We start from the raw sequence: 68,909 nt of genomic DNA on the forward strand, positions 1-68,909 counted from the left end.
TACTTCACTATGAAGCTGTGATGGAGGTATTTGCCTCACTAGTCCCTGTTAAGAAAAATTAAGACTTTGCCACCCCAACTGTTTAATCTCATCTCCCATGACATTTGGAAAAAAGTCATGAGGTAATGCTGAGGGTAGCAGGAAAGAAGGCACCATGAACCCCAATCTCCGGAGCCCCTAGTCTTATGGGAGAAACACAACCCTGCCCTGGGGAGTCGGATGGGGAGACCAGCCACAGAGGCTGGGACAAAGAGCTGAGAGCAGAGAGAGCATGAAGCTGCGCAGAAGTGGGAGGAAGCCAAGGCAGGAGCAGAACAAGCCAGGTGGGGTCACAACGGGCAGGCTTCCCAGAGGCCCCTCGGCCCACACCCCTCCCCCCAGGCTGTGGAATCTCGGGGGTCAGGGCTGAGGGACAGCCCCGCCCCCTGCTCCCCTCGGGCTCAGGAATTCCACCAACCAAGGGGGGGGGCTGCTTCGGCCTTGGTCCAAGTTGACTCCCACTGGACCAGGAACTGCAGCTCTTCCTCAGTCCCCCACCCCCACCCAAGCCACTGGGCTGGCCCCCGTCCCCTCCTCTCTCCCTCCCTGGCTGGCACCGTGTGTGCCAGGCGCTGGCAGAAAACAAACCCGCCGGGGTGGGTTTGCAGGGAGCGGGGTAACCTTGACACAGTTGCGGCAGTCGCTAATGGCAGACACACACTCCGCCTGTTCTGGGGGGACTGTTGCTGTTGCTAGGAAACCAGCAGCCGCGTGAATGGAAATGGGTCAGTAAACCTGGGGAGAGATAGTGTGACACTCGAACCACTGCAGCTGCTCCAGCCCACACCGAAATCCCTCCTCTTCAATATTTATCACTCCCGCCTGGGTCCTCAGCTTCTTCACTACCCTGCCCCTGGGGGGGCCCCCCAAGGCTTGACAGGGGACGGGGGAGAAAAGAGATGGGGGTTGCTTATCCGCTTCTTGGGGGGCCCCCCAGGCGGGATGGAACTGGTTTTGGAGATTGAACAGGAAACAGTCTAATCCCATGGCGGGGAAGGGGTTAAAAGGTCAATTCACGCCTGTTCCTGATTTAGGCACCGTGGTAAAATTACTGCGAGTGTGAACAGGCTTGCCTGCTGGCTTGCCTACCTGCGGAGGAACTGATTAAGGCCAGGAGACCTCCCTTCCAGTGTGTAAGCCATGGAGGGGGAAGAGGCACCCAAAACATGGCCAGGATTTGCTCACAGCCTGAAATCATCTTCCCTTACAACCCAGCAATCCCAATCTAGTCCAAGGCTTCCTAACAGCCAGAATTGAGGCCCCCCAAGTACAATCTGATATGCACTCCAAATGGAGAGAAGCTGCCCACTGCCTTATTTAATACCATCCTGTACAGACAGATGCACCCCAAACAGCCACTCACTGTTCAGAAAACCTTGACAAACATCCTGACACAGATACCCCCACAAAAGATCGTGACAGCTGCAATTCAGAACAGTGACACTCAGCTCAACACCTACAAACAAACAGACAAACCCAGGCACACACACAAGACTGCACTGTACTGAAACTTTTACCACACTTCCCCATACAGCAGAAGCCTCCCCACACAGCCTGGCCTAACCCAGAGGTTGGTTCTATGGTTCATCTTTTTCCTCCCTTCCATTGCCAGCCTCCTTGTCTTGCACACATTCTAATATACTGTCCCTGCAATCGCTCTTCTAGACACACCATCCCACTAAGAAGCTGCCTCATGCACCACACACCCCCATTCCCTGGAGTCTGGCTGGTCACTGACAAACACATTCCCTTCCCCTAGAAGCCAGGAGTTTCACAGACCCACCTGACACAAGCTCTTGTTCTTAGGCACAGGCCTCTCAACTGCCAGCAGGGACCCTAAGATTCAGCAGTACCACTCACTTGGGTGATCTGCCCCCTCCACCTACCACAGTCTTGGCCAGTACCCCTGAAGGGTGTGTTCTGGGGAGGCACTCCAGCCTTGGAGTGTATGTGTGTGTGTGTGGGGGGGCACCTCAACAGGAATCTTGCAGTTGACTTGGTTCTGTGTGCTCCAATCTCCTAGGATACATCAGTCAACACAGGCTCAGAGCTTGTCAGAGCTGGAAGGTGCCTTAGGGAGTCACTAATCCATAATCCAGCCTCCTCCACTTTGTAGGAGGAAACTGAGGGCCAGAGAGGGGAAGCAGCCTGCCCAGAGTCACACAGTCCAACTACTGCTTCTAGCCCCTGACAAGAGCCCTCTATGCGTTGGAAAGAAACTGGGGGAGAGAGGTATAGTCAGTTTAGGAAAGCTTCCCCCAGGCTGGGGGAGGTAAAACTGGATTAGTTGGAAAGGGAACTGTGTAGTCCTAAAGAGACATTTATGAGTTATTGAGCATTCAGTGACATAGGCACCTGGCAGCCTTGGAATCCAAGCCATATAATTTGCTCATTGGACTCGGTGGATAATTCACACACCCCTACTTTCTATCCCAAGAACCCAGAGAGCTGTCTCCCCGAACCAAAGGTATAGGAAGATTGCTCAGATCCCAAGCATTGAACGTAAATTCTAGGGAATCCCTACCTTTTTTTAAATAGACTTACCAGGAAGCCTCTGGGATGTGTGTGAAAGAGGTTGTATGCTAGAAAGTTTTTTTCAATTCCATTTTTCAGAAAAACAAATTGAGGCTCACAGAGGTGAGGTAGTTTACTCAAGTTCACACAGACAACAAATGGAGCCTCAAGTTCCTTCCAGTATACAAGGAAGGCCAATCCAACAGGAAACAGGGAAAACTGGGGGTGGGGAGGAGGGTGGGAGTTGACACAGGCCCAGGCCCCAAATCCTGTGTTGAGGGAGAGCCAACAGGCATCTGAGTTTGAATCTGGGTGTCTGGGTTCCACCCCCACCCACTCGAACAGTGGTGGAGTGAAAGGTCAGAACGGAGATGGGAGGGAGAGGAAGCAGAATTCCATCAGCAGCTCAGCCAGCCTCGGCCATACCCCAGGGAGCTGGGCCAAGAGCTGCCACAACTTCCCCCAGCCCCGAACTCTCTGCCAGCCCCCCACAACTGCCACTGGAATAGCAGAAAGAGCATTATGAGGAGAGCTAAGCCCTCTTCCTGGGCCTTAGTTTTCCCATCTGTACTAAGAGCTAGCCTAGTAGGAAGGTCTTCTAAGGGCCCCACCAGTTTAACATAGCTTGGTGAACAGTCCTAATTCTCAGTCCACAGCTAAAATTCAGAAGTCTCTTCCCTGGTATGAAGCTAGTGGAAAGCAACAACATTAAATATGTATTTAATGAATAAATGAACACTAAATAAAACCAACGTCTTTCAATCCACCCGGCCTGAATGAGGCACTTACCCTTGGAAGCTAAACTTCAGCCAAATTTCCGGAGTGTTGTTGGAGGAAGGGGATTTAGATACTTTAATGACTCTGAATGGGGCTGTGTGCTACACAGGTGCCCTTTATTTCCTACCCTTACTATGTGCTAACTGCTTTAAATGTTGTGTAACTTTAAGCCCCACAACAAGGCTATAGCCTAGCTAATATTATCTAGTGTTTCAGATGAGCAAAGGGATTAAGGAGTGAAGGGACTTGCTCAAGGTCACACAGCCAGTGAATGGCAGAGAAGGGATTCCAACTATAACCTATCCCCACTGCTTTTGTTTAGTTTGGTTAGCGTCTGCTGGGTTGGGACAGGAAATGAGGTTGAACTGGGACCACTGGCAAGGGGAGAGGCTGGGTCCACCCAAGGTGGGGGAGGTGTCTGCTGAGTTACCAAAAGGTTCATCAGTTTGCAGAGCACCAAATGGTACTGAGACTAGCAAAGTTGAGGGCAAGCATCCCTCCCCCCGCCCCCCCCCCACAGGGCAGGGTAGACCTCTTTCCCTCCCTCGACCCACAATGCTAAGAGTGAGCCCTGAGAAGTCACTTACCTACTCCCCTGGGTCTCAGGGCCCCGGTAAAAGGAAGCCCCTCCCTCCCGGGAGCACTTTTCTGGACTTCGAGACCTGCAAGGTGCCAAGCCACCCCCAAAGAAAGCTGCAGCCACCGTCGGAAAAATTGTCCAGGGTATTTCCGGTACGTCTGCCCCCCACCCGCTCATTTGCGGGGGAAAAAGATGAAGGGGTTTGGGGAGAAAACTGTCTCGCCTCCCCCTAGAGGCCCTGAGACACCCTGAGACACCTCAGGCAGGAGACTTTCTCTGGTCCGCTGGCCCAGCGGTTCTCGGACCTTAACTGCCCGAGTTTTCCCGCAGCCGCTTCTCGGGCTACCTGGCAGGCCTGTGCTGCCCCCTGACCCCTGCCACTCCCGCCCCCATCCCAGATGAGGCCGCCCAGCTTCTGACTCCCGGAGGAGGTGACGGGCGAGAGGGAAACCAGGCGGCTGGGGGAGGGGCGTCGCCTGCACCTGGCCCCTCTCCGCCGCCCAGGCCTGGAGGGCGGGACTGGACCCCCGCCAGACCCGAAAAGAGCGGCGGGGGAGGGGAGGTGTGCCTCCTCTTCTCCCGCAGTCCGGGGACAGATAAGGAGATCTCCCCCCCACAGCCCTCGTCGCCGAGACGCCCCCTAGGGGCGGGCTGCAAGGCGCCCCTTCCCGAACCGCGCGCTCAGCCCGCTCCTCCGACCGGCCGCGCTCTCCAGCTGCAGGAAATTCCAGAAGCTCTCCATCATCCCGGCGCAGCGCGCAGCCGGGGCTGCCAAGGCTCCCCGAAGGAGAGCCACATGCCGGCCGGCCGCGCGGCCCGCCCTCGCCCCCCCTTCCACCCTGGCCTGCCAGCCACGTCGGGCCGGGCGGGGACCCGGGCGGCCGCCCCTTCCCGCGCCCCGGGCCCGACGGAATGCGTGGCAGCCCCGGCAGGGGGCTATTTTGAGCAGGAGGGGAGCGGCCCAGCCTCGATGTTTTCGGCTTTTTCCTGGCCCCCAGCCTGCGAGCCCGGGCCCTAGGCTGTACGCGAAGTGGGGGTGGGGGGGTCATGTGGCGGGTCGAAAGGCGGAGGAGTGTACACCGCGACCCGGCTCGGACCCAGGAGGCGCCCCGGCGGCGGTCCGGACCTGCGCTCTCGGATGGGGCCCGGCGGCCGGATTATTAATAGCGCGCCAGGCTCGGTCTGTGACTCCAGGGCGCCCGCTACCTGCACACCCCTCCTCCCGAGAGCAGTGGCGGCCAGGGCACTCCCTCCCCAGCGACGGACTCGGGCCTCACTGGATAGCGCCACGGTGCACCAGTGGCCAATCACCGGCCTGGATTTCCTTACCTGTAAATTGGGAATGAGCTCCCGGGTTTAACATGGTGGGTACCAAATTAAGGTTTGGCTTGCTTGCTGTGTGCCTGTCCTTGGGCAAAATGCTTTTTCGGGGGGGGGGGGGGGCTCAGTTTTTCCATTTATAAAATGAAGGGGTCTGAAAGGACTTTCCCGGGGTAAAATCCCTTACCTTTGAGCAATAAACTTTCATTTACAACCCTTTTGAGTTTATCAATTATCCAATGGTAATAGCCACCACTGAAGACTTAATTGTAAGGTTACCATAAAGTAGGTAATATCCCATTTTTACTGATGAGGACACTGAGGGCTTAGGAAGATTAAGTGGTAGAGGCCAGAGTCATAAACTCTGACTCCAGAGTCTGAGTTAATCACTGAACCATACTGTTCTGAGACAAGAAGGACAAGCAATGCCCTCTTTTTATAGAAAAGGAAACTAAGGCTCAAAGTGTGATTTGCCCAAAGTTGCCTTTGGCCAGTTAATGGCAGGACATCCAACACAGACCTTCCAACTCATAGTTTAATGCCTCACTACAGCTAGTGATAGGGTCCTAGAAATGGGCACACCTGGCCGGTTGGCTCAGCGGTAGAGCGTCGGCCTAGCGTGCGGAGGACCCGGGTTCGATTCCCGGCCAGGGCACACAGGAGAAGCGCCCATTTGCTTCTCCACCCCTCCGCCGCGCTTTCCCTCTCTGTCTCTCTCTTCCCCTCCCGCAGCCAAGGCTCCATTGGAGCAAAGATGGCCTGGGCGCTGGGGATGGCTCTGTGGCCTCTGCCCCAGGCGCTAGAGTGGCTCTGGTCGCAACATGGCGACGCCCAGGATGGGCAGAGCATCGCCCCCTGGTGGGCAGAGCGTCGCCCCTGGTGGGCGTGTCGGGCGCATGCGGGAGTCTGTCTGACTGTCTCTCCCTGTTTCTAGCTTCAGAAAAATGAAAAAAAAAATAAATAAATAAAAAAGAAATGGGCACAGAGGCATTACCGCCATGGGCACCAGATTGTGTCCAGGACCCTAGAGATCACCCTCTGCTTCTACCAGTCAGACCCAGACTTTTGGGCTCCTGGTGTTCACTAGTCCACCAAATTCTAGACTTTGTCTAGCCTTGGCCAGGGAGGTGGGAGCATCTTGGGGTGAGGGAAGATGGCATGCAGGGGTAACAGCCTGGGATAGGGCCTGGAGTTGCTTCCTACCTCCACCCCCACCCTTCAGGCAAGGAAGTACAAAGGTTGGCAGCCCCCCCCCCCACTCCTCCCCGGAAACCTGGCAGTTTATTTCTGTCTCTGGGCCCCCTGTTTCCACAGAGTCAGTCCAGGAAGGCTGGCAGCAGCTGGCTTGGAGGGGTGGAGCTCCTGCTCTCTCAAGGGTCCAGCTGCTACCCTGCCCCAACCCCACCTGCCAGACCAAACTAGACTCCAGAGTCAGAGGTGACATTGGGATGAGGGAGGGAGGAGCAGGAGGCTAGTTGGTTAGGACTCTAAGGGAGGGACCCACCTCCCAACCCAGAACCTAGATGCTCTCCCAGGGTGAGTCAGTCTATACCCAGTTCAAGTCTGCTTAAAGCAAAACCTTTGGTGTACCCAACTCTGTTTATTCCATATCATTCTGGCTCATGAGTCCTCTGGACCTTGGTCCCAAATAAAAGCTTGCCTCTAAACTTGTGCCACCTAGTATGGTAGAAACTAGCTATTGAACACCAGGAATGTGGTTAGTTGGAATTGGATTGTGCTGTAAATATAAAACACACCAGATTTTGAAGTCTAAATATGAAAGTAAAATATCTTAATAATTTTTATAATGATTATATGTTGAAATTATAATAATTTGGATATATTGAGTTAGACAAGATATATTATTAACATTAATTCACTTATTTCTTTTTACATTGTTTAATGTAGCTACTAGAAAATTTAGATTACATATGCGGCTCCCATTACATTTCTTTCTTTTTTATATTTTTAAAGATTTTATAGAGAGGAGATGGTGGCCTGGGAGCAGCAGGAAGCATCAACTCATAGTAGTTGCTTGTCCTATGTGCCTTGACCGGGCAAGCCCAGGGTTTCAAACCCCAGACGTTAGCATTCCAGATTGACGCTGTATCACTGCACCACAACAGGTCAGTCTCCCATTACATTTCTATTGGAAAGTATTGTTCTAGATATGGTGCTCTGGGTTAGGACCAAGACTTTGCCTGCTCTAGATCAATATCTATGTGGCTTCACCTCATCAACTTCCCCATATCCAGACCACAGTCTATATATGGGTCTAAATCTCAACATCCCACCCCAACTTTCATCAATTTAGGCTCAGCCAGAGATTATGGCTTAGTCTGCTTTAAATCAAGGTTTATTTCATTTCCTGTTCAATTTCTAATATCTAGATCCCAGCAAGACTGCAGCTCTAGATCATCTTCCATATTATCCAGCCTGACACCCCAACCTTGTTTGCTTAGAGATCACTGACTAGTCAGATATAAGATCTAGACACGCTCAGGAGGAACAAGCTTCTAGATCAGGGGTTGGCAAACTATGGCCCAAGGGCCAAATCTAGCTTGTGTCTGCTTTTATAATTCAAGTTTCCCTGGAATGGAGCCATGCTCATTCCTTTCTGTGTCTTCTGTGGCTGCTTTCAAGGCACAATGGCAGAGGCGAGTGCTCGTAATAAGAGATCCTATGGCCTACAAAGCCTAAAATTTTCATTGACTTTTTACAGAAAGTTTGCCAACCCATTCTAGAGGACCGACTAGTCCAACCCATCAGGAATCCAGATTCCAGTCTGAGACTATGGTCTAGATCAGCCCCTGCCAACATGGTACTGCTGACCAGAATCTAAACCAAAGAGAACAACATGTGCCCTGTACTGCTTGAGTTCCAGATTCTGCTGATCTCAGGAAATGAGACCTGGTACTCTTCTCTGGGATGGAAAGGGTGTCTCCACTTCTGAATTCCCCTAGAGAGATCAAGGCCCGTTGGCCCTACTCAGTGGCCTTGGGAAGAGGGAGGGAGGGTAGATTCCAGAGACAGCACTGAGGTCTAAGCCAAAGAGTCAGGGGTAAGCCCAGCCCTGCCAAGGGGGCAGAACATAACTGGGCCTAGAAGATAGAGTAGATCCACACTCTACCCCTTCCCAGCAGGCTGCAGAGAAGTCACTTAGCTGGAGGTCATGTGGGACAAATAACCAACTCATCCAGAAGCTAGACCAAAGGACTCCAACAGAATATTGACCTCCAACCACGTGAAAGAAGCCTATCACCTCAGGAACGAGTGCACCACTATCCTCCTGGTTTACCTCTAGCTCTGCTCTTTCACGGCTTTCTCTGAAAATCCTCCCACTTCTGCCTCCTTCCCTGCCATTTCTCCTTTCTCCAGCCTAGGAATTCTAGCCTTAATTTTAGCAGTTAAATGGAGCTGATAAACCCAGGCTTCAATTCCAGCTCTGACTTTGGGCAAGGCACTCCACCTCTCTAGGCTTCCTCAGTTTCCCCATCTGTAAAACAGAATAAAATGAATGGTACCTACCTCAGAAGGTTGTCGTACGGACTTAAGATCATGCCCAGCACCTGGCCCATAATAAGCATGAAATGCTAGCTGCTATTTTTATTACTATTGATAATCTAGCATGGTTCCAAGGATGGACTTGGGCAGGTTTGTAAACCTCACAATATTTTAACCAAAACCTATTTTTGTATTTTTCTGAAGAGAAGGCCGATGGTTCTCATCATTTTCTCAAAATGAACTCTTAGCCCAAATGGTTTAAAAAAAAAAAAAAAAAAGTATGTTTGGGGCCTTTAGTTCAACCCAAAAGAGAAAACAGAGGGAGGCACATAGAGGAGAATGGACTAGCTGGGTTCCCTCAGAAAATGTGAGGCAGACCCAAGGCCAGGAGTACAGCCCAGGAGTACCACCTCCGAGGCCCCACTCCTTCACTCAGCCAAGCTGTCTCTCTGATCTGACTTGATCATTTCTCCCCTGCTCAGCAATGACAGCCTCCCCCCACAGTGTGCTCCCCATCTCCAAATGCCTCCACCAAATCTCCTCACCTACTGCCAGATTCATCTTCCTCAAATCACTCCTGACACTGTGTCCCTTCTCCAAAGCCTTTAATAGGTCCCTACTGCTGACGACATCAGGGCTGAGGTCTTTTGCCTGATATTCAAGAGCCTTCACAGCCAGCTCTGGCTCTTACCAACCTCCTCACCGTTCCCTCTTGTCTGGTCAGTGGAGCTGACTTCTTCCTCCCCTCTCTCCCCCCTCCCCGTAGTCTTCACACCACCCACACACTCAGTCAGTTCTGGACAGATTTGCCCCTTTGCTCAATCACACAGTGTCTCAGGCCCAGCCTGCTTCCCCCGCTCTGCCCTCAGGGTTGCCCCTGGGCCTAGCCACTCTCTGAACTCACCCTACTCAGGCCCCGCCTGGGTATGCTGACTGTAGCTCTGGCTCCAGGAAGCAGGCTCTGTGCCTGCTCTCCAGCTCACCTCCATCCCTCAACACTGACCCATCTTAGCTACTGCCTTCCTTAGCCATATGCTCTTCAGTTAACCTCCCTTGTTCTGTCTTCTAGACTTTCAGGAATGCCCCTCTCATCACAAGGAGACCTCAGATTCCTGGGTCCAGTTCTTCTCTTTGAGCCTCAATGTCCTCATCAATAAAATGGGGACAGCAATACCTACACCTTGTATGATTCTCATGAAGGATAAATGCCTTATAAATTGGAAGGTACTTTTTCTACTAAAACTTGCTATACAAATACTATTAACAATAGCCTCCATTTATAAGTTTATTTAAAAGTGCAACAACCCTGCAACCTTGGCACTCCCTAAGCCCTTTCCCTGTTTCATTTTTCTCCTTGGCATCTATCAGCATCTAACAAAGCAAATATTTCACTTATTTTTGTGTTTACTATCTGTTTTACCTCTAAATGTAAGCTCCTTGAGGGCAGGAATTTTTATCTATTTTGGTCTCTGTTGTGTGCCCTAGCAAAGTGCCTGTGTGTACTTGGTATTTGAGGAATGAATGAATCAATCAATCAATCAATCAAGTGCTTACTATGTGCCAAGCACCTCACCAATCATCTCATCTTAGGAGACAAGTACTTTGATCGTTACCTCTCATTCTCTTATTCTGAAAACAAGACCTTGAGTGGCCTGTCTTGATCACCCAGTAGGAAGTAAGCATGGCTAGGATTTTACTCCAGGACCTGCCCCTCTTGAACTCTATGTTCTATTTCATGTCCAGATGGGGGGTTATTTCTATTTCTATGTTAGCTACTTCTCTTGAATCTGTTACCCTCCGTATCTCCCTGGGGCTGTTACTCTCCCCATGTCCCTGAGGCCACCAGCCCTCCCAACCCACATTCTGACCTCTGTCAGCCATTTCCTCCCACTTCTCAGCCATAAGCCATGATGTTTATCCTCACCTCAGGGCCTTTGCTGATGCTCTGTGCTCTGCCTGGAATGCGCTGACACCACTACCTCTTTCAACTCTACCCCTTTCTCAGACCCATCTCTTCCAGGAAGCCTTGTCTCCAGTTCTTACTTGTTCCTTTTCCTGATCGCATGCCTTGTTGTTTACTACTGGGAAAACCCACTAAGAGAGCATATGCTGGCTTGGTCCATTCCCTCTGTTTCCTGAATTTGGAGGCCTTGGTCACCTCTGTCCATCTCCTGGCCAGGTCTCTCCCTCCTTCCTCTGCTGAATCACAGCTCCCACCCCACGCCACCCCTTAATCAGGTATAAACTTGTGATTAAGAGCCTGGCTTTTGAGTCTCTCAAACTCCAGCTCTCCCCCCTACTAACTGTGTTTCTTTGGGCATGTCACTACACCTCTCTGAACCTGTTTCCTATCTGCACAGTGGGGATAATATGAGAACCTGCCTTGTGAGCTAATGTACCTGGCATATAATAAGAATGCAATAAATATTAGAACGTTATTTCTCTTATAGCATTTTACCGTGTTGTTCATCCCCATTCTGTCTTCCTCCTTCCCAAACAGCCCCTTCCTCTAGAATATAACTGATTAAAATAAGATTGCTAACAAGTTATCAACCACTTATTATCTGTAGCAAGTAGAAATATGTCTAGCACCCACCAGGGGCTCAACATTTCTTACTGAATAAATGAAATAACTAGTTTAATCCTCACAACACCCTATGAGGAGGGGCACTAGTATTATACCCCTTTTAGACAAGGCAATCAAGACCCAGAGAGGGTATGCAACCCGTCGTGATTGGGATTTGAACCCAAGCAGTCTGAGACTAAAGCTGAGACTCTCACTGCCTTCCTTGTCTTCACTATTGCCAACCTGCGCTGCTTCAGTGCCCACCCCCGGAACAGCACAGTAGCATCAGGGGCCGTGTCCTCCACATTTCTCAACTGCAGACCTGCACCTCCCAGCCAGGCACACTGCGCCACTTGCCTGCTCCCTCCTGCCACAAAGCAGGTCTTGATTTGTGAGCTGTGTCTGACCAATCAGACTTGGGACTGGTGAGGGCAGGGCTGGGGGATCTCCCCTTTAACCCAGACTAGAGGCTCCCCAAAGATGCCATATCTCCCAGGAACTCAGGGCTCCATCTTCCACTTAGAGCAGTAAATAGGCAGGAGAGTCTGCTAGTTCAGAGAAAAGACTTTGGATCCCAGTGTTCCAAGTTCAAAGGCTGGCTCCCCCAGGTACTGGCTGTGTGACCTTGGGCAAGTCACAAGGCTTAACCTAAGCCTTAATGGTCTGACATGCAAAACAAGGATGATAATAATAGGGCTGCTATGATGATTAAATAAATATCTATAAAGTTAGATGACTATCTGGGACATGGTATAAATGCTATGTAAGTGTTTGTTAAATAAATAGAAGTAGTTCCACCTAGCCATGGAAGGGCCCTCCTGGTAGGGTACAGTACAAGTGGCAAAGGAAGCCCCAGTTCTAAACAGACGACTGAAGACTCACAGGGAAATTGAAACAGGTGGCAGAGACCTCATACCTCAGGAAGCCCCTTGTGGCAGGGACTCACTCCTCCTCCCCCACATCCTCCAGAACCAGAGGACCCCATTTCCTGGCCACATCAGTTTTTTTACCTTAATACTCCTACCCTAATTCCAAGTCACTTCCCCTCCTCTCCTTCCAACAACTGTTAACTCGTTAAACACAGACAGATTACTGCCAGAATGCAGGCCCTGCCTCTTAGTTGCTGTGTGACCTTGGGCAAGTCACTTAGCCTCTCTGAACCTTGCTTCCTCATCTCTAAAGGGGATAATCCACCCTGGAGGTCTGTCCTTGAGAATAACTAATAACTGAAATCATGCCCATAGATGTGTTCACAGGTGTCTGGACATAGTAGTATCCCACAGGTCTGACCACATGGATGGGTTTGCTGTTTGGGCAACAGAGTAGGGAAGGGGGCTGCTATTCAAAACGAATGCCCACTTTAAAAGTTTTTTCAACAGCCCTTAAGCAGTGCTTAAGTTGCAAGCCAAGCTCTCTGTCCTTTACACTACCACCTTATGACATGAAAATACTGATTACTAGAGAGTAGGCAGGGGACTCATGTCAGGCCTCCCTTCACCAAGTTATTACATCTGAGGCCCTGAAGCAGACTTGACTTGGTGGGGGTGGGGGAAGGGCCCTTTGGAGAAGAACCAGGGAGAGCGGAGGATACCAGTGGGTTGAGAGGGGCAAAGGGGAAGAAGGACATGTCGCCAAGTCCCTTCCTCTCACCCACAGCTAACTCAGCAATCGCCTGGCCTGGCCTTCCACCCCGCTGAAAAGGAAGGAGCCAGCGGCAGCAAGTTACGATAGACGATTACCCGTCTTTAATTAATTAAAATAAACAGCAAATTAAATACAGCAAAATTAAAATAGCACAGGAAATTAATTCTCTACCAGCCCCACCTCACAGGTGAGATGCTTAAAGGGCCCCTTGCAGCCAGGATCCAGGGCAGCTAGGGTGTCACCTACACCAGCCTTGTACCACAACTCATGGCAAAGCCAAATACCAGTGGCAGAACCAAGCCACCATAGGCATTCACTTGTTTCTGTCATCCCAAGATTGGCCTCCTGGCTCCTTACCCCTATTCTTGAACCCAATCCTTGCTTCTTGGTCAGTGGGCAGGAAGGGTCCTGATACCCTCTAGGCCAGGAAGGCACATGGCCCACATCTGCCACCACACAGGTGAGGACAGGAAGGAAGAGGGACCTTGCCTTCTCTTCTGAGTCCCCTCTGGAGCTTGGAGTCGGATCCTGGCAAAGACCCCCTCCCTCCCATAAGGAACGCCAGGTCCCTCATTTGGAGCACCAAATATTGGTCTCTGGGGAACCCCTCACTTTGTCCTTTTCTTTTCCACAAAATGCTCAGGAAGAAAGCACTGCTGAGGCCCCAAATCCCAGGCCAGAAGATGCCCAGAGTTAGAAACACCAAGCCCCAGGACATGATATAAAATTCCTCCTTATACAAGACTAACTGCTTCATTGCACAGATGGGGAAACTGAGGCCAAGGAGGACCAAGACATTTGTTTGCCATCACTCAATGGCTTAGTGGCAGAGCCTGGAGCAGAATCTCTAATGCACATGTTCTAAGTCACCACCAAAATGTGGTGCAGCTCAGCTCCAAACTGACACCCCTCTCAGGCTGGCCACCAAGGCCTCGCCTCCATAATCCTATCCATGACTCCTCATTCTCATGTCTCACAGAGTCAGGTTAGACTCCTCAACCTGCCCTCAGGCTCTTGTTCACCTGATTCCCTGTACCTGAAGTTCTTTCCCCTACCTCCCCCTGCCCAAGTTCGACCAGCCTCTTTAGGGTCCAACTTAATGACTATTTCTCCATGAGCTACCCAGAGAGACCTGAGTGCTGCTTCACCCTCCTTTAACCTCCAGGGTGCTTTGCCCCACTTCTAAGCCTGGCCCTCCCTGTTGTCTGCATGAACTGTGGTTTGCATGAGCTTCCTGAAGCTACAGACCATCTTGCCTCTCAGCCTAGTACCTGGCACAGTACCCAGCACTCAGTAGGTGCTCAGAAAATCTCCTCCTCACCTAATGTCCCCCTCCATGTCCTAGTGATAACTGGCAATTGACTATCATTTAATAAGCAGTTACAATAAGCCTGGCTCCTGCACCGTCACATCCTCACATGATGGGCCCTGCTCAAAGAGTCTATGGCACTCTGACTCTTTCCAGGGTCACAGCTCTGGAACTGGAACTCACTCCACCAGTCCTTGTTTCTAACAGAATCTCCCCTCCATCCTGCTTGCTCGTCTAGGTCAGACCACCATCACCTCCCATTTGTACTAATAAAACCGCTCAACTAGCGTCCCTGCCTCCATTCTCTCCCCACCCTATCCTGTCACTAAAGACTTCCCATGACTCCCTGTGGCCCACTGGACAAAATCCAAACCTCTGAGCATGGCATCTAAACTCTGTGACATTTGGGCTCTGTTTTCTTTCTTTTATTTATTGATTGATTGACTGATTTTAGAGAGAGAAGAAAGAAGGGAGAGAGTGAAGGGGGGAGAGAGAGAGAGTCACTGACTCGTTCTGCTTATTTATGCATTCATTGGTTGATTCTTATATGTTTCCTGAGTAGGTATCCAACCCACAGCCTCGTGTATCAGGACAATGCTATAACCAACTGAGCTACCCGGCCAAGGCGGGCCTCTGTTTTGTTGCAGCTTCTCTTCTAATCTCTGCACATCACCCCATTTTCCCAGCATACAGGGTCAGACAAAAGTACGTTCACACTTGTTCATATGTAAAAAGACATGCAGGTTATGATTATTATAATAGCTTTTAGCTTTTTAACTCAAAAGAATATCACAATGCAACTGTAAGCCTACTTTTGCCCACTCCTGTATAACAGTTGATTCACTTCCAGGCTTTGCACATGCTGTTTCCTCTGCCTGGAATACCTTTCCCATATTTTTCCTACACATTCTTCAACATCCAAGATCAAAGATTACCTTACAATTTGGTCACACTAGTCAAGCAACAAACAAAACTAGTCACAAAATTGAGAACTGTATAAAGGAAGAAACTGAGTCACCACACAGTATCCCCCAATGCTTCACACAAAATCAATGTTCAGTCACCGGCCTGACCTGTGGTGGCGCAGTGGCTAAAGCGTCAACCTGGAAACACTGAGGTTGCCGGTTCAAAACCCTGGGCTTGCCTGGTCAAGGCACATATGGGAGTTGATGCTTCCTGCTCCTCCCCCTTCTCTCTCTCTCCTCTTTATAATGAATAAATAAAATCTTAAAAAAAAAAATGTTCCGTCACCATTTGTTGAATGAATAAATGAAGGTTCCATATATAACTGTTGACTAAACAGAGAGATGACAAGGCCACAGTACATGGCGCTGGAAGTGGAAGGGAAGAGATCAAGGCCAGAAAGGCCCAGGCCACAGTGGAGAGCAGACAAATGCAGTCAGGGCCGCTCTGCAGCAGAGCTTTACCTTAGTGTTGGCAGAGGGAGTGTTTATGAGAGACAGAGGAAGGATAGTGATGGTGTGAGGGAGGCTCGCTGTGTGCGCACGCATGCACATGTGTTAGAAAGTGCTGAGGATGTGTGTGGGGGAGTGTGTGTGTGTGAATTAGTCTGTGAAAGAGAAGGTGAGGACGTATGTGAAGGAGGGCATGTACGTGTGCAAGTGGGGGTCCGTAAGAGATGAGAGTATGTAGAGCCTGCATGTACTATTTGTGTGTGGGTCTGTGCAAGAGAAGATAGGGTACATGCCAGCCACTGAAGACTGTGTGTGTATGTGCTGGAAGTTGTATGTCTACTTGAGGGGGGGCATGGCTGAGAAACAAGGGGATACCTGAGGGGGTATATGAGTGAGAAACTCTAAGTATATGAGGGTGTGGGGTGCTCTGATCATGTGCAGAAGGAGATGGCATGCCTGTGCGAGTGTCCAATGGGGAGGGTAAGGTAAGAATGTCAGGGCTCTGCGGAGGGTGTGGTTACCACGGCCTCGGCCACGGGCCCAGTTCCAGAGGTGGGGGCTGGCCCTCAGCCCAGGGTGGGGGGCTCCGACTGAGCAGAAGATTCCTCAGAGTTCTCCCTGGAACCACAGGCACCAGATTATCATATCCCCAGGCAGGGAGGTCGAGGAGGAAGCCCAGATGTGTGTGTGCCTTACATCTGTCCACAGCAGAACCTCTGGGCATTTATTTGTCTTTGTCTGTGTCCGGGTGTGCACGCCTGTGCTTGTGTGAGCACTGTCGGCTGTGTGTCTATGCCTGTCTTTGTCTCTGTCTGTATCTGTGCCTTTGTCTCAGTATGTGTGACTGTTGGTCTATGCCTGTCTGCGTGACTGTGTCTGGGTTTGTGTGTGTCTAAGTGTATCCGTATCTAAGGGGTACTGTGTGTCCTTGATCTGTGCATGTCTAAGCAGGGCTGCAAGCATCCCCCCTGGAATGCCTGTTTGGATCTGTGCGTCCATGTGACCTTAGCGTGAGTGAGGGAATGTTGTGCTTTTGAGGCTGTGGATCTAGATCTCAGTGTATTTGTGAGTGTGTGCTCATCCCTCTGCATGTGAGACTCTGCCACGTGCTGTAGTATGAACATGCTTATCTGTGTCTACGGGACATACGTTTGTGAGACCAAAGATACACGTGTGTCTCTGTGCCTGTGCGTGTGTATGTATGTGTTGGGTGTGAGGGGTTTGTCACAGACTGGTGAGCAAGTTAATCTCAGACTCCGTGACACGTGGAATAAAATCACGCTCCCATAATGGGATCATTCGTCTTCCTGTCCAAGGAGAGAACCAACTCTTCACCCTCCGCCCTGGGGGAGCCAGTGGGGCCAGGGCCAGGCACAGGCCCCACCCAGTACCCCTCTGGCCTCAGCACTCCACCCATACCCCTCCTCTCCTGCACCAGGCCCATTCTGCCTCCAGAGTGCCCTGGTGCCCACTGTGGGCTGGGCTGGGCTCCAGGACATGTGACCAAGCATTAGAGGCCTATCCTGGGCCTTCTAGTCCCACCCACTGCCGAGGAGGGCCCTGCCCCAGATGGGAGGGGGTACAGGAAGGAATCTCTGGGCCCCTCCTCCTCCCAGAGGGGAGGGATGAGCTGCAGGCCCAGCCGGGATTTTCCATCTCTCAGCAACAAGATTCCTGGTGAGCAGGCTGCAGGGTTTGGCAGGGCGCCTGCTGGAGACCCGCCCTCACCCGCCAGGACGCTTGGGTCCCTAGGGCCAGGCAGCAGTCCGTTCCCTGGGGAGCTAGGAGGGCCCCAGAACTCTAGCCTACTGCTGCCTGGGCCTGTGGGAAAGCCAGACCCTTCCAGGTTCCTGCTCCCAAACAAAGATGGCTCCCCAGCCCCCAGGCAAACCACTGCCCTTCTTCTGCCCCACCCCCCCAGACTCAGCCTTTGCTATAGAAATCCATCATGGGCCAGCCACCCAGCAGCACCCACTTCCCGCCTGAACTTCAACACAGACCCAGCCTGGGTTATAGACCTCACCTCTGGGTTTGAGGGCTCCCAAGGCCAGGGCTGTGCTTCTCTCAGACTGGGGCTTCTGAAGACAGGGCCATGTGTCCTGCAGCTGCGCAATGCCTCTTGGTCTTAGTGCTCCTTCCTGAATGAGCAGACAGGTACCAGGAGAGAATTTCAAACCCCAGGTTGAGGAAACTGAGGCAGTGAAGCCCTCTGCCCTACCTACCACTATGAGTCAGAGGCCAAATCCAGTAGTCTGGACACACAAGATCTTTATCCTGCCCAATCACAATGGCTGCAACTCTTCCTTCCACATAGGGGTGCGATTTCAGAAATGGGTGAGCATCAGCTGGAGGGAGAGGGGAATGGGCAGGTGGACTTCCTCAACTCCCAGTCTTGGATGAGCAACTGGAAAGCAGGTTTGGTAAGAGATTAAGGTGGAGGAGGAAGAACATTGAGACATTCCAAGATTTATGAGCTTAATTCTTCTCCCTTAAATTTCCCTCCAAGACCCCCTGCACCAGCCTGGTCCCTCCAGGGTCATGTTGTGTCCCCAGGCCAATATCAAGGTCCTAACCCATCCATCAGCTGTTGCCAGGGAGTTTCCACCCCAATGAGTTCCAAAAGGAGGGGATCAACTGACACGAGGTGTCCAGAGTGATGGAAAGGGGGCATTGCCCTAAAGAGGCAGCCAACAGTCCCCTGCACCCTCCCAGGAGCAGAGAGGGCTCACAACCTCCAGGGAAGAAGCTAGGCTGGTGGGTGGAGCCTGGGAGGAGGTACCTCCCAGCCCTGGTACCACACCCAGCCCCACCCTTTCAACAGGCAAGAAGACCTGGGATCCCATGGGGCCCTACAGCTCACAGGGTGTGTGACCTTGGGCGGTTGCTGCTCCTCTCCAGGCCTCAGCCTCCCCACTGCATGAAGCAGGAAGTGGCTCAGAAATCCCAGGTGTCCCCCCCCCCCCCCCCCTTCAGCTCAGCTCCTTTAGCACTAAGCCCTGCCCACTCTCCACTCCAGGGGTGTCACCCAAAATCTGGGCCAGATGGGGTGGGGCTGCAGCAGCTACCTGGAGGAGTCCCTGAAGCCACCCTAGTCAGAACTGAAGAGCCTGTGCTGATCACCCCTTTGTTATGCACCCATTTTCCAGACAAGTGAAATGGAAGCCCTGAGAGTGTCTGGGTCTGGACCAAGGCCTCAGTTTTCCTGGTGGTTCAGAGTAGAAAGGTAAGAAAGACCTGCGGTAAAATCCCAGCTGCACCAGAAACTTGTTATGTGAGGTCCCTCGCTTTCTCTCAGCCTCAGAGTCCTCATCTGTAAAATGGGTAACAGTGCCTCACACCTACAACCGTTAAGTTGAAATGAGAAAACGCATATAAGGACCGGGCACAGTGTAGCAAGCACTTGCACAACGGCAGTTATCATGACTGTGGGTAGTACTAGCATAAACCCAAGTGGCCAGGGTAAAGGGGAGGATGGCTCATCCTCCAGCCAGATTGGGACCCCCAGGGCCTCAGCCCAGGAGGGCCAGCCAAATTCCTCGAAGCCCCCAGCTGTCTCCCCTATTCGTTAAAGGACTCTCATTAGTGAGCCTGGGCACCTGCCCCTTCACACATAATAAGCCTCATTAGTATCTTAGCCCCAAGCTCTGTGCCCAGAGTCTATGCATGTGCACACGCATGAGGATGGGGGGCTGCAACAGGCCACCAGCCAGGAGACAGCATCCTCGCCAACCACACCCCCTGCCTGTCATCATCAGGGCCCGTCACCCATCTTGTCACCTGCCTGCCTTGCACCCGCACCACCTGTCACCCACCCAGCTCGTCACCCACCCAACCCATCACCTGTACCACCTGTCACCCACCCAGTCTGTCACCAGAACTGCCTGACAGGCATCTGGGTGGGGGGGGGCAGGAGATGGGGAGGAGAAGACCACAGGGGTGTGGAGCTGGGGGCCCCAGAGACCCTGCAGGACCCCCACTTCAGCTCAGCATCCTGCAGCATCGCCATGGCAACCTCTCAGCCGCAACCACTTTCCCAAACATCCCCCGCCCCCCCCCCCCCCCAAGCCCTGCTCTTAGCTGAGCTGAGGCTGAGTAGAGCCTGAGTGACAGCAGAATGGGGCAGGAAGGAGGTGTTCATCAGCTGGTTGGCCTTGGCCATCCTTCCCTCTTTAGACTCGGTTACTCCATCTGCAAAATGGAGGGGCTGGAATGGGTGAGGCCCCTGTAAACAGACTATCCTTCTCCAGCCTGGATTTGCCAAGCCACATGCCAGTTAACCAGTGAGGGCTGGGAGGAGAAACAAAAGGACAGGGGTTTCTGGGTTCTTCCACATTCCTTTGCCCCTGGCCCAGCCCAGAGAGGCTGGGCCTGTGGCCCAAGCTCACACAGCAAAAGAGGAAGTATAGGCTGGAGGGGGGGGGGGGGCTACAGCACAGGACTGCCAGCTGGAGACACTACACTGGGTGACCCACGGTGACCGGGGCGCTGAGCTGGCCCCCACATCCAAGCTGCATTATTTATAAAATCCAGAGCTCGTCACTGAGCAACAGCTGCAGTGCTGCCCCTCCAGGGGACACATGCCACAGTGGGCTGGAGAAAACAAGGTGCCTCCTCAGGGAAGGCCCCTGGGGTTCCTGGCTCCCTCCACAGCTGGCTGGGGCAGGGGCTGAGGTGGGAGAGGGGCAGCAAGCCATCCTTCCTCTCCCGCCCCCTGTCCTCTCCACTCCTCCAGCCAGGCAGCGATAGGATTACTTCTGCATGACTGCCTGCTCCACAGGGTTCCAGAGACCCTCCTGCCTGCAGCAATCTTTAAAATTCCTCCAGCCCAACCTCGCTCCCTTTCTCCCAGCAGTGAATGCTCCAGTGTCTACCGCAGTGTGCCTGCTGCTGCCACCACCAAGCAGGCTGGGGCCCATGTCCCTGGCACCCACGGGCAAAGGAGAACCCATCCTCAGGGTGTAGTCCAGTGTCTCTCAGAACCCTCTGAGGTCCAGGCCCTGACCTATCCCCTCTGGCCCCGGGTGCTGGTTCAGCCCCACAGAGCGTGACTCAAGCAGGGGTAAGGCACGCCAGCTGCGCCAAGGTGCACATGAGTACATACGTGCAGACACACTTGGTGGATCTTAGCATGCATGCCCATGTCCTCTTACTGCCAGAACCTGGCTGCCCCCACCTCAGCTCTGACCAACCCCTCCCTACCTCACCAATCCCTGCTACCCCTGGAGGGGCAGACAGCTGGGCTGGGCCAGCGCCTGTGGTTCCCCAGGGCACAAGAGGCAGGCAGGAGATCGATCCACTGAATTTTTCAAGGCTCTAATGGAGCCTGCATCCTAGGACTTGGGCCTGGGACACAGGGGATGTCTCAGGGACCCCCTCCCTCAGCTTTGCAGTTGCTTCATCTGTCAGGTCTTAGGGGTTAGGAGAACCTTTCTAGGAGCCTTCCTCCAGCAACAGATGAGGCACAAGGGGCTCCTGGGAAAGAGATGGTATGGGGGGGCTGTGAGCAATACCGAGAGGCCCCCCCAAACTCCCCAGCCCTAATGCGGGCAGAAGCAGCTAGCCTCTAAATCACTCCCCTCATGCTGCCCTCCGAGGCGGATTCTGTGCATCTGTAATTAGGGGGTGGAACAGATGGTGGAGATTCCGTTTAAAATCATGCATCTAGTAAAGTAACCTTCACTGTCGGAACTGACTCCCAGGGAGACCAAGCCCCAAGCCCAGATCTGGGGGGGTGGGCAGGGTGGGGAAGCCTGCACCTTGACTATCTCTTTTCCTGAAGCCCATGGCCCAATGTCCCATTCAGGTGAGCCAAGGAGGGGGGATTTAGCAAGCACCTGAGAAAGCACAGGCTGGGGGTAAATACCCTTGTCCCTCCCATACAGGCCAGAGCCAGGGCAGGGCTGGGTACTCAGAGTTCTTGGCTAAGAGACCAGTGTGACCAGGTGCCAAGAGCCCCCAAGAGGCCCCAAGCCCCCAAAGCCCAGGCCAAGGTGCCCAGAGCACAGGGTCTTGGGTGGGGCAGCTTTGAACCAGATGTACAGCCTCACTGTCCAGGAATGAGAGGCCTGGGGCAGCGAGGGGGGTGGAGATGCCTCCCCAGGCAGAGGAGGCTCTGCGAAGTGGGGGAGGGCTGGAAAGCAGAGAAAGAGAGAGAACACACAAGAGTGAGCAAGCGTGTGTGCGAGGCTGAGGCTGTCTGGGCGGGGGTCTGGGGAGAACAAGGTGGCTAGGGGGAGCTGTGATGGAGAGTGCTGGGGGAGTGTGCAGGAATGTGCGATGGTGGGAGTGAGGGCTGCAGACAATTGAGGCGGCATATGTGACGGGTGAGGTCTGAGGGCACAGGGGGAGCAGGGAAGAGCTGCTCTGAACTCCAAGGGGTTGAATGGGTTCAGGGCTGTGACTGAGCTGGAACCGTATGTGTGTGAGTGCGGAGTTGCTGTTTGGAGAGGTGTGTGGGGGCTGTCCCTGGGCTCTCAGATGGCCGGGGAAAGTTCTGGAGCTGGAGCTTGTAGGGGATGCACAGAGGTGTTGGGTCTGAATGGGGAGAACAGAGGTGTGTGTGCATGTGTATGCACGCGTGCGCATGCCTGAGGAAGTACAAGAAACCGGTGGACGTTATCTGCCTAGAGATGTACTAGAACTGAAGCTATCTATGTCTGTGTGTTTGAGATAAATGGCGTGGCTACAGAGGGGTGTTCTCATCTGAGTGGGCGTTGAGGCAGTGTGCCTATGGGTATCAGAGGGGACCTGTGTGTTTGGTAAGATGTAAGGGGGCTGGACAGATGTGTTTGGAGAGGTGCTGGGTTGCAGCTGAGAAAAACGCTGAGGCTGTAGGGAAAGTCTGTGTGCTAGTGAGGTGTTGGGGCTCTGAGAGTCTGCATATGTGCAAAGTGTTAGGGCTGTAGCGGAGCTGTATGTCTGGGGAGGTGTTGGGGTTGGAGAGGGAGTTGATGTGTTTGAGGACAGGGTAGAAACTATGTGTGTGAGTGTGTAAACTGGGGCATTTGGGGGTATATTGCAGGTCATAAAAATATGGGTTTTGGTTAAGTATTAGGATTGCAAATTGTGTGGCTAGGCATGTGGTGGTTGTATGTTTAGGAGCATGTGGGGCGGTATGTGACACAGGGCAGTTGAATGTGAGATAGGTGTTTGTATGTGGAATGACTGTGTGGAGGTTTTGGGTCTGTTTATAGGTGGAGCAGCTGTGTGTTTAGGGGTGTTGAGCTGTAAGTGGGGGGGAGCAGTTTTGTATAGGTTAGGAGGTGGTAAGGGCTGTAGTTGGGAGAGGTGATGGGGCTTCTGGGAGAAGGTAGGTGCCCCTCTGGGGAATGAAGGGAGTGTCCTGGCCTCTGCTCAGGGTTCCCAACTGGGGGCTGCCATCTAGAAGCCGTCTGCTGGGGGTGCCTGTCCACCCCCAGACTCCATGCAGGGACGTCGAGACAGGCAGTCCATCTGCCTCGGCCCATGCCCAGGCCCAGGAGCAGCCACCGCCTCGCTCCCAGGGGGGCCAGCAGCAGATCCTAGCCCACCCATCTGCCTTCAGATGGTTGAGGCAGGAGCCTCCACAAAGCTGCCTGGAGGGCATCACTGTGTTTGAAGAGGCATGGGCTGGGAGTGGGGGAGCTGCACAGCAAACAGTCCTCATGGAGGCTCCTTTGAAAACCACTGACGCCAGGAGAGAGGAAGAGGGAGGACAGGGGCGGGTCTGTCTGTCCTTGTGCGTCTGTGTGGGTCAGTGCCCAACTGCGAGCTTTGGAGCCCCTTCACATGTTTGCACTGATGGCCTCTGTTCAAGCAGCATTCTGGCCTTGGAAAGCAGCTCTCCAACCCAGGCTGCACGCTCACAGCCTCACACATGCAGCTACCCCCTCGCATATGCACACTGCCGACACCCACACACAAATACCCTGCACACCTTCACATCCACGTAAACACTGTACCCTTACACATGTGCAGCTCACCCCCAGGGCCCTATACCTTCACATAAGTACACCCATCACACACACACCCGTGCTCCAAAAAACCAGCTACAGCCACACACCTGCCACACAGACATGCATCCCACATACATACCTGACAATCAGCTATCACACATACACCCACACACTCTGCACACCTTGAGTCTCCCTATCACACCCATGTCCCATCTCACATGCGCTTTCTCACACACGCCATAACAGAAACTCGCCATCCCTTATATCTGTACATACATGTACATTTTGTATATGCAAACATACCCCCCCAACAAATCTTTCATACCACACAACCCACCAGCCAATTTATCTGTGTCCAGGCCCAGCTCTGCAACTTCCCAGGAAGGCTCCCACTGACTGAGGGTCTCCTGCCACCCCACACTGCCAGCTGGGTCAGAGTCAGGGGGTATACCAACCCTAACCTCACCCCCACTGCTCCCTGGAAACCCTGATCTTCATATCTAGAAAGAAAGAGCCACTGTGTATGTGACAGTGTGGCTGTGTGCGCGCATGTGTGTGTCAACACATCCCGAGACCCCGTGGCGAGGCCTATGTCGCCACCTGTTTGGGTAAGGAAGCCTAGGCACGCATTCACTAGTTAGGTTTGCAAGATTCCAAATGCGTGTTAAAGTAGAGATCTGTATGTCACAAAATATGTGTGTATGAAGCAAGGCCTGTGTGGACAGGTGTGAGTACAGGGGGGTGCATTTACACAGGATACATACACTCAGTGAGTGGTGAGGGTAAGATGCTGTTTTCAGAGCCCAGAGGTATGTACATCTGTGAGTAGGGGTCAGGGCTGGGAGAGCCTGGCTCAGTACCTCCCTCCCAAAAAGACCAGGGAAGAGGGGGTCTCTGGGCTGCTTCTCTCTCTCTCTCTTTCTCTCTTTCTCCCTGACCTCTTTAGCAGCTGGAAACTGAGCTGGGGGTGGAAGGAATGGAGACTTGGCTGGCCTGGGGGTTTGGGGAGGGAAGCAGGAGAAAACACCTTCCAGATTCTCATCAAATCCCTGTTTGTGGTTTGTAGCCTCAAGTCTCTCCTCAATCTCTCCGTCTGGGTTTCCCACTTTCTTTATCTCTTCCTGCCTCTCACTCTCTCCCCCATATCTCCTCCTCCCTTCTCGGTCACCTGGTTGCCCTTCTTGGATCTCCCTGTCTCCATGTTTCTGTCTCTGTTTCTCTCCCCCCCCAGGCCTTCCATTTTTCTGACTCTTCCTTTCTCGGCCAGCACCTCTGTCTGTCCGTGTCTCCCTGTCCTGGTCCATCTGTCTGTCTCTCTCTGTCTGCCTGCGCGTGGGTGTCTCTGTCCATCTGTTCCACCACCCATCTGTTTGGTTGTCTGTTGTGAGTGAGGGTGCCCACTCACTCCCCAAGGCACCCTCCCCCAGGTCAGCAAAGGTCTCTCCTGGCTCAGCGGGTGGGGAAGGGGTGCAGAGCTGCAGCTTCTGGAAGCTTCAGTAGCAGCTGGGCTGAGCTGGGAGTTTGGGGCCAGCCAGCTGCAGAAGTGGCCCCTCCCCTGGGCTCTCAGGCCAAGGACCCCAGAGCAGAAAGAGGAGAAAAAGCAGGGCCTCACTGCAGCTGAGTTTGTATGTGTGTGAGGGAGGAGGCAGGGGGCCTCACCTTACCCTCGTGTAGCCATTCCTCCCCAAAGCCAGGCCCTGCAGGAGAGGGACCCTCTGTGCCCACCTTCCTTCTCCCCTCCTCAATGGAAGAGATGCTGGGATCCAGGAGGAAGGGGCAGAGGGATGCCAGGCTTTGGAGATAGGAGAGACTTTGAGACTTAGCTACCTGTCCACTGGGGAGAAGGGCTCCCTCCACACTCTCTTCCAGGCAGTCCCTGGGGATCTCTCCGGTTCTGGTCCCAGTTCCAGGCATGAGAGGCTGCACAGGCAGTTCTCACCACCTCTCAGCTTCCCCACAGCCTCTGATCCATAGGGACATGGGCAATCACATGCGTGTCACCCCTCTCCCCAAGTGGAAGGTGGCTCTGGACAGGTGAGGACCTTGGCCCTGTTTAGGCACTGGCCATCCTGAAAGGCCCCAGGTAGCTTACCGACATCACCAGATCAGCACCTCACATACTCACACACACATACACACCTGCACCCCAGCACTCACAGACAGCTACCTCCACTCCCTACCTAGGGACTCAGAGGGTTCAACAGGGGGCCAACCCCAAGACCTCATACCCTACCCTGTACAGGTGACAGCTCCAACAGTGCCCCCAGCACAAAACCAGCTGGAGATAGCATCCCTCAACACCCTCCCAAGATGCTGTGCCCCCACTCCTCCCAGAATAGCTCAAGATCCAAGTCCCACAACGGATGGAGAAACTGAGGAAGGATGGGAGGACACGGCCATCCCTCCCTGAGACTCTGGGGTGGGAATCATAAATGAGGAATAACAGGGAAAGAAAGGGACACTGCAGAGGCAGAATCTGGCTCCTTCCTGACCTACCGCGGGCAAAGTCCACATTGGCGGCACCCTCCGCACAGCACAGGCCTGCCGCTGGGCCAGGGCCAGGAGCAGGCTCCCTCTCTCCAGAGCTCTCCTTGCCCCTGGCTGGGCCCCCTCCCTCTCCTTGCTTCTGAGCAGCCCTCCCAGCCCTCTCCCTCCCAGCGCTGGCTCTCTCATCTTCAGCTCTTGGAAGCCTGACTCACTGTTTCCCCTCCTCTCTCCCCTCCCTCCCGCTCTCTCCCTGCAGCGGCGCCTCCCCCTCCCCAGGGGGGGTTCGGGCCACAAGGGTGCCTGCCTGCTCCTCTCCCCAAGCTCTGGCCCCCCCTCTGCGCCCAGGAGGCCCCTGCAGCTGTTCCAGTTCTCTGCTACAGAGAGGTGGAGCGCAGAGTCTGGGTCCCAGGCCCAGCCTTGCCAAGAGTCTGGGATCCTGGGCAAGTGGTTCCCTTCTCTAGACTGGGTTTCCTCCTGTCAAACAGGGAGGGGGTCCCAACTGGATGACGCCCCTGGTGTCTCCGAGACTCTAATGTTCCCCACTTTTAAAACCCCATACCTCTTGGCATAGAGCACCCACAACCTGTGGGGCACGGAACCTGCCTCAGGCTCCACCCCCCTGTCCAAAGAAGAGAGCTCTGCTCTGTCTCCAGACATTTGGAGAAGGCAGAGGTGAGATGCTGCCCTGGGGCAAGAAGCATGAATCCAGTGACCCCTGGAATCCCTGTCTCCCCATTCTCCCTTTTCCTATGGGAATCTTTCTCTCTCTTTCCCTTTCTCTCTCTCTCCCACCTGTCCTCCTCCCTCTTCCCAGAGACATTTGCTTGTCTCTCCTCCAAAACAATCCCAGCATTTGATCTCCCATGAGAGGCCCTCAGTGCCTGTTCATTTTTGGGCTGTGGCACGGGGAGTGGCACATGCCTAGGCCTTCTTGGGTACCTGGACCCCACCTCCTGGGGCTGTGATCCTGGCCTGCTTTCTTTCTCACCCCCTCAGCACTGGCTTCTGTCACCATCTATCCCTCTCAGCCAGCAAGTGGCTGTCTGGGTCTCTCTCCTCCCCACCTCCCCCATTCTGGCCCAGCTTTCTCCCTGGGGGGGCCCATCTGCTGACATTAGCAACAATGTTACCCATGCTCCCTCCTGCAGTCCCTAGCTCCACCCCATCCTGGCTTCCCCTTCCAGGCTTCTTCCCAAGAGACTCAGGGGACCCAGAGACAGAGCTGGGCTCCATCCCTTAATAGTGAGCCTGCTTGACCTTACTCAACCAGACCAGAAATGTCTGGGCATCTGGTACGAAGGCATGGCACCCCCTTGTCTTGGGTGGCTGGCTGGCAGGAAACACAGCTCTGTATTCCACAAACCAAAAATATATATAATAATAATAGTGTTGACCTGGGGGTGAAGGGGGAGCCGGAAATGAGGGAGATCAGGTTTGCCTGGAGGTAGCCCCTGTCCGATGGCAAACAGAATCAAGAGGAGGGAGTGGCCCAAAGTCAGTCTTTCAGGTGGATCTGAAAACAAGCAATGTCCCTCTGGGGCTCTGCCAATCCAGAGCAGCCCCCCCCCCCAAATGTCCTCTGGTTTCTGCCAGGGACAGTTTGCCCCTCAAGCCTTTAGCACAGCCACAACAATCAGGTGGAGAGTCCATCCCTTAATCTCCTTTAGGTTCTTAGTCTAAACTCCCCACAGTACACCTCCACCTAACTGTGCAGGGGGCTCCCAAAGCCGCCCTGCCAAGGTCTAAGCAGGTGGAATGCGGAGAACAAAGCCCCCCCAACTCCCAAGGCCCCTCACCAAAGACTCCTTAAAAGCTGGAGAACAACACAAAATAATCCTGGAATCCTCATATCCCCCAAACTAAGAAGCTACGCTTCCAACCACAGAACCTGGGGTGGGGGACTGGGGTTCTCTGCCCCCATGACCCTATTCCAGACCCCCCAATCCAGCAACCACAATAAACAGCAAGCTCTTTTTCTTTATGACACCAAATTTCTCCAAGCCCAACAGCTCCTTCCATCACTACCTCAGCCATAGATCACATTAAAAACTCACAGAGGGCAACTTAAACACATCACATTTGTTTCTCTCTATATTATTTCAAAAGTAACGGCATTAAAAATGGATTTTACTACAGAAAATAAATATCAGCACGTGGCACGGGAGTCTAGGCAGAAGGAGGAGAGCCCACCAGGAAAATGTCCCTGAGGGTCTGGGCACAGTTTAGGCACTGACCAAAGAGGTGGTGGCTAAGAGGTCAGATTATACCCTGGGGTGTGGGGGTTTGCCTGGAGAGGGGGCAGTGCCTGCCCACCTGGGGACCTGCTGCAATGCTAGACCAAGAGAGACCAAAGTATTGGTTTGGGCTGGTGCTTACTGGTTCTCCAAAGCTCACTCCCTCACTAATTTTTGCAACCTCTGAAGGGTGGGAGCTATGGAGCAAGAAGTTCACCAGTCTCTGGGGGTTATTCCAACTATTGACACAGCAAGAGAAAAAAATGAATTCAACTTACTATCCAGTTTGATTTTCCATTACTATAAAAATAAATATACATCTGCTCAAAGGAGAGAGACAGCAAGTGGCATGCACATGCCACCTAGGGGGGTCGGGAAAGGGGTGGACAGACTGATTATCTTTCACTTACAGCCCCAGCTCACAAAGCTACGCACAAGGGGCCACACAGAGCAGGAACAAGCCAACAATAGAAACACCCCAAATGCTCCTGGCAGGACTCTGCCCAGGCCTGGGCACATGCCCCCGCCCCGCTGGTGGCAAGAGTGGACAAAATGTGGCCACCCTGACCGGGAGGCAAAGCTTGTCCTCACACCCTGAGCTCTGCCCAGGGAGCTGGGGCCAAGTCCCGCCTGACACCAACTGGTCCGGCGGGAAACGCCTGCCCAGCCAGACACGCACAGGCCCCCAAGGGTCCCTCCTTGTGCTCAGGGACCAGACTGGTGCAGCCCAGCCCTGCCTCCCAGGGTGACGCCTGGGCCCAAATTCAGCTGGCCCTGCCAGTCAGGCACTGGTGCAGAACCGAGGGCACCAGGCTCAGCCCCTCCCAGCCCAGCCTCAGGGCCCCCAAGCTATAAGGGAGGGGGGACTCCCCACCCCTCCACATCTGGCCCTGGCCCCCAGGGTCTGCGGTAGAGAATTCCCGCCCCCGCTTCTCTCTCTCTCTCTCTCTCTCTCTCCCTCCCTCCTCCCTCTCTGTGCCCGCTGCTGCCTCAGGGACAGCCCCAGCTCCCGCCTCCGGCCAGCAAGGCCCACATCCTTCCTCCCTCAGCTGGCCCCTTTGCCTGGCAGGAGGCTGGGGGGTCAGCCTGCTGGAGAACCCCTCCAGCTCCCATCAGTCCACATCCCCAGCCCCCAAACTCTGGGTTGCTGTCCCTTTTCCTGTAGAACAGGAAACAAGGTTATTTCCTAGACTCAGAGCCAGCCCCCTGCCCCTCTGGCTCTGCCTGGGGACCAGGACCCAGCAGGGGAAGGCGTCCTCAGCCAGAAAGCAGAGGGATTCAGCAATTCACCCCTAGCTACCGGCCCAGGGGGCTGACAGCTGTCACTCAGCACCCCACCCCCTGGGGAAGAGGGGGACGATTCAATCAGAACCCCAGAGGAAACGCATTGATAGGCGATTACTTATTTATTTATGCAAAAGTGAGCCGACTTTGTTCGCCAGGTAACCGGGCACGCGGCCCAACCCCTCCGGCCCGGCCGCCCCCAAATCCCTTCTCCGCCCCACACCCCCTCCGGGTCACTAGATCCCCGCCCCTCAACTCCCAGAGCACCAGCGGAACCTTGGGATTTGGGGGTTGGAGGGGAGGGGCTCCTCCCTCCGCAGTCTCCCCCTTTCCCAGCGCGGTTCCTAAAATCCAGCCTTGTTCTCCGCTCCCACGGTCCCCCCTACGTTCCCCCCCCCCCACATTCTCAGCAACCTGGAGCAAATTGCAGTTTTAAATCCAAAGACGGAGGGAGGGGGAAGGAGGAGGGGGCGCGCGGCAGCGCTGGGCGCGCACCTCGCCCCCGAGCCCCGGGAGCCGTGGGGCGGCCAGGAAACCCGAGAACCCCCCCTCCCTGCCCCCCCTTCTCGTCCACCTCCCCCTCCCCCTTCCCGGCACTGCCTGCCAGGCTTCGAGCCGAGCCCAGCCGAGCCGCGGGCCCCGGTGGAAACAAAGACCGATCGCACCGCGGGCACCGCAGCCGCGGGGTCCGGCGGACCGGACCGGGGCGCGCGGAGGGGGCGCAGGGCCCCCACTGGCGCGCTGCACAAAAGAGCCCGGCCAGTCGGTCCCCAGCGGGGGTCTAAGGCTAGGGAGGAGGCGCCACTCACCGGAGTGCTGGGCTGCCGGCTCCGTGGGTCCAAGCCAGGCAAGGGGTTTTGGGGGGCGTCTGTCTTCCGGCGGCGGCAGCGACGCGGGCGCCCGGCTGCTGGGGAGAGGAGTCGTGAAGGAGCCCTGAGCCGCCCGCTGTTGCTGACAGCATGGCTCGCGCCTCGGCTCACATTTTCCGCCGCTAACTCCGCTGGACACAGCCCTCCGCTCCCGCGGCGCCCCCCCACCTCGATCACTCCTTCGCTCTTTCTGCGCCCCCCTTGCTCCCCCCTGCCGCGAACACACTCTCACAGCCCTGGACACCCCCGCCCCCACCCCCCAATTGCAAACCTGGGAGGGAACGCGCCCCGCGTAGTCCTCCTCCTGCTCCTGCTCCTGCTCCTCCTCCTCCGCCCTCCTCCCTCTCGTTCTCTCTGTCTGTCTGTCTGTCTGTCTGTCTGTCTGACTGTCTCTATCTCTCTTGCTCTCTGCCTTTCTCTGCTCTCAGAGCTGGGTGGGAAAAGGAAATGAGGACAGAAAGCAGACGCTGGCTTTGGGTGGTGGTAGCTGGATTCCCTCTCCCTCCCTCCTCCTCCTCCCCACCCTCCTCCTGCCTTCTGCTCTCTCCGCTGCGAGCGGGGCTGAGCGCAGCCTGGCGGGTGGCTCGCTCTGCCCGCCCGCCCGCCTGTCTGTCTGTCTGGTCTGCCTCACTCACTCCCTCCCTCCGTCTCTCGCCCTCGCCCTGCCTGCCTGCCTCTCTCCGTCTCCGCCGCCGCTGCCGCTGCCTCTGCGAGCTCGCCTTACCTTCGCCGCTCACCATCCGGAACCCCAGGGGGGAGCTTGCGCACAGCACGTCGGGACTTGTAGTCCTTGCCCCGGCCGCTCCGCGCGCGGGGCGGGTAGGGCCGCGCAGGCTGTTCCGACGGCGCGGTCAGAGCCCGCAGAGCCCCTGCCCCTAGATCCTTCCGGCAGTGGCACGTCCCTGTTTACCAAAGGGTGCTGGTTTCCCCCAAGGATTAGGAACGTTTCCCAAGTTCCTTGTGCCCTGCGGGGAGCTCTGGCTCAAGGGAGGTTGCGGGTGGGAGCGAAGGGGCGGGGTCTGAGAATGGAATGAGAGTCCAATAGGGAAACAAGAGATTATCCAAAGGACCTGAGACTTTCGGGGGCGTCCCAATTAAATGGGAGAGGAAAAGGAGAGAGAGGAGGATAGGCTCTCTGAATTTGGGGATGTTCTCCCTTTTTGAAACGGTGTCTTACTGAGTAAAGCGCAAGAGCTTATATAGGAGGGATGCTCCAGAAAACTCACAGCCCTACCAGTGCCTCCTCCTCAGGGACCCCGTCTCAAACTGACCTCTGGGTTTAGGCCCCGCGCCCCCCCCCCCCCAATTCCTAGTTTTCCTAGAAGTCCAAGGGCAGCATGGGCACAAAAGTCCTGGATAATACACAGATAGTGCGCACATGCGCACGCGTACCCTTCCTGAATTTGCGCGTTTTCATTATGTTCGGAAGCAAGATTCAAATTCAACAGTTAAAAGCTCCTGCTGCGGCCAGGGGGCTGGGCTCAGCACTTTCACCTACCTCCGCTTCAGGTCACATCTGTTATCCAGCCCCTAGCTCCGAGGTCCGGGCCCCCTGCCTGGCCCATCCTCACAGATGGGAATGTGCACTGCCAGGGCCTGGTTACCAAGGGGAGGTAGCTAGACAGCCCAAGAAAGAGAACTGTTGCTGCTGCTGCTGCTGCTGCTGCTGCTGCCGCCGCCGCCATATACTGGACACCACAGGCCCTTGAGTCCCGCAAAGACCTGGTGAAATGGTACTGTTAGCGTTTCCAAAGATGAGGGCACTGTTAGGCCCAGTATCCCCAATTATGAAGTGTTAGAGCAAAACCCACTGCTTAACCTCTGAGCGGTGCAGGGAGTTGTGACTCCCAGGCTTCTGACTGATCCTCTCACCCAGTGTCTGTGTGTGGCTCATAGAAGACACAGAGATGAATAATACATGGTCGCTGTCCTGTCCTCAGTGTCTACCAACACAGGCTCTGACTGATCTTGAGCTAGTCTCACTTTGTCTATGTGTCTGACATTCCTTTGCCAATGTCTATTAGCTTTGTCTGTCTTGCCCCATGTCTGAAGTTCCTCTAGCACTGCCTTTGTCCCTGGCCCTCCTGTTTCTGCCTCCTCCTTTGGCCCTGTGGGGTGATGCAGGGTGATAGCCAGTATGTGACAAAAGCAGTTGGTGACTTTTGCCAAATGCAGCTTCCTGTCATTCTCTTTTCTATACCTCCACCTCTCCCAAGCCCCTCTTCTAGAGCAGCCTGGAATCCCCAGGGGGCAAAAGAAGGGATGTGAGGGCACTCTTTTTGGGCCCTTTTGGGAGTAGGGAGCAGCAGCAGTGAGAAAGGTCTAGGGCTTTAAGTGGCACAACTATTGATTTGGCATCATAGGACTGGGATGGCCAGTTGGAAGCAGCTTCTCCTTGCAGGTGTGCTGTTAGGGATCCTTTGCAGCAACGAAGTCTGAGTCTAAAGCTATCATAGAGACTTTAATATTAGGGAGAGTAGAAGAAGCCCAGATTCCCCTTTCTCTTAGCTCCCTTCACAACCTTACCTATTAGGCTCTGCCCCAGGGCATGAAGAAACTATCCAGTCTGAAAGAAGTTTTGGGAGGGAATTGGATAGGGTAATACAGATGGCTTCAGGGAGATAGATAGGGAGCCCCTGGGGGATTGGGATGAAAAGGAGTTTTGGAAAGGCATGGGAGGGGAGAGGTTAAGTGATGAGGTGCAGAGGGCAAGGTTAGTAGGGTCCATCTTCCACAGAGATATTAGATATTAAGTAGGGTTTTCCAAACATACCCCTCCCAATCCAGGGTGCTTCAGCTGTCCCGTCCCCAAAGATGGAGTGTGCTATTAACAGCCAAGGTGTTGGGCATCGCTGGAAATCAAGCTTTACAGGGTTTCACAGTCACTTGGGGACTGGCCTTTCTCTTGGAGCCTCTCCAAATTGTGTTCGTAGGGGGTGGGTCTGCCCAGACAAACTCAAGCTGAGTCTTCCTGTGGGCTGCTGCTGCCACCTAGTGTCTAATCTCTATATTTGCCTCAGCAGCCAGAGTATAAAAGGGTTAAAGCTAGCTACCCAGTCCTTAAAAATAGTGTGGGGGTCACCACAGACTGGGAAGGAGAGTTTAAGATCCCTAAGAAAACAGACTTGAAGGAGGGGGACTCAGGTTCTGGAAAAGGCTGCATCGCCCACATCGCCACTTTTGTTTCAATGTAAGCAGAAGGTGGTTCAGCTAGACTCTAAGCAATAGAGGTGAGAGTTTGGAGATAGTTGTGGGGAGTCAGGTTTGAAAGCCATGCGTACTAGGAGCCAGACAGACTTGGTTATGATTCTGCTTTTACTTGTGTGTCCTTAACCTCTCTGAGTCTCAGTTTTCATATGTATAAAGTCGAAGAGTAATCCCTTCCCTGTGTTACAGGCAGTGCTTGTAAAAGACTGAGCATATGGATGTGAAAGCACTTCGAAAACTGGCAAGGGCATATTGAGGGGTTATTGAATTATATAATAATGACACTATCTGAGAAGTCACAGCAGGTTGGAACCAGGCGCCTGGGGCTCATAGAAAGGGCAAAATGAAGTGAGCCTCGGGTGGAGATAGGCACTGTCCTCCCCGACAACAGAAGTTTTGGGGCTAGAGCTCTTCTTGGAGTTCTCTCAGGAAGGGTGTGATTGCCAGACAAGGGTTCAGCCCACTTCACAGAAAGGGAAACTGAGGCCAAGTGAAGTCGAGGACCTATCCTAAGGCACTGAGCTACAGATCCAGAAACAAGAGGCCCATTGGACTGGAGCCAGTATGGCCTTGGTTTTCCCCTCCCCTGGATGAGAACACTCATAACTGAGGCCCAAGAGACCATGGAAGCAGAAAGCCCCTCCTCACTGTGGTATAGTGGGAACGAAGGCCCCCAGGCCCCCATTATCCCTCCTCCTGTGCTGGCCTCTCTCCACTCCCCCCCTCCCTGCAAGTCCTCCCACATTCCTCCAGGCAACAGGAAACCCCAGCTGCAGCCCAGACTTCAAACACCTCCTCCCTCTGGGCAGGGGGTGTGGGAGGAGAAGCCAGAGGCCAGAGGGCAAGGGTCAGCTTTGTTCCTGTCAGAGGTGGTGAGGGACCCTGGGGAAGACATGGGGGTGGGGGGCAGAGTTGGGCCCCTGTGTGCTGTGTGTGTGCGCGCGCGCGCGCGTGCGCGCGCGTGTGTGTGTGTGTGTGTGTGTGTGTGCGCGCGCGTGTGTAAGAGAGTGAGAGAATTCCTGTGTGTCCATCAGGGTGTATGTGGTTCTCACTGTCAGCTCCTTGATTTCCTTTGGACTTGTGAACCTGATTTATGTGTCTGAGTGTATATCAGTGTATTTGTTTATCTGTGGGTGCTCAGCCTAGGATCCCACTGACATGTCTGTGGGTGTCATCCTGTGCCTGATTCACAGGCCTGCTCAAAGCTCTGTGTCTTATAAGTGTGACCTGGGGTGGTTTTTTGTAACCAAAAGGAGTGTCCCTCTCCTACTTCTTCCTCTCCCAGTCTTCTGTCACCAGAGGTTTCTTTTTGGAAAGTGAATCTGACTTTATTACTCCCCTGCTCAAACCCCTTCAATGCTCTCCATGGTCCCAAACTTAGAATCCTAGCCTGCAAGCACGGCAGGCAAGACCCATGCCTGTTTCACCATCTCCATCTTTAGCCACTAACCTCCTCAAATTTTTCACTCCAATCACACCTACCTAACTGTAACTGTCTGCATGGTCCCATTCGAGTCTGGAATGCCCTTCTTTTGCTTCTTCTTCTTCTTTTTTTTGTATCAGAAAAATTTTTTAAAGTTTATTGTTTTTAGAAAGAGAGAGAGAAACACCAATCACTGGTTGATTCATGTCTTTTTCCTGACCCGGGATTGAATTCGCAAGCTTGGTGTATCTGGATAATGCTCTAACCAACTGACCTACCTGGCCAGGGATTTTCTTGCTTCTTTATCAAAAGAACTTTTACTCTTTTTGCAAACTCCAGAGAAGCAATGCTTCCACTGAGAAGCCTTCCAGACTTCCCCATGCCCAATTGAGTTAAGACTCTTCCTTGTTCTCTCACATTTTCTGCCTGTGTCTGTCCCCTTCACCCTCATCACCATTTATGTATCTTCCATCATATGAGATGGGAAAGTTCTGAAGGATAGTCCACACATCTGGGGAGTTTCCTGCAGTTTTAGATGTAGTACCCAGAGTGACCACTAGAGGGAGAATAAACACCCTTGTAGCACCATCCAGGTGTGTGTGTGTGTGTGTGTGTGTGTGTGTGTGCGCGCGCGCGCGCGCGCGTAATGAGTGAAAGGGAAGCTTTGATACTGTATCTAGGAGAGAATGGAAGAGAACTACTGGAGTGGATAATGGGTCCACCCAGCTCAGTATTAGAACAGTGGGATCCAAGATATACTCACCCCCGATAGTTCCTAGGCCCCCTAAATTTCTCTCTGACTTTTCTCCACAACTCAGGGGCCATACCCCTTGGCTTTTCAACCCTCCATCTCTTCCTCTGACCTTCCAACCTTCTTCCATGCTTCATCTGTACCCACAACCCTCCCATACATAACTATTTGCTCTTGTCTGATTTGGCCTTGCTCTACCATACCTGTGGGACCTTGCACATGCTAGTCCCTCAGTGGGAGATGATCTCACCTTCTGGTTGTTTCATTAAGCACTTTTCTTTCAATCCTCCAAGAAGTCTCCCTTGGTCTCCAGACTGACCTTGCCCCTAAATGGTTCTGCCTCCTGGGAAGGATTAGCTTACGGGAGATATCAGTAAATGTGTGCAAGATTAATAAATGACTTGCTTCCTTTACAAATACAATCCTCAGCATTTATGGGGCTACCCCAGACCTCTATCTGCATCATGCCCTTCCTGGGCCTGACTCTGGGTTAGTATTATTCTTTTCTATGCTGCTCCATCAAATAAAGGAATGGACATAGTGGGCTGCATGAGACTTTGAAGTCACACAAACCTGGATTCAGATCTTGACTCTCCATCCAGTTGCTTGACCTTGAGCAAGTATAGCTTCTTAGTCTTTGTTTTCTCATTTATAAAACAGGAATAATCACACTTCTGCATTGCCTCGGGAGGATCATATTAGACAATGCATGTGAAACACCTAGCATTAGTCAATTAGGTGTCCTCCTCCCCCACCGTGAACTTGGAAGTAAAATTGCCCTCTGAGTCTTAAGCCAGTAAAATCCACACATCAGGAGAAGAGCCAGGTGGGGGAGTGAATGAGGCGAACGATGGTTTTATAAAGGACTGAAGGGTTTTGTGAACAGTAGAAACTGCAATCAAGGTGACCCGCCTGTAATCTCAGGGAGGCAGGGCGAAGATGTGATTGAAATGGAGAAAACAGAGGCCTAATCAATTGCATTGTGCTCTATCTGAAGGGAACAGAAGGATGCAAAGAAAAGGGGGTACAAAGGAGAATTTATTAAGCTGCACCAGAGGGAGGGACAGAAAACCAGTAGATATAGGGATTCCAGGTTCAGGAGGCTCTGGCCTCTGCTGAGCAGTGAGAGAACCCCAAGTGATTCAATGCCCTGTTAGGCCTTCATTCTTTTTTTTTTTTAAGATTTTATTTATTGATTTTAGAGAAAGGATAAAGAGAGAGAAAAGGGGGGAGGGGCAGAAAGCATCAGCTCATAGTGGTTGCTTCTCATATGTGCCTTGACCAGGCAAGCCCAAGGTTTCAAACTGGCGACCTTGGCATTCCAGGTTGACGCTCAGTCCACTGCGCCACCACAGGTCAGACATGCTAGGCCTTAATTTAAGCTCAATGAACATCCAGGTACCAGGCAGAGAGTGTCATCAGGCAGACAAAAATGTTTTGGTCCCAGGAAAAGTCTGTAGAGACTAAGAGCTCTGATTTTGAAGTCAGGGGATCTAGTTCAAGACCCTGCTCTGCCAGTTATGTCATATAACCTATTTACTTCACTGTTCCTCAGTTTCCCTATTAATAAAATGAAAATACAATAGCTTTCTCCTCATAGGGTTTTGTGAAGATTAAATAGCACCATATGCACCTGACTTGTGGTGGCGCAGTGGATAAAGCGTCGACCTGGAACGCTGAGGTCGCTAGTTCAAAACCCTGGGCTTGCCCAGTCAAGGCACATATGGGAGTTGATGCTTCTTGCTCCTCCCCCTCCTCTCTCTCTCCCCTTCTCTAAAATGAATAAATAAAATATTTTTAAAAAAATAGCACCATATGCAAACAGATAAAAGAAATAGCACCATGCACTTTGTAGGATTTGTAGAATGTAGTAACAAAGAGAGCTAACATGTATTGAGCATTTTATTGACATTTTACAGATGAGGAAATTGAAGCTCAGAGAGATTAATAACTGGCACAAAATCACATAGCTAGTGAGTGGTGGAGGCAAGATTCATACCAGGCAGTACAGCTCTAGAGCTGTGTTCTTATCTGCTTACCCCATGGCAAATGGAAACACTAGGGCTTTGGCTTATATATCAGGTTCTTCTGAGTTTGGTCAGCCAGATACCATGGCCCTCAGGAGGCCTTGGCAGCTGAAAGTTTGCATGTGCAGAGCCAAGGCTCCCACATCTGTGAACACCTCTCTAAGCAGCCATTTGGCCCTTTTCCATCTTTTTTATTTTTCAGTGAGAGGAGGGGAGGCAGAGAGACAGACTCTTGCATGTGCCCCCACCAGGATCCACTCAGCAAGCCCACTAGGGGGCGATGCTTTGCCCATCTGGGGCATTGCTCAGCAAACAAGCTCTTCTTAGAGCCTGAGGCAGAAGCCATGGAACCATCCTCAGCGCCCAGGGCCAACTCACTCCAATCGAGCCATAACTTCAGGAGAGGAAGAGAGTGGGGGAGAGGGAGAGAGAGAGAGAGAGAGAGAGAGAGAGAGAAGCGAGAGGGGGAGGGGTGAAGAAGCAGATGGGTGCTTCTTCTGTGTGCCCTGACTGGGAATCGAACCCAGGACATCCATACACTGGGTCGATGTTCTACCACTGAGACAACCAGCCAGAGCCAGGCCCCTCTCCGTCTTACTGCTCCCATTCAGCAACCTCTGGAACAGGGATAAAAGCAGGAAACTCTCAATCAGCATTGGCCACCTTGTTCCTTTTCCTTTAGGTCACTCACCTTGGGTTTCCAGGGAATTTTTCTACCAAAATCTAGAGGGAGAAGGATCTTTCAAACATCCACCTGGGGCAGATATGATTCTTTTCCAAAGGCTAGAGGTAGTGAGGTCTGATAGAAAGATCATGGGCCTTGGTGTGAGACTGGGGTTCTGATCCTAGCCCTGTCACATATAGCTGGGAGACCCCCGAGCCTCAGTTTCCTTATCATAAAACCAGACTCAGAACTAGACTAAATGCATATAAACACATCTGGCATTCAGCAGACACTTAATAAATGAGTTATTATTATTATTTCTCTCCAGCCTGATTGTGAAGTCCTCTAGGACAGGGACTGGTCTTGTCCACATTTGTGTTCCTGAGGTCCTGCCTAGCAAAAGACCCTTCACAGAGTTAATGCTGAGGAATTGTTTGCCAATTGTAGTAGTGATTCCAGCTCCCAGTCTTGTTCCCTGTCCACCCCCTTAGTAGTCAGGGATCACAATTTCATGATGGGAGAGGTGGGATGCACAGGTGCATGGCAGGTTGTTTAGCACCTCCAATCTCTGTCCACCGCATGACAATAGGAGGCCCTAGCTGCTGTGACAAACAAAATTGCCTCCGCTTTGACTCAGATAGCTCACTCAGTTCATTGGAACATCATCCCAAAGTGCAGAGGTTGCTGGTTTGGTCCCTGGTTGGGGCACATACAGGAACAGATCGATGTTCCTGTCTGTCTCTTTTTCTCTCCCTTCCTCTCTCACTAGGGTAAATAATATATATATTGAGCATATGAGCATACTGAGATGAGAAAGATTAAGAAACACAAATAGTGACTCATCTAGATTTGTCCCAAAGCCCATGCTCACAAACATAGGTATCGAGATAACTCAGAAGCATTAGGGAAGTAATATTAAAAACAAACAAACAAACAAACAAACAAAACACTGCCTGCAAACCTCTTCAAAAGTCCTCTAGGGGACAGAGCTGCCCCAAGTGAGACCCAGTGAGTTTGACTATCAGGCCTCTCCCCTCCCCTCCCTCTGTCTTCTTTTGGGGCAGCTGCAGAGGGTCCACTGTGCTCTTTCCCCACCACCCCTATTGCGAGAGGCCTCCTGCTGTGCTTGTGATGAACAGTAAATCTGTGGAGATCAAGTAAAGAATTAGCAAACCCACTGCTCACAGGTTGAAAACTACATTAGTAATGAAGGGGACATTTACATCTCCCATTGCCTGTCTTCTGTATCCACCTCTCAACTTGTCCTAAACTCACACGGCGATGACCATCAGGGCTTTTGGGTGAACTGAAACACCCCCCTGGGTACCCTGTGCTTAGCAGGCATTAAAGCATGCTCTCACATCCCCCTCTTCCCAGAAGCCAAAGCAGCCACACTGATCTCCCAGTGACCACTATCCCTCCCAAAGGAAGGAAGGGATTTTCAAGGCCCAAGGATTCATATAGTCATTTTTATTATTTACAAAATCAATAAACACACACGATTCAGTCGAGGGGTGGGGGGTGAACCCTCAGCAACCCTCTCCCTCAGTCTCGGCCTTGGACTCCAGTCCTGGACTGCAGGGTACATCCAGCAGGAAAGGGATCCAGCAACTTTCCCTCTCTCTTTGTAACTTACAGACACAAGAGAATTGAATAGGAAGTGAATTTGGGGTCCTGGACCAGGGAGGGATGACAGGGATGGGTTTTAAGTGAAAAAAAGGATATTCAGTTTTATAAATAACTAGACAAGGTCTGAGCATTTCTTGGGGGGGGGGGAGTAAGGAGACTAGAGGTATGTAGGGTCCTAAGTTGGAAGGAGAAAATAGTGCCTGGGGCCAGACTGGGTGAGGGATGATCTGTGAACCTTGATGTGCCCATCTTTAAAATGAGTGGGTTGCCCTTGATGGCATCAGTGCAACCTGCTTGCTCTGACATGCTAGGACTCTATAGGGTTCTAAGTCTGGGGGCTTTGGGACCTGAGCCCTGGGGATTGAAAAGGGCTGGTGGGCACCTACAGAGAGGTGGTGGATACCCAAACGGGCTATGTCTGATCACCAGGCTGGTACTGGGGTTCTGTGGAGGTGAAGAAGTCCTCCAGGAAGGACTGCAGGTACTCAAAGGTAGGCCTTTCCTCTGGGTCCAGATGCCAGGTCTGCAACATGGCCTCGTACAGGGCTGCTGGGCAGCCTAGGGGACACGGCATGTGGTAGCCGTGCTCCACCTGTTCCAACACTTCCCGGTTATTCATGCCTGGAGGGTGGGGCTCCATCAGTCAGGGGCCCAGGCCTTCCAAAGAAGCAGCCGGGAGGAAGTCCTTCCCCATGACCACCCTTCCACCTCACTACCCCCCAGCAAACCTGGGTAAGGGACTCGGCCCTTGCTGATGAGTTCAGTGAGTAGGATCCCAAAGGACCACACATCTGACTTGATGGTGAATCTGCCATACAGGGCAGCCTCTGGGGCTGTCCACTTGATGGGGAACTTGGCTCCTGGAGAGATTGGAGAAGAGAGAAAGTTAGTGAGGGGGCCCCTGGGAACAGCTGAACTAAAGGAATGGTGTCTTTAGGATTGGGGACCCTGAGCACAGAGGTCTCTGGGCATAAGAGAAAGGATCCAGTATCTACCCAGCACTTACTATGTGCCTAGATAAATAAATTATTCTCCAACCTGCTTATTCCAGTTCAGAATTGAAGGTGACCAGAGTCTCTCCCAGCACCCCTGGGCACAAATTGGAAACCCACCTTAGGATGCCCTTCCATTGCTGGGCATACTCACACACACTCACTCAGAGAGGGACAACGTAGACATGCCCATTCACCTCACATGCACAGCTGTGGAATGAGGGAGGAAACCAGAGGACCCAAAGAAAGCCTACACAGACGTGAGGAGAACGTACAAACTCCATAGGCAGTGGCCCCAGCCAGAAATCAATTTTTTCTTATCAACATTATAATGAAATGACGTTGAACAAATTGACATTATTCGAGGACCTGTCATGTAGCCTTTACTACATGCCAGGCACTGTCTTAAGCGATTAACATGCATTAACTCATTTAACCCTCACAAACACCCCATGAGAGCATACTATTATTATCCCGATTGTACAGATGAGGAAAAGGAGTCAGACTAGACAGCTTATAGGTGGTTAGGATTCACACCCAGGTATTCTGGCTACAGAGTTCATGCTTTTATACTTATTGTCTTTCACTTGAGAATTATAGTAGTATCTGGCACATAGTAGGTGCTTGATAAATATTTGTTGGCTTACTCTTATCTGAATATCTTCATTTTACAGATGAAAAAAGATAGCTCACAGAGGCTAGGTGACTTATCAAAGGCCACATGGCTGGTAAGTGGAAGAGTTTGGATTTGAACCCAGAGTTACTTTTTACATTACATCAAAATGGGAGTGTCCTGGATAGTCTGGGTTAGGGCAGGGTGTCTGAGTATGTGAGGCCTCAAGGTGGGATGGCGCAGAGCACCTTGCCGAGGATTGTACTCATCATCCTCGATGAGACGGGCCAGCCCGAAGTCAGCAATCTTGCACACCAGCCGCTCCCCCACGAGGATGTTGGCTGCCCTCAGGTCACGGTGGATGTAGTTCATGCGCTCCATGTAGGCCATGCCCTCAGCTATCTGGGGGCCAAGGTATGGAGAAATGGAAACACCATGGCTATGTGCTGGGTCATTTGAAAAACCAACTTTCCAAATGAGGAGACTGAGGATCAGAGATGGCCAGTGGCCTGTCTCAGTTCACACCACTGATACAGGGGGTGGGGCTGCATGTTCAGGCGTAGGCTATGTGTTTAAGGGCTCAGGGGTTTGGGGAAGATTAGTGTGGGGGGTACTGAGAAATGAAGGCTGCTGTCCCAGTTTACCTGGGCTGCCATGTCCACCAACTGGGGCAGCCTCAAATCCTGGCCCTCTCTGTCCTTGAGGAACTCCAGTAAGCTACCTGGGGAGAGGGACCCAGAAAATCAGCAGCAAGACCCTACCCCCAGCTCCAGGCCAGCCTTGTCCCCCTTGGCCCCGCCCCTACCCAGGACCCCTTACTTAAAGCCCCGTCCCCTGCTTCCAGCCCTCTCATTTAGATACGCCCCCCCACTCAGGTTCCCATCAGGTATCTCCAACCATCGCAAATCCTGCCCAGATCCCGCTTCCACAGACACCCTGACTCTGCCCACATCCCTGTCTTCTCTTCCTACTTCCCCTTAGACTCCTCACTCAGACTCCGCCTCAGACCCTTCCTCATCACAGACCCCGCCTTCACTCGCCCAAGCCCCACCCACCAGCTGATCACACCCCATGCCAGAGTTTCAGTCCCCAAATCTAGACCCCCACCTTGTCTAGCTGGGTCCCACTCCCAGCACTCGCATGGTTTCACTGCTCCCGCGCCTCACTGACTGCGGATTGTGCTTCAACCCATCACAGGATGCCACCACGTACCTCCCCACAGAGACACTCAACCTCGCCCCAAATCCTGCCCCTCCTCCAGACTTCACTCCCTGACGCTGCTCCTCACCATAACACATGAACTCCGTCACGATATAGATGGGCTCCTCCGACACTACGGCGTACAACTGCACCAGCTTGTCGTATCTCAGCAACTTCATGATCTGCGCCTCCTCCAGGAAGGCCTTTGGGGACATGGTGCCCGGCTTCAGCGTCTTCACTGCGACCTTCGTGTTGCCGTTCCATGTGCCTGCCGGGCGCCCTTGGCTGGTCAGGACAGGCTCCCTGCCAGCCCAAACTCTCCTATCAGGCCCCGGGTCCCTGCCCTGGCCCCTGGGACCTCCGTACCCAGCCATACATCCCCGAAACAGCCTGTGCCCAGCCGGCGCTCCAGCGTGATGGAACTGCGGCTGATCTCCCAGGCGTCCTTGGCCAGGCCCAGCGTTTGCGGCTTCATGGTGGTGCAGGCCACTGTGAGCTGGTGGCACAGCCCGTCGTTCACCTCTGGGGAGCGAGGGGTTGGAGGTCACAGTCAGGCCAGGACAGCCCACACGTTCCTCATCCCACCCCAACCTCCAAGATCAGCTCTAAGGAACTAGGCCACAGGTGGGGTCACAGGCCAAGGCAGAAGGCAACTCGGCCCGCTAAGTAGGTGAACATATTGGTACCCAGGGAAGGAGGTGGCACTAAGAGGTTGAGATGATGATCCCTGTAAGGACTGGGGGACTTCTCATAGGAGGTGACCTCCAGCTGGGCCTCCCAAGGATTAAGTGTCAATATAGTTGAAGATTTCACACAAAGATATGGACATGCGACACTCACCTTTTCATGGCCCTCATTCTTTCCCTAACCAACCAAAGCAGAAACCTGGGCATGATTTCCACCTTCCCTTTAATCCCACAGTCCATCCTCCAAGTCAGTCCTACTCTGCCTCCTACCCAGCTCAGACTTTAGGGGGCGATCTTTCGCTCTGGAACAAACGGACTCACCCCTCAGTTTCCTCTGGAATCCTACAGAGCAGTACACTGGGTGAGAGCCCAGATGGGGTTCTACTCCTGCTCCCCCACTCTCGCTTCAGGAAACCCTTCCTCTAGGCCTCAGTCTAGCGGGATGAGTCAGGGATCAGTAGCACACGCCAGCCCCAAGAGCCCACTCTTACCCATGTAGTGCTGCACCAGCTCCTGCACTGAGTCAAACTGGGCCCGTGCGGTGATGTAGTAGCCACCTGTGTCCAGCTTTCGGATCTTGTAATGCTTCACGTGATCACCTCTGGCCTGGTCCCAGTCCCGGATGGACAGAGAGTAGGCACCTATGCGGAAGGGTCATCTTTGGGATTTCTTCCTTCCTCACCCCCAGTCTGGAACCAGGAGAGGCCCAAAAGTTTGGGGACTCTGAAGTTGGATGGGCATCCCTTGAACCCAATCCCAGTCTTAGCTCTGCCCCAGTGTTGACCTGACCCAAGCTCCACCCCCCACCCTTAGCCCCACCCCACAGTTTTTAGTCCCACCAATGACTCCTAGTGCTTCCATAAAGCTAGGCCATCCCCACCTTTGGTGGTCTCACTCTCCCGAATGAGAAAGGCTCCCTGGGGGTTGCCTGGGGAGAGCAGCTGCCTCTCGGAATCCTTCCTTCCAATATTTCCAAAGTACCACCTGTTGGGAAAGGCCAGCAGCAGTCAGGTATACACCCAGTTCAACCCCCTCAGCCTCCTGGGAAAACTCACTTCACAAGCCAAGGTTCAATGTTCTCACCCATGCTTCACAGCCTGGGTATGAGGATCACAGAAAAGGGTAGTTAGAATGTTTGGAACACAGTCGGTGCCTCAAAAAAAGTTAGGCTTCTCCTCTCCACTCTCTGGGTTTCTCTTGAATTAAAATTACTAGAACTCCAGTCACCAGTGACCTCATCAGGGTACCACCAACCCATTAGTCCATCTCACTACTGCTGCTCCATGAGTTCATTTTACACGAGGAACTTGAGGCTGGGAGAGAAGTGATGTGCATGCAAGGCCTATGATAAGCTGTATTTGAAATCCTTTGTGAGCCCTGGCTCATTGGCTCAATGGTAGAGTGTTGGCCTGGCGTATGGATGTCCCAGGTTCAATTCCTGGTCAGGGCACACAGGAAAACCAACCATCTGCTTCTCTACCCCTTCCCCCTCTCATCTCTCTGTCTCTCTCTTCCCCTCCTGCAACCATGACTTGGTTGGAGCAGGTTGGCCCCAGGTGCTGAGGTTGGCTCCATGGCCTTACCTCAGGTGCTAAAATAGCCCAGTTGCCGAGGAATGGCCCTAGATGGGCAGAGCAGAGCATCACCCCATAGGGAGCTTGCCGGGTGGATCCCGGTCAGGGTGCATGTGGGGGAGTCTGTCTCTGCCTCCCTGCTTCTCGCTTAAGAAAAAATTTTTTAAAAAATCCTTTGTGGTCCACCCTCATTCGTTTCACACCATCCCAGGCAATCACTCAGATTCCTCTGCTCACACCCACCAGCAAATCCTTTCCTCCTTTGGCTTCCAGAACAACTCTTTCCTGATTCTCTTCGCCTCTTTCTGACTGCTCCTGCCCAGCTCTGACTGCTGCTTTTCCTCCACTCTCTTAAATTTGGTTGTTGTTCTAAGTCTCAGCTTCAACCTCAGGCCTCAAGTATTCCTGCTGTCTCTTGGATATTCTTCCTGAGATTGAACTGTAACCTCAGATCAACTGTGAAAATACACAGGAGAGATGAAGTGACCACAGGTGCCATAGAAGAATCAGATGTCATTCAATCACTAAACTGGCCCATGACCATCTTAGGCTCAATTAAAAGGCACATAGTTTTAAAATCAAGGGAGGTGGCAGTCTCAGGGAACTCTGAAGTTGTCATCCCACACCTGGGTACTTGGTACATTTTGGGGCACAGGGGAAGGCACTGGCAAATGGAGTGTCCGGGAGGATAGGCAGGATGGGGAAGGAAAACCTATTGAAGGACTGTGTAGACAAGACACATTTTCAAGTTTTTTCAAAGCCGTGCCCCTTACCCATACTCTTGACATTAGCTACTTCCTTAATAACTAATATAATCAAAATAGCACTTATTTTGTGTCATGCTCTGCTTTAATACATACAAGTATTCATTTAATTCTTATAACAATTGCGGTGAGGTCAGTACTATTATTAATTCCCATTAGACAGATGAGGAAATTGAGATACCTTGTGGTTAAGCAACTTGCCCAAGGCAACAGGCTCTTAAGCTATGAAACAAGAATAGAAACCCAAGCTGTCTGCTCTAAAGTCTGAACTCTTAACCACCACACTATTCTTAACAGTGACATTACATTAGTGCCTCTCAGGGCTTCATGACACTGTCCCCAAGATGTGGACACAAGCCTGAACCTCACAAACCTCTCATCTTCTGCATCATCATCCCTCTTCTCCATGCCTCCTACCACCCTCCACCGATAAAGTCCTCATTCCATTTGAGCTCTGGACCCCCAGTCCACTCCTCACTGCTCAGAAACACCTCTCCCCCACCAACCAGCCCTCACCTATAGCCTCACCATCCCACCAAGCTCTACATATGCCCACATGTCTTCCTTCCTATATTACCATCAGCATTCTGTTATATCTCTCATCTTCCCTTCACTTGAAAAAGCACTCCACATTTGGGTCTCCACTTCCTCACCTCCTACTACCTCCCGTGCTCTGCTGTCTGGCCTCCACCCCACTTCCCACAGAGAGCTATCTCACAAAGGTCACCCTCACTGCCAAGTCCAGAGGAAGCCTCTGATACTCCCTCTCTTGTTTCTGGCAACCTCTCCTTTGCCCTCTCGGCTACTTGGGCATGGCATGGCCTGGTTTTCCAGCAGCTCCTTCTCCTTCAAGGGCAATTTTTTTTTTTAAAACAGGGACAGAGAGAGAGAGTCAGAGAGAGGGATAGATAGGGACAGACAGACAGGAACAGAGAGAGATAAGAAGCATCAATCATCAGTGTTTTGTTGCGACACCTTAGCTGTTCATTGATTGCTTTCTCATATGTGCCTTGACCGCGGGCCTTCAGTAGACCAAGTAACCCCTTGCTCAAGCCAGCAACCTTGGGTCCAAGCTGGTGAGCTTTTTTTGCTCAAGCCAGATGAGCCTACACTCAAGCTGGTGACCTCGGGGTCTTGAACCTGGGTCCTCCGCATCCCAGTCCGACACTCTATCCACTGCGCCACCGCCTGGTCAGGTTCAAGGGCAAATTTCTTCAAAGTGGGTCCTAGGGCCAATCTCCTTCATTCTGTCCTCTTCCTTCACCCTCCCAGGCAGCTTTAATCATCTCCACTCTGAAGAGTCTCAACCCCCCCCCCACACACACACACCTTCAGCCCTGGTGTGGCAGAGGCAAGAGCCACAGCAAACAAAGAGCCTTAGTGCCACTTAGGTGAAAATGCCCCTTCCTCTGGGGTAATCCAAGGCATGACTTGGCATGAGCTGGACACCTCTCATGCAAAGCACAACCTAACGTACTTGCCAGTGGTTTTCTCCATTTGAGTGTTCCTATCCATGCAACTTAACCCAACAAGTCCCCCCTAGAAACCAACCTACTCCTATGTTCCCCACTTTAGCAAATGGCACCATCACCCAGGAGATTTTAGGCCACGGTGGATTCTTTCCACTTCCCATCCCCCAGTGGCAAATCAGTCACCAAGTGCTGCTGACTCTCACTCTGCAGTCTCTCCAGTTATTTTCCCAATATATATATATATAATATATATATATTATATATATATATATATATGGATAGATTAAAAACATTATGAGCCTCAGTTTCCTTATCTGTAAAATGAGGGCAATAGAAACATCAATATCGTTATTATGAGAAGTAAATGAATCAAAGGAGGTAAAGTACTAGTAATAGTATCTCAAGTATAAAGGTACTTTGTGAATTACTCCCTGCCTTCTTTTTTTTTTTAAAAAAAGCTTAGAAATTTTTTTTTCTTTTTTTCTTTATTCATTTTTAGAGAGGAGAGAGAGAGACAGAGAGAGAGAAGGGGGGAGGAGCTGGAAGCATCTACTCCCATATGTGCCTTGACCAGGCAAGCCCAGGGTTTCGAACCGGCGACCTCAGCATTTCCAGGTCGACGCGTTATCCACTGCGCCACCACAGGTCAGGCCACTCCCTGCCTTCTTAATAGAATTAATTCTAAGTACTATAATAACCTCTTGCATTTGTTCAGCACTTTACAATTTTTAAAGCCCATACACTATTGTCATCACTGAGAGACAATAAGTGTAATGCATAGCAAATGCAGCCAGAGGATTGGGGTTCAAATATCAGCTCTACCTACTTACTAGCTATGGGAACTGGGACAGGATATTTAATTTCTCTGCACCTTAGTTTCTTCATTTGCAAAACAGAATAATATTAGTTCTTAACCCCATTAATACATGGAAAACACTAAAAAAAATTTTTTAAAAAGCACTTTGAATAGCACCCAGACATAGTACATGCTAGATATCATCTTCTATTATTATTATCATTATTATCTTCTCTTATTCTCACAATGACCTTACAGAATTATGGATAAGGAGACAGAGTAGAGCTGTGACTTGCCCAAGAGGTAACCTTGGGCCTGGACTCCAGAATACTTTTCATAGGGCTAGTTTCCTCTCAACCCCTACTCACTCTTCAGCTTGGATGGAGTCCACTGGGGCCACATAGTTGCTGGGAATGTAGCCAGTTTGTCCGGAGCCAAGGGATCGAGCCTCCCACCAGTCACCTTCGCTGCAGGCACAGACCACGGGGTGTCAGAAAAACCTAGCCGCTGGGGCACCTTGGGGCCAGGCAGGGCCACACAAAGAATCAGGTGGAGACTGGCCCTGCCAACACCTTCCCTCAGACACCCCCCCCCCAGGACTTGTCTGTTCTGACCCCTGCCACTATGGCTGTCTGTGGAGACTATTCCCTGCAGGAGGAATGTGTTTGGGGATATCTGGGCTTTCTGACTTTCTCTGGCTCCTCAGCTGGGCTGATTTTTGAGCAGGCAGTGGACAGCTAACTAGGTCACTTCCCCCCTGAACCCCACTCTCAAGGGCTACATTTTTCCTTTTGGATAAAATCCAGGAGCCTTAGCATGGCTAAAAGCCCAGCAGGTCTGCTCCCAGCCCTCTCCAACCTCTGCTCGCTGTTTGGCACCTCATTCTTTATGATCCACCTAGACTGAACCACTTGGCAGTTTCCAGAAGTCATCATTTATTCTCATTCTCTCTGACTCTCTTTTCCTCTTTTCTCACTTTTCTTTCAATGTCTACTCATTTCTCTAGCTGCAGCTTAGAAATCAACTCTTCCAGGAGCCTGCACTGATTGCCCTGCCCTGGGGATTATGTTGGGTGTTCTTTCTGTGCCCATAGTTTCTCACACTCCCCGCACATAATAGCAATCACCCAGGGTTGTTATCGTCATGTATCTGTATCTCCAACTAGGCTGGAGCTTTCTAAGGATAGGGACCGGGTAGAATTCCTCTTTGGGTCTGGCTCCTGGGCCAGGCCAGGCCTTGAGCTGAGTGGCCTGGTCACTTACGTGTTGTTCAGGATGTGGAACTTCTCGCCCTTGGTGAAGGTGAGGTCATCTTCCGTCCGGGCCTCATAATCATACAGGGCGATGAACAAGGTCACCCCAGTTCCTGCAGAGTCAGAGCTACTCAGCAGAGTAGGGCAAAGGATGGGGGACAGAGAGGCTGCACCCCTACAGTTCTGTTCCCCAGCCAGGTGCTGTGCCTTCCCACTGCTGTGTCCTGCTTCTCAACAGCCTCTGGAGTTCCATGGATTTCCAATTCGGGTTTCACAGCTTGGTTCCCCCTTGGATTCAGGACACATACCTTCGAGCCCATCCCTCCCAACTTGGGGCATCGCCAGGTCACCAGCTCCTCCTCTTCCCCTCAAGAAGACTCCTTGTTTGCATCTGTCGTCAGAGTCCCTCTCAGACTGGGACAGAGCTACGTCTTCCCCTCCGACTGGAGTTATTGAGGGTAGGGCTGTCTGTACTCCTCAGAGTGCATGCCGAAGCAGGACTGTGTCTCCTGGGCACACTTGAGGCTCCTAAGGACAAGTTTACATCTCCCCTTCTCCCAGGGTCCAGGCAGTGCCTGCCTCCAGCCTACTGGACTCACCTGAGATGCCCCTGATGGTGCCTCCATCGAGGAAGGCGGGGCTGGTGGGCTGAGGGAAGAAGTTGTTGTAGTTGGGGATATAGGCACAGGAGGACACAGGTCGGGCCTGAGTAGGATCAGGGCCATAGCGGTCTGCAGCCCCGTAGCTCCTGAAGTCCCCTTCAAGGCCAGCATCCTCCTTGGGACCCGGCTCCGACTTCTTGCAGAACACACAGCCCATTCCAGGTGCTCTGTTAAAGAAGAGGGGCATGCCTCACTCGGCTACACTGCCCTATGCACACATGTGTACATGCATGTGCACACGTGCACACACACATACAAACCACCAGGTCCAGCTCCCTAGGCGAGGACTCTGTCACAGCATGCAGCTTTCCCTTTAGTTCAGGAGTAGGGGGTCCTCCCTAGTGAAGGATAAAGGTGGGCAGGGCTACCACTGGATCTGCCTACCAGCTTAGTGTGGTTGGAGAGCATATGTGTAACCTCAGTGGGGCTGGTTTTCTGCTTCTAAATGTTGCTGTGCTTATTTATGTATATTTGCCTTCTATTGTTTCAATATTTTGTATTTCTGACTCCTTCAGAGTGCTTGCGTGTGTGTCTCTATATCTGAGTTTATGGGTATGTGTAGTGTATGTATGTGCAGCCTTTTGTGAATGTGTAAGTACATGTACATACCTGTGTATGTGATGGCTCTGTGTGCTTGTGTCTTACGTGTGCATGTGTGTGTGTTTCTGTATGATTATGTCTGTGTCTGTATTGCTGTGTGTGCAGGTCTGTGTGAGTAGGTGCCTCTGTGTCTGTGTCGTCACCATGTGCATAGCCCTATGTGTGAAGCTCTGTGAAAGTAGGTGTGGATGTCTCTGTGCATGAGTGTGTGTCTCTCTCTGTGCCTGTGCATGTTACGCATGGATGTGTGTGTGTGTGAAGGCTGTGTGTGTGTACCTGGAGACTCCCTGCAGAGGGGATCAAGGCCATTTCCTGTTGCGAGTCCAGCCTCTGGCCTCTTAAGCTGCCTCATTCTGGCTCCCCCCATCTGTTACCTAGCAACAGGGCCCTTGTAGCAGGAGGGGCTTGTGAGGAGTTGTGGGGCCTGGAAAGGCCACCCCAACCAGAGTTTCCAACCCTCAAAGCCAGTGACTCTTGGGGAAGTGTTCCTGAGTATGTGAAGCCCTCATCACCGCCCTCCTCACTCACCCCTCAGGCCCCTACTCCTTAGTCAGTGTGGCTGCTGCGGCATGGTCCTTAGGAGGGGCCAGAGACCTGAGGGTGAGACAGAGGACAGGAAGATGAAGGTTCTGCCAGTGATCCTGCAAGCCAGCTGCTAGCTCCTGCCAGCTTCAGGAAGCCAGAAGGCTGGGCTCTGCCCCAGCATGACTTCTGCCTTCATTTTCCTTCTCACCACCCCTGGGGCACTTACACATTCACCCTCACACAGGACACACCACCCACACTGACTCCCTCACACCCATCTCCACCTGCCATACCACCGCACCACCACACACAGTAACACACACACACCAGCGACACACTCCAACACTAACAGCAAATACTTTCATAAGTGTGCTAAAAACACCATCACACACCAACACAAACTAACTCTCACACAAGCCCAAGCTCTGATGCATAGTACACACACACACACACACACACACACACACACACACACACAGGCTGCCTCTCAAGCAAACAGACTCAGACATGGACACTCATTTTAGTGTTAGATCCATTTCTCTAGGTGGATTTCTATCAAGCCACGCTCTGCTCACTCTTGGGCTGCCCGTCACTGTCCCCTGAAAACTCTGTTGCCTTCCTTTGGAGCTGCCTCCGCTCCCAGCCTGAGCTGCGTGAACCCCAGCAGCCCAGCGCTACATCTGGTAACAGAGTATAGGTGGACACCTACCTCCAGAGCTTGCTCCTATTCCCACATCAGGAAAAGGTCAGAAGCCAGGACCACCAGGACTCCTTGGGGAGCCCACCAATGTGCCTAGCTTTTCCTGGTAACTGTGTCCCCTGAGCAACAGGCTGGCAGGTCATTGAGCAAGGGCTCCCCACGCCCCACCAGAAACCCTGCCATTGCAACACTCAGAGAGGAACTGCTGGGGAGAGAACTTGGTTTCCTAATATGTAAGAGAAATGGAGAGTTGCAGGGTGGGGCCAACCCAGTGAACACTGATTTCCCCAAGGGCCCCGAGGGTCCCTGACTTGCTTTTCTTGACCCCCAAGTCTAGTTTCCCTTATGGACATCTTACTCCTTTTCTCTCCGGGTCCTGCTCTCCCACCAAGCACCACTCACCTCTTTCAGGAAGGCTTCCTGGACCCACCAGGTCTAGCTGCCTAGCTGATGACTGTCACATTAGTGCCCGGGCCCCCAGCCCTCCCAGCCCCTCTCACCCTTCACTGTAACTGCTCTCCTGTGGAAGGGGGGGCTGACACCCATGTGGTGAACTGTGAGGCGGGCTGTGGTGAGAAAACTAAAATAGCCCCTGCTCATCAAGCCTTTGCAGAGATCTTCACCTTGGGACCCCTCCCTGGGGCAAACCACTGTGTCTGAAAAACTCCAGGACGTTGCAGAAGTGGTTAGGGCCAGGGAGAGAATGGAGGTAGGAGTGGCATCCAGGGGTTTCAGGTACCAAGAGGATAAATGGGGGCAAGATGAAAACAAGGGTTACAGGATGAGAATGGAGGTTTTCTCACAGGAAGACACAGACATATCTCAAAAGGCACACAGGATCAACACGCAGAACCACACAGCCCTCCTGATACATCCTCGGACACACACCTCACCTCAGCTGCACCTAGCACCTCACACAGAGACTCTGAGCTCCTCTGTACAGATTCACACACACACACACATTCACAGATACACACATCTCCAAGGATATCCTCACCCCTACACTTCCAGCCCTCACACATACACACACACACACACACACACACAGCCTCTCCACAAGAATAACACATACAGAATTTATAGCACTTACTATATGCCAGCCACTGCATTAAACACTTTATATATATTACCTCATTTTATTCTCATACAACCCTATGAGCTGAGTATTGTTATTATCTATAAGGCAACTGAAACAAAGAGAGGTATAGAAACTTGCCCAAGGTCACACAGTTAATATACAAATTGGTATTTGGCTCCAGAATCAGAGCCACTTCTTTCCATTGCCTGGTCACAGACATGGATAATTACAGCCATGCCATAGGGACACACAGCCCTCTCAGATGGCAGAGCCCACAGAGCTCCCTTCTACAAAAGATACAAACAGATACAACCTCTTGGGTCCCCACGTAGCTACAATGTTTCCACTTAGGTATATATTACCACAATATTTTTATTTTTTATTTATTTTAATTTTTATTTATTGATTTTAGGGAGAGAAGGGGGGAGAGAGAGGAAAGGGGAGAGAAACAGAGAAACACCAATTTGTTGTTTCACTTATTTATGCATTCATTGATTACTTCTTGTAATGCGCTCTAACCAAGGAGGGAACTTGCAACCTTGGCATATGGGGACAACGCTCTAACCAACTGAGCTATCCAGCCAGCGCTACTACAGTGTTTTAAAATTAAATGCTTAAGCTCCCTTAAGGGAGCTCCAAATTCTGCATGTCTGGAATGGGGTGGGGTTCAGAAATGGTCAGCATTGAGAAAGAAGCAGTGGTGGGCTCTGTGGGCTGAGGAAGAGCCATGGCAGGTCTGACACCATGGGTAGCAGGCAGTAGGGTCAGCTCTTAGGACTAGACCTGATGGGGACCAGAGCCTGGGGCTAGGCCTGGCCCTTTGCAAACCAGTACATTGAGGGGGTTGAGGGATGTGAGGTGAGGGTGTGGGACACAGGATCTGGCATCCAAATGGCTCAAGGCAGTGAGGTGGCCACAGTGAATATGATCACACTTTTAAGGCTAAAATAAGATCACATTCATATGGCTAAGAGATGGGAAGAGATAAAAAAGAGAAAAAGTGGAGCCTGACCAGGCGGTGGCGCAGTGGATAGAGCATCGGACTGGGATGCGGAAGACCCAGGTTCGAGACCCCGAGGTTGCCAGCTTGAGCGTAGGCTCATCTGGTTTGAGCAAAGCTCACCAGCTTGGACTCAAGGTCGCTAGCTCGAGCAAGGAGTTACTCGGTCTGCTGAAGGCCCGTGGTCAAGGCACATATGAGAGAGCAATCAATGAGCAACTAAGGTGTTGCAACGCGCAACAAAAAACTAATAATTGATGCTTCTCATCTTTCTGTTCCTGTCTGTCTGTTCCTGTCTATCCCTCTCTATGACTCTCTTTCTGTCTCTGTAAAAAAAAAAAAAAAAAAAAAAAAAAGGTGGAGACAGAGATTGCAAGATACAAGGAGACATAAACACAGACAGACAGACAGACAAAGCACAACCCAGTGTGATGTGCTGGTATAGTGGCTCTTAAAAGAAAAACAAAGGCCCTGATTTGTAGCATTTGCTGATTTCCACAGTGTCAATATTCCCACCATGGCCGATTTCAGGTTACCGAGTGACTTCCTGAACGCTGGGCTGGAGAGAGATTCGCAGAATCAGCTCCCCAGAGCCAGCACTAGCTGGCTCCAGCAATCCATGCCAGAAAGAAACAAAGAGAAAGAGAGACACAGAAATGAGAAGTAGAGAGACAGAGGGAAAAAGGGAAAGGCTGAGATGAGGAGAAAGAGTCAGAAACAGAGCTGACTCTGAGAGGGAGCTTTGGAAAGCAATTTGACTTCCTAGAAGTCTGGGAGGCAATAGCTATTAGTTTAAAAATGCTAATTTACTGAATGCTATTCCGTGCCTGATATTGAGCCAAGCAGTTCCCATGCATGATCTCACTAGTGACCCTATAAAGTGGGTTTTATTATTACCCCAATTTTACAGATAAGGTCTTCACTCTGCTCATGAATATGCCCTGAAACATCTGGTTGACAGGCGTCGGTTACCAGAGCTCATTTGGGTCAAAATCAGGTTGTGGATGTTAGAGCTGAGGGCCAATCCTAGACTAGGGTGCTCTGGCCTTCAACATTTCCTCTGTGTGGTCTTACCCAACTCTGGAACCTTGGATGGATGACATGAGCCCTCTAAACCACAATTTTTTGCAGCTGTACCTTCTGTGCAGTGCTTGAGAAGGCTTGAAGAGATGTGGCTCTTTCCCTGTGTGCAGTGGCTAAGTGAGGCTGAGAGCCACAAGCATTGAAGCTAGACTGGCCCCCAGGGATCATTAATCAGCCCACCCTCCCATCTTGTGTCTAGGGAAGTGACTTGCTTGAGGTCAAATAGCCACATGGGTGGATTCAAAGCCAGAACTATTCATTCAAGTCCAGAGTTCTGTTTCTGGCACCATGGCTGTATTCTCCAAAACACTGAGCAAGGGAAAGTCATATTTCCTACCTAGCCCCTGGCCAAGTGAACACACCGCCTCCTTCTGTATTCTATGGCAGTTGGCCACCCAACAGGGAGCCTGCCTCTCTCCCACCCCTACTCCTGGACATAGGAGTCCGAGGCCCATATACCCTTTCTTGAGGACCACACTTCCCAAAGCCATGTCAGGGCTTTGATGTAGACCCAGGATGTCTTGTTCCCTCATAACTCCTGCTAAGTACACTGCTCACAAAAATCAGGGGATCAGGAAACATGCAGATACTCCAGTACTTTCAGCCTTTTGTAGAGTGCATTTTCACCAATGAAATTAGTTGGTTTTGCATCTCATTTGCATAATCAAACAACTTTCTTTGACTTGTCATTTGCTTTTTTGATGTTCTTGTTTAATAAAAAAAAAATCAAATGCTCCTTTTTATTATCGCTTCATATTAATTTTCAAACATCCCCTAATTTTTGTGAGCAGTATATTTGTAGGAGATCTGGAGTCAGGTTTAGGAGCAAATTCTACCCGGTTTGACTAGTTTGAGACCTTGGCCAAGTCAGGTCACCTTCCTGAGCTGCAGTTTCTTTGCCTAAAAAAAAAAAGGAATAGCCCTGGCCGGTTGGCTCAGCGGTAGAGCGTTGGCCTAGCGTGCGGAGGACCCGGGTTCAATTCCCGGCCAGGGCACATAGGAGAAGCGCCCATTTGCTTCTCCACCCCTCCGCCGCGCCTTCCTCTCTGTCTCTCTCTTCCCCTCCCGCAGCCAAGGCTCCATTGGAGCAAAGATGGCCCGGGCGCTGGGGATGGCTCTGTGGCCTCTGCCCCAGGCGCTAGAGTGGCTCTGGTCGCAACATGGCGACGCCCAGGAGGGTCGCAACATGGCGATGCCCAGGATGGGCAGAGCATCGCCCCCTGGTGGACAGAGCATCGCCCCTGGTGGGCGTGCCGGGTGGATCCCGGTCGGGCGCATGCGGGAGTCTGTCTGACTGTCTCTCCCTGTTTCCAGCTTCAGAAAAATGCAAAAAAAAAAAAATGCAAAAAAAAAAAAAAAAAAAAAAGGAATAGAAATCACTACCTCATGAGGTTGCTTCTGAGCATCATCAAATGTGGTCAAACCCCTGAAAGCACCCCCAAGGCTGAGGGAGGAGGAGCGGCAGGGCTGAGAAGAAAGAGAAGTTCCCAGGGTGAAGTGGCAGGGCCGAGCTGGCCCAGCTGCCTGGGGGATTTCACCAAAAGGGAACTGGGCCTTTGAGCAGGGGCAGGAAACCACCATCCTGCAAGAGTTCCGGCTTCTCCTCAAGGCTCTGGGCTGTTCAGGGTCAGGCCAGGGCTGTAGGAGCAGGGGACAAGTCTCGGCCCCATGGCACCCCCATCTGTCATCAGCCACCTGACCTCCCTGACTGAAGCCTGTCATCCTCACTGAGATCCTCCACCCCTCACGGAGCTCCAGTGCCCTGACTGAGCCTGATCTTCCTCACCGAGGCCCCCACTTCTCATTGAACCTCCAACCATCTCACACCAGACTTTATTGAAGCCTTACCATCTTCAACACCTAAACACCTAGGGGCAAATTAAAAGACACACCCCAAGCTGAGGCTACTAATACCCTAGTGTGGAGGGTATAGTGGAGGAAGAGTTGGGACAGGGGAGGGGGAGGAGACCTAAGTTTGCCATACTAGCTTTACTCTCCATATGGTCCCGAGGGTGTCAGCCGAATTTTCTCCACTTCTTGTGGGTAAAAGTGTTTTTCATCTGTTGCTGAAAATACACTCATCAGCTTCTAAAGCGGGGTCTTTAGGGACTCCAGACTCTTGGGAGATATGAGGCATGGGTGGTCCAAGGGAGCTGAAAGAATAGGCATCTACATTCCACAGTGTGGCCAGGCAGGAAGTACCTCTCTCCAGGTTCCACTTTAGGCCAGCAGGAAGGGTCCTGGGTCCCCCCCCTCCCATCGCTAGGGTCCCCCTCCTCAGCCTCCTATAGTCTGGTCACTTCCTTTTCCACATCAGCCCCAGCTGGCTGCAGAGAATATCCAAATATCCACACATATACTTACATGCTGATGCTCATTCACTCAAAGTCCAAACCCTGTTCATTAACACTCTCACACCCTTATGCCCACTGGGGATCAAGAGTCATCTGCGAAGCCCATGAAGCCTAGGCTTTCTTCCACCACTCCCCCTTCACTCATTCCAGAGGGCTACCTAGGATTTGTTAGGGAGAGGGAGGAACTCAAGCCCCAGCTCTGGCTACTTCCTTCATGATATCAGGGACAGCATGCCCTAGACCAGTGGTAGTCAACCTGGTCTCTACTGCCCACTAGTGGGTGTTCCAGCTTTCATGGTGGGCGGTAGTGGAGCAACCAAAGTATAAATAAAAAGATAGATTTAGCCCTGGCCGGTTGGCTCAGTGGTGAAGCGTCGGCCTGGTATGCAGGAGTCCCGGGTTTGATTCCAGTCCAGGGCACACAGGAGAAGCGCCCATCTGCTTCTCCACACCACCTTCCCCTCTCCTTCCTCTCTGTCTCTCTCTTCCCTTCCCGCAGCCAGTGCTCCATTGGAGCAAAGTTGGCCCGGGCGCTGAGGATGGCTCTGTGGCCTCTGCCTCAGGCGCTAGAATGGCTCTGGTTGCAACAGGGTGGCACCCCAGATGGGCAGAGCATCGCCCCCTGGTGGGCATGCTGGGTGGATCCCGGTCGGGCATATGCAGGAGTCTGTCTGACTGCCTCCCTGTTTCCAACTTCAGAAAATACACACAAAAAAAGAAAAAGATAGATTTAGCTATAATAAGTTGTTTTATAAAGATTTATTCTGCCAAACTTAGCAAAAATCCGACATAAAGTACTTGGTAAGTAATTATTATTATATGCTTTAACTTGCTGTAACTGCTTTATAAATTTTATAAACTAAAGTTACTTCCCTACTTTATAAATCACCATTACTGTGGAACCGGTGGGTGGTTAGAAAATTTTACTACTGGCCTGACCTGTGGTGGTGCAGTGGATAAAGCGTCGACCTGGAAATGCTGAGGTCGCCGGTTCGAAACCCTGGGCTTGCCTGGTCAAGGCACATATGGGAGTTGATGCTTACAGCTCCTCCCCCCTTCTCTCTCTCTGTCCTCTGTCTCTCTACTCTCTAAAAATGAATAAATAAAATAAAAATAAACTCAGCAAGATTGACTTCTAATTTACTACATAATTCTAACCCTCACCGTGTATGGAACCATACCTGTGCATTAATTAAAAAAGAAAAAAAGAAAGAAAAGAAAATTTTACTACTAACAGAGATACAAAAGTGGGTGGTAGGTATAAACAGGTTGAGTACCCCTGCCCTAGACTCTGGGTCCCTACTGCTGGCCCTGTCAGTCATTGACTTGCACTTGCATTTTCCCATCTGTGAAGTGGGACCAGAGCCTTGCTCTCCCATCACCACCACAGATGGAAGGAGGCCAAAGGACTCAGAATCACTGGGTGTGGCACCTTGGGGATTGGAGACAGACCTCAACTTTGTTGACTTTCCCAGTGTGGGCTTTCAGCAGATCACAAACGTGCATTCATTTATTCATTCACTCATTCATTTATTTATTAGACACCAACTGTGTGCTGGTCCCTGCCAGGCTTTCTGGTGTCCCTACATGCTTTTAAGAAGGTGAAAGGGAGGCTCCCTAGGTCGGTTAGAGATAACTCTTGACTCATCCAGGACACTGCTTCCTGCACCTGATTCCGGGAGGCGGGGGTTGGGGAGGGGCAGCGATGATTTCCCCCCATAATTCAAATGAGGAAAATTAGGCCTAGAGAAGCCCTATAACTAGCCTAAAGTCACACAGCAATGAAAGGCCAAGTTTGGTCAAATCCCAGAAGCTGCACATCGCCCACCCCAGAATTCCTGGACAAGGATCATCATCGCCTTACTCCTCTGTCCAGCAGCCCTCCCCCGACTGAGGACCCAAAACAAGAACGAAGCGGGAATCAAAGTGGGCTGTGAGAGCAACGCGCTACAGCAGTCAAGCGCAGGACTCTGCTTCTCCGTCCTCTTGTTGCCATGGAGACAGCCCCTCCCCGCAGTCGCGGTCAAAAGCAGGATTTCCGTCGGGGCGGCCAGCAATTCCCGGATCCCGAGAAGAACGTGGACCGAGACCGCCACTGCGGGCAGGGAGGGGGCACCCAGGGAGGCCCAACCCTGCCGAGGGCGGGGACTTCCCCAGGAAGCCGGGACCCACACCTCTAGTGCCTTGAAGGAGTCCCTCACATTTCGCGACCCGCCCACTAGTGCGAGGGCGGAGGGTCGGGGTTGATTTGAAGACAGCCTCTTCTCGCCTCTTGGCTATAGGCTTCGCCCCCGACTTCTGACGATTCCAGATAGGGGGACTTAATGGACCCCGGAATTGTCCTCCACATTCTGCATACTCCAGAAATGGTTCTCCTTGACCCCCTTCCTACAAATTCCCTCACCTGATCCTCCCAGACGCCCCACACTTGGTTCCCCTCACCCAGACCGTGCAGTTTCTCCCCAAACCCTCATTTTCAAGGTCCCCTCAGTTTCTCCCCTATCCCCTTTCGGAGGTCTGCTTGGTCCCTCTCCCCCGACTCAGCCTTCTTCCCAAATTCTATCAATCTCACTGCACAGGCTCCCTCCGTTTTCTTCACCAGACCTTTTTCGGGGATCTGCTTTCCTCATATTCCTTCTGCCCCCTCCCCACATTTTATCAGTCTTACTCTCCAGGTCTCCTAAGTTTTCCTCCTTGGGTCCTTTGCTAGGGGCGATCCCCGGCCCTCAGTTTCTGGCCCCCTACTCTCACAGCTGCCCTCCCTAAATTCAGGCTTATCCGCCCCTTCCCCCCAGCTTCTCCTCCCCCGCCGCGGGCGGGTGGGGGGCGGGGCACCGCGCTGCCCCTCCAGCCCCCACCTGATGACTGCCTACCTGGTCCCAGCGGAGGCCGCTTCCGACAGACCCCAGGGTGAGTCAGCGGGGCTCCCGGCAGCCACGAGTGCCTATGTGGGGAGGGGGGAACTGGGCTGCTGCCCGCCTCTGACCGCCGCCCCCTCTGGGCAAGGAGGAGGAAGCCGTCTCGGACTTCTCTTATTGCAGCCGCTGCGGCGCGACGGCAGTGGTGGGGAGAACTCACAGTCACGCCCCAGCCCCAAGCCAGCCGCCCGCAGCGGGGAGGGGCCCTCAAATTCCAGGCCCGCCCGCCCCCACTACCCGCCTCCCCTGGGCTGCCGGGGGTCAGCTGTCCCTGCACCCCAGCTCTACTCTGCAGACCTGAACCCTGAACCTCCAGCACAGTTTTCCCAAGGGCCCCTTCCGAAGGGGCAGTTTCCTCACCCCTAGAAGCACCTGCTCTTTTAGAATCATTGCATTTGAGGTTACAAGGTGCTTTCCTCTGTCAGTGAAGCCCCCGGCTTTTGCAGTCGGGAAATCTGAGGACCAGATAGGGACAGGCCTTACCCAAATCTCACAGCCAGTTGACTTCAGGCTGTCACAAAAGCCTCTGCAGATCCAGTCAACAAGACCTCCCATCCTCAAGGGCTGGGCACTATATCCCCAGTGCCCAGCCCCTGAGAATGTCTGATAGTGGGAATAAACAGTAGATCCTTCTCTTAGGAAACCGCTTTCCAAAGGAGTCAGCCCACAGGCCACACTGAGGGAAGGAGAGGGTGTCAGCCTACCCCCACACCCAAGTTTTAGAAAAATTGAGTATCATTCTCTATAACATTTCCAGCCTTTCCAACTAGCAGGGATCCCTGACACCTCTCAACCCAGGGTTCCATCCCCATTCCAGCCAATGTCACTTCTTCAGCCTTAAACCAGGGCCCAGGAATATCCCTCCTGCCTGGGCAGGAAGAGATGTGTGTGGGAGAGCTATTTGGTGTAGAAGTATGTGTTTGGGGATATGGTGGGAGGCAGGGAGGGTGTGTAAGTACAGATATGTGTGCGTACACACATGTGATTGTAGCCAGTGAACACAATGATTACACTTTTGGAATCAACAACTAGGACACATTATGCATGTGTGAATAGCAATGTGTGTGAATGCCTCTATGTGTGCATGTGCTTGTGTGTCCCAATATGATTGTGGGGTGGCAGAGCACAGTGGGATACAGGTATGAATGCTTTTCTCCTAGGAAAATGAGAAGAGGGATGGGCTGGAAGACTTAAGAGAGGAGGTGGAGGTGCAGGGACATGGGAAGGGTGGCCTCGCCCTGGCTGGCACCATTGCCTCCACCATCAAGCACTTCCTGCCTGGCTGTTGGTCCACATGTTCAGTTAACAGACATTTATCATTGTCTGTCAGAAGCCAGGCAATGGCTTCTGGCAACACAAAGTTGAAGTAGATTGATCCCTGTCCCTGGGGTGGGTGTCCCCCAATCTATCAGGCTCTCTCTGTTATTCTTCAAGGTCTGGCTCCTCAAGAGGCCTTCCCTGATTGCCCCCCCCCATCCCGCGCAGAACACTCAGCACCTTCTGCCTGGTGACCATTGGTTCTCAGGGTATGGGGTGTGAGATGTTTCCCTCAAGGGCAGGGACTGAATCTAGCTCTTGTCAATGCCCCCAGTGTCCTTGTAGGCTCTCTGGGCATAGAAATGCATGAATTATTCAGGAATAAAGGAATTAACAGGTGAACAAATGAAAGCCCAATAAAAAAAATAATTGAAGACAAGAACTAAAGAATGAATGAAGAAATTCAAGAATCAATGACTAGCCTGACCAGGCAGTGGTGCAGTGGATAGAGTGTCGGACTGGGATGCTGAGGACCCAGGTTCGAGACCCCGAGGTCGCCAGCTTGAGCGCAGGCTCATCTGGTTTGAGCAAAACCTCACCAGCTTGGACCCAAGGTCGCTGGCTCAAGCAAGGGGTTACTTGGTCTGCTGAAGGCTTGTGGTCAAGGCACATATGAGAAAGCAATCAATGAGCAACTAAGGTGTCGCAATGCGCAACGAAAAACTAATGATTGCTGCTTCTCATCTCTTCGTTCCTGTCTGTCTGTCCCTGTCTACCCTTCACTCTGACTCTCTCTCTGTCTCTGTAAAAAAAAAAAAAAAAGAATCCATGACTAAATAAACAAATGAACAGAGGAATTATTTATAAATAAATAAATAAAAACTGCTGCTTTTAAAATACAAATTAGACCAAATTGTTTAAAATCTCTAATGGCTTATTTCCCACTTTGCTTGAATAATAAAAATTAAATACAATGCAATAATAATACAGAATAATAAAATTTAAACACCTTGCCATGGCCTCCCAGGGCTTGTGTGCCTGGGCCTGTTCACCTCCCCAGTTCCATTGGGCCATCTTCCTCTTCAGCCACCGGAATCCTTTTCAGTTCCTAGAATACATTAGATTCTTGCCTTAGTGCCTTCTCACATGCTGCTCCCTCTTCCTAAGATACTCTTTTTCTTGCTTTTCACAGTACTGGTTCCTTCCTATCCTTTACCTGAAGTGTCACCTCCTCAGTGAAGTCTTTCCTCATTACTCCATCTAAGGAAGTCCCTCATTCTTGCTCCCAGTTTGTCTCCTTCATGGCAGTTGTCACAATGTAGAATTGTGTATTTCTCAATTCATTGTTTACTGTCTCTGGATCCCTCTTGACCAGGCCAGGGCTCTGACCTCGAGAGGTACCTGACATCACCCAGGACAGAGATTCTATGACTCTTACTTATCTATTTAGAATAACCTGGTGGTTAGGAACATGGATTCTGCCTCTTTACCTTTCTGTGCCTCAGTTTTCTCATCTGTAAAATGGGGATAATAGTAGACCCCACTTCACAGAAGCTTTTGGATAAATCATTGAGCTGTTAGACTAGTGCTTGGCACCTAGTAAGGGCAATATAAGTGTTTGCTATCATTAATTCATTCAGTCAAAGTCAAGCCTTCCCTGTCACTCTCCTCTGTGCCAGGCTGGGTGCTGGGGGCTCAGATAGGAATCAGCTGCAGTCCTTGTCCTCTATATGGCACTTGCTCCCTATGTGGTACAGATGATGGTGAGCACAGGGCAGAGAGGCCACTGGACGGGCCTGCTAAAATCCCCCACTGTCTTTTCAGTCCCTGTGCACATATATTTCTTTAAATCCACTTTGAAAACTGATAGCAAAACCAAAAATCAAAGCCCAGCAAACTGGCTGAAACCTCCTATCTATTTCCCATTTAGTTGTACTCTCCTGCTCTTACTTCTGTTTTTCTTTTTTCTTTTTTTTTTTGGTTTTGTTTTTTTTTTTTTGTATTTTTCTGAAGCTGGAAATGGGGAGAGACAGTCAGACAGACTCCCGCATGCGCCCGACCGGATCCACCCGGCACGCCGACCAGGGGGCGACGCTCTGCCCACCAGGGGGCGATGCTCTGCCCCTCCGGGGCGTCACTCTGTCACGACCAGAGCCACTCTAGCGCCTGGGGCAGAGGCCAAGGAGCCATCCCCAGCGCCTGGTCCATCTTTGCTCCAATGGAGCCTCGCTGCGGGAGGGGAAGAGAGAGACAGAGAGGAAGAAGAGGGGGAGGGGTGGAGAAGCAGATGGGCGCTTCTCCTGTGTGCCCTGTCCGGGAATCAAACCCGGGACTCCTGCACGCCAGGCCGACGCTCTACCACTGAGCCAACCGGCCAGGGCCTCACTTCTGTTTTTTAACCAGCTTAGATTCTGTTGTCACTCCTTATAGTCCTTCTTTGCAAAGACCCTGCACTGCTTCCCTCCCTCTCTCTCTGTTATCACCCAGAAGGTCCCGGGCCTGCAGCAATCCAGCCAGCCTCCTTCTCTGGGTGTGGAGGAGCAAACTACCTGCCATGCAGACTGGGTCACAACTCCCAGCCTCACAAGGACACTAAACAGGCCCAGCAATCCTCCAGCGCAGTTTCTCAGCTGGCTCTCTGGGTCCAGATGACCAGTTTACACCTTTCTCTGTCCCCGAACTTCCCACCTCTTCTCCTCCTCCCCCACTTTTACACCAGCTCCTCTCACTGTTTGAGAATGTCACACCTCCTGTAACCCCTTCTTCTGTACCATCCATCTCTCCCTCTCCACAGAACTATTCTCTCAGCATACCAACAGGTTCTAGAAATTTTCATTTAAAGAGAAAAAAACAGAAACCTTCCCTTGGAGACTGAAGCATTTATCCTGTCTTTTTGGGAAGAACTGCAGTTTGGTTCATTTCTAGCTGATAATGGAAAGTTGTTGTTCTTGTTGTTGTTTTTTAAAGATAAATGCCAGCTAACCCACTAGAAGGAGTGTGAGAACTAGAAAAATTCCATTTTGCAGCCCCAATTAGATCATCGATTTAGGCAAGAATCATCAATGTATTTGTCAGCTTGGGCTGCCGTAATAAAATACCATATAGACTGGGTGGCTCAAACAGCAAGCACTTATTCCTCACAGTTCTGGAGGCTGGAAGTCCCAGCACAAGGTCTTGTAGAGCAGTGGTCCCCAGCCTTATTTGGGCCATGGACCGGTTTAATGTCAGAAAATATTTTCACAGACCGGCCTTTAGGGTGGGATGGATAAATGTATCACGTGACTGAGACAAGCGTCAAGAGTGAGTCTTAGACGGATGTAACAGAGGGAATCTGGTCATTTTTTAAAAATAAAACATTGTTCAGACTTAAATATAAATAAAACAGAAATAATGTAAGTTATTTATTCTTTCTCTGCGGACCGGTAACAAATGGCCCACAGACCGGTATCAGTCCGCGGCCCGGGGGTTGGGGACCACTGTTGTAGAGGATACCTTCTCAATGTGTCCTCATGTGGCTGAAGAGTACCAATTCTCTGATGTCTCTTCTCTAAGGACTCTTATTTGATTAGATTAGAACCCCACCCTTATGATTTTTTTTTCCACCCTTATGATCTTATTTAACCTTGATTACTTCCATAAGGGCCCTCATTGGGAGGTAGGGCTTCAACATACGAATTTTGGGGAGACACAATTCAGTGCATAGCAGATGCCAAAACCACTAAGTGAAAGGTTTTGAGGAACAGAATGTTTACCTAGCACCAAAGGAGCGCTGCACAGCTGATCGGTATTTACAAAGAGGAACTCTCCTTTTCCCAGAGAGATCGGGTGGGCACGCCGTAACTGCTATCAGCAAACTGTAGGTCAGCTATAGCCCTCTGCCTGTTTTTGTGCAGCCTGTGAGCCAAGAATGGTCTTTACATTTTTAAATGGTTCAAACACTCAAAGGAGGAATAATATTGAGTGATATATGAAAATTACATTAAATCCAAATTTCCATGTCCATAAATAAAGTTGTATTGAAACACAGCCATGCCTCATTTACATATTGTGTATGGCTGCTGTCATGCTACAATGACAGGGCCAAGTAGTTGCAACACAGACCGTATGATCTGCAAAGCTAAAAATATTTCCTTTCTGGCCCTTTACAGAAAAAGTTTACCAACCCCTGCTTTCAACCTAACTTTCAGTGACAAGAGATACGGGATTTAGCAAAGATAAATGACACTATGTTCCTCATCTATAATGTGGAGCATTCTAAAAGACAACTGGCCAGATCACTTTAAAAGGTTGTTGTTATTTTAAAAAAAGGCAGAATGGTGGTTACTCTGCTATATTAAAAGGGAACAAAAAGATGTCACCACCAAATGTAATATGTAAACTTTGGTTAGATTTCTTTTTTGGGAAAAAACCCTGCTATCATTGTGTGTATTATTAGTCAATGCGTTTTTCTTTCTTCCTCCTAGACTTTTCTTTTTTTATGAGAGACAGAGACATAGAGAGAGAGACAGAGAGAGGGACAGATAGGGACATACAGACAGGAAAGGAGAGAGATGAGAGGCATCAATTCTTTATTGCAGCACCTTAGTCGTTCATTGATTGCTTTCTCATATGTGCCTTAACTGGGGGCTCCAGCCAGTGACCCCTTGCTCAAGCCAGTGACCTCAGGCTTCAAGCCAGAGATCTTTGGGCTCAAGCCAGTGACCATGAGGTTATGTCTATGATCCCACACTCAAGCCAGCAACCCTGTGCTCAAGCCAGATGAGCCTGTGTGCAAAATGGTGACCTCAGGGTTTTGAACCTGGGTCCTCTGCATCCCAGGCTGACACTCTATCCACTGCGCCACCACCTAGTCAGGCCTTTCTTCCTCCTAGATTTTCAACTCCTGTAGGCAGGGGTTTTGTTACTTAATCTACCTAGCACTTTTTTTTTTTTTTTTTTTTGTATTTTTATGAAGCTGGAAACGAGGAGAGACAGTCAGACAGACTCCCGCATGCGCCCGACTGGGATCCACCCGGCACGCCCACCAGGGGTGACGCTCTGCCCACCAGGGGGCGATGCTCTGCCCCTCCGGGGCATCGCTCTGCCACAACCAGAGCCACTCTAGCGCCAAGGAGCCATCCCCAGCGCCCGGGCCATCTTTGCTCCAATGGAACCTCGGCTGCGGGAGGGGAAGAGAGAGACAGAGAGGAAGGAGGGGGGTGGGGTGGAGAAGCAAATGGGCGCTTCTCCTATGTGCCGTGGTCGGGAATCGAACCCGGGCCCCTCGCACGCCAGGCCGACGCTCTACCGCTGAGCCAACCGGCCAGGGCCTCTACCTAGCACTTTGCAAGTGCCTGGCACATAATAAGTGTTTCATAGGTGCTGAATGGCACATAGTAGGTGTCTAATAGGTGCTGACTGAAAACAGGAATGAAAAAAGGAATAAACTTTGCTTGGGGGAGAGGGTTGACTTCCCAGAAAAGGTTCTAAAGGATAAACAGGAGATTACCCACAGGTGAGACCTCTGATAGAGATCCCTTTCCTCCTCCCCTCATTGGCTCTGGGGCCAGGAATGACACTCATTCTGGGGTCCCAGACAGCAGAACTCTGACCAGCTGGTGAAGGCTCAGGCAGGCAGAATTTCAGCTCAGGAGCAGAAAGAACTACCATCAGAAACTCAGCAACAGAATTGTTGGTCTCAAGAGGTGCCAGGTTGAGCAAGCAGAGAGCCATAAGGATGGGAGGGGATGGGCCTTCATGGTGATGCACATCAGAAGTCCCACCGCCAAGACTTTGTGCAGAGATTCCCCCACTTGGTGGCCTCTCTCACTCTCTCTCTCTTTAACCTAGGCTCAACCTTCTGGGTCAGGAGTATTTTCTCTGCACCTTGGGTACTTCTCGTTTGCACCACTAGGGGGTCTTTATCAGGCTCTAACTATTATGTGCAGGCAAGACTTCACCTGGGTAAGATGCAGGGCCTCTGATGGGTTTTGAAACCTTGAGCAGATGTCTGCCCATCTCTGGAGCTCTGTTAGCTAATCTGTATAAGGACAAGGTAGGACAAGATGCCCTATGAAGCCTGCTTAACCTCCAGATGTCTTGCTTGGAGTCCAGTTCTCTTGTCCTCTATTGGACTGGAGGACAGAGTTGGTATAGGCTGAGACCCCTCTACCACCAGGACCCCTAAAAACAGACCTGGCTCATCTCCCCACAGCACAGGAACCAGAGGGCGGAAAGTGGAGGTGGAAGAGGATGGTAGTGCTACTCTGACATCTTTCTTTGTCAAAGGCAATGTGGTTTAAATTTAGACCCCCACCAAGTTCTGGCTGTTTGGCTCAGAGAATAGAGCATTGGCCTAGTGTGTGGACTTCCTGGGTTCAATCCCTGGTCAGGAAACACATCAGAAGCAACCACCTTCTTCTCTTACCTTCCCTCTCTTTCTTCTCTCTATCTTCCCCTCTCACAGCTGGTGGCTTGGTTGGTCCAAATGTCAGCCTCAGGCACTGAGGATAGCTTGGTTGACTCGAGCATTGGCCATAGATGCCAGGTGGATCTTGGTTGGGGCACATGTGGGAGTCTGTCTCTATCTCCCTCATTTCACTAAATAAATAAATAAATAAGTAAATAAATAAATAAACAAATAACTTTAGACACCACCAGTTACTAGCTGTGTTATCTTAGGCAAGTGACTTAACAATGCTAGGCTTCAGTTTCCACATCAATAAAACCAGAACAGTATTATTTGTCTCTCAGAATATGTTGGCTTTGAAAGTACTTTGTAGGCCCTGGCTGGTAGGCTCAGCGGTAGACCGTCGGCCTGGCGTGTGGGGGACCCGGGTTCGATTCCTGGCCAGGGCACATAGGAGAAGCGCCCATTTGCTTCTCCACCCCTCCCTTCCTCTCTGTCTCTCTCTTCCCCTCCCGCAGCCAAGGCTCCATTGGAGCAAAGATGGCCCAGGCGCTGGGGATGGCTCCTTGGCCTCTGACCCAGGCGCTAGAGTGGCTCTGGTCGTGGCAGAGCGATGTCCCAGAGGGGCAGAGCATCGCCCCCTGGTGGGCAGAGCGTCGCCCCCTGGTGGGTGTGCCGGGTGGATCCCAGTTGGGTGCATGCGGGAGTCTGTCTGACTGTCTCTCCCCGTTTCCAGCTTCAGAAAAATACAAAAAAAAAGAAAGTACTTTGTATATAATAGATATACAAAAAGTCAGGAGCCAGGGAGGGACATCTGA

The 68,909-nt window shown here is 51.9% G+C and overlaps 1 protein-coding gene across 3 annotated transcripts; it reads right to left on the reverse strand.

Annotated features, from left to right (window-relative positions):
* Positions 1 to 40,003: 40,003 nt before the first annotated feature.
* FGR (FGR proto-oncogene, Src family tyrosine kinase) lies at positions 40,004 to 60,570 on the reverse strand. 3 transcript variants are annotated; one of them, XM_066375539.1, is made up of 13 exons: positions 60,402 to 60,570; positions 51,317 to 51,382; positions 50,126 to 50,355; positions 49,537 to 49,639; positions 48,643 to 48,741; positions 44,549 to 44,652; positions 44,160 to 44,309; positions 43,349 to 43,504; positions 43,071 to 43,250; positions 42,427 to 42,503; positions 42,031 to 42,184; positions 40,906 to 41,037; positions 40,004 to 40,798 (listed from the first exon to the last, which is right to left on the reverse strand). In XM_066375539.1, the coding sequence occupies exons 3-13, from the start codon at positions 50,343 to 50,345 to the stop codon at positions 40,590 to 40,592; spliced, it is 1,584 nt and encodes a 527-aa protein (XP_066231636.1). In that variant the 5' UTR covers positions 50,346 to 50,355; positions 51,317 to 51,382; positions 60,402 to 60,570; the 3' UTR covers positions 40,004 to 40,589. The 3 variants fall into 3 exon arrangements, with proteins under 3 accessions (XP_066231636.1, XP_066231637.1, XP_066231635.1); XM_066375540.1 differs by lacking the exon at positions 60,402 to 60,570 and adding an exon at positions 52,416 to 52,526; XM_066375538.1 differs by lacking the exon at positions 60,402 to 60,570 and adding an exon at positions 52,023 to 52,193.
* Between the last annotated feature and the right edge of the window lie 8,339 nt (positions 60,571 to 68,909).

This window comes from Saccopteryx leptura, chromosome 3, assembly GCF_036850995.1.
Source record: "Saccopteryx leptura isolate mSacLep1 chromosome 3, mSacLep1_pri_phased_curated, whole genome shotgun sequence".
Taxonomy (NCBI): Eukaryota; Metazoa; Chordata; class Mammalia; order Chiroptera; family Emballonuridae; genus Saccopteryx; species Saccopteryx leptura.

Bases quoted from the DNA above. Each gene is read 5' to 3' on its own strand.
- FGR (XM_066375539.1), bottom strand. From the start codon at position 50,345: ATGGGCTGTGTGTTCTGCAAGAAGTCGGAGCCGGGTCCCAAGGAGGAT. The intron at 44,310-44,548 runs GTGGGGATGGCC...CCTTCCGCATAG, and splicing joins GGAGAGTGAGACCACCAAAG to GTGCCTACTCTCTGTCCATC. The intron at 41,038-42,030 runs GTGCTCTGCGCC...CAATCTCTCCAG, and splicing joins TGAGTACAATCCTCGGCAAG to GAGCCAAGTTCCCCATCAAG.